We start from the raw sequence: 54,357 nt of genomic DNA on the forward strand, positions 1-54,357 counted from the left end.
TAATATGTGATGAATAAAAAAATTAGCAAAAATCATTTTGCAGACTTTGAACAAATCAGTATGTTGAATATTGCTGCGAATTTGATTAAAAAATCATCTTATTAATTTTATGTTTTTTTCATTGGATGAGTATACAAATTTATGTGACCAAAAATATGTATTAAAGAAGATTATAACTTTAAATTTATTGTTTGGGCCATAAACAAATAGAGAAAAATGAAAAACTATTATAACTTTAGATATGGACTATCGTGATTTAATTAAAAATTACTATAATGTGTTTTTGAAGTGTTTATGGTAAGAGTTGTCTTTATATTTTGTCTCAAGAAAAATATAGAAAAAAGAAATATAAATTTGTGTAGTTGGTTCAAAATTTAAACTCTATGATGAGAGTCACGAGAAGGGGTGATTTAAGATATTTTTAAAAAAAATTAGAATTCTTCCTTATTTTTTCTTATAAACCAAAAATACCTCTCCTTTCCTTCATTAAAATATTTTCTGTTTCTCTATCAATTAAACATAAGGTTTAATTTAAACCAGGAAAAGCTTAAATAATATATTATAACTATGACTATATTCTTAAATAAATTATCCTTGAAGATGAAGTATGTGTGTTGGAGGACTGAGAAACACTTTCCTAATATGAAGGGTATGTTAATGAGTTGTTCCCTGTTTGGCAATCACCAAACCATTGGACTCTTGCAGAAGCAAGATAGCCCCCCAACTTCATTAACTAAGCCACGCAGTCAAATTTAATGCAATGTCTTCCACTCACAAAGTAATAAACAATAAATTTAAATTTGGTTTAATTGCTTCCTTTGTCCCCAGTTTGGTTGAATTGTGTCAAATTCATCCTCATTTTTAAAAAAGTTTCATTGTCATCCTCACGTGGTGTAAAAGTTTCATTGTCGTCCTCACGTGGTGTAAAAGTGTCAATTGAATCCAAACATAGAAAAAATTTGTGTCAAAGTAGTCATTTTTCCTATATATCTGTGTCTTCCTTTCATACAATCAAGTACAGATATTCATTTTACCTTATCCAATTTAAGGCTTTTCATAGCTCTAGAGAAGTGACATATGAAAGGAAGACACAGAGATATAGGAAAAATGACTACTTTGACACAAATTTTTTCTATGTTTGGATTCAATTGACACTTTTATACCACGTGAGGACGACAATGAAACTTTTTTAAAAATGAGGATGAATTTGACACAATTCAACCAAACTGGGGACAAAGGAAGCAATTAAACCTTTAAATTTTATCAATGATTAATACTTAAATGTAAAAACACTTTTAAAAGTAATGATTATTAAAATAAAATTTATTTATATTTTGTTTTGATGTCAACTAAAACAGTAGTATTAGAATTTTACAAATATTTTATACGTGAATAACGAATAATAAATATTTTAATATTAATTTATAAATATTAATATTATATTATTTTTATTTATGAATATGATTATCTATAAAATATTAAAATTAAAATTTAATTTATATTTTATTAAGTTAAATTTAATTAAAATTAAAAATAATTTATATTTTATTAGATAAATTTTAATTTAATTTATATTATATTTTATATTTTCTTTTATAAATTTATAATTTTTTTAAATATCTACATATATCTATATTCACAAGTTTTAAAATATCACCAACATTTTTAAATAGGTATATTTTTCTTTTTTGCAAATCAAATAATACAAGTTAGCACCATAGTGACAGGAACAAAATGGAGTGTGATCTAACAATGGTAGTGGTGCCAACAGTTATTATTCGAGTGACTGATGGAACATCAAATCAAATCCAGCATTGATTAAAGTAGGTACTATAATTAGTATTGCTATATAATAACTCCTTCTCCCAACCGTTATGAGTAGATGCGATATATAAATGTATAACGGAATAATTAACTTTCAAGAAACAAATCAAATTTGCCCTGTCAAAAGTTAACTTTTAAAGCAGTTAAAATATTTATATACTTCATAAATATTATCATTTTAAAGTTACTTTTATAAAAGGTTTGTTCATTGCAAAAAATACAAGAAAATTAATTAATAAATAGTTTCCCAACCCAAAATTCACATTTATGAGTTTATTAAAAATAATGAAGGAACAACACCCACCTCATTAAGGTATTGTTCTTTTGAATGAACTTGAAGGAGTGAATTTGAGGAGATTTGAAGATAAATTTTTTTGTCGAATAAACGATAAATTATCTTCAAATTAAAAAAAATTATTTCTAAATTCACTCTCATTTACTTCCAAATTTACTCAAATAAACGACAAAAAAATTTATCTTCAAATCTTCTCAAATCCCCTCAAATTCATTCAAAACAACAAGGCCTAAAAGAATAGTCACCTCTAACAATAGATTTTATCTTAAAAATAAATGAGAATTAATTATGGAATAAACATATCAGTGGAGATTTTATTCATTTATTATTGATTTATTTTAGTGGCGTATACTTGTATTTTTGCCAAGTAGCAACATTTTTTATACAAAGACCAAAGTATTATTGTTAGAGGACCCCATTCTCTCATTCTTTTTGAACCAATTGCAAAATTATGTCGTGTAAAAAAGTTTCTATGGTAAAAAAAAATATTTATAACTTAATTTTAATTTCTATAAATTAATTTGTAAAACCTTTTTTATATATATTTATGTTTTTATTTATAATTTATGTAAAAGTTAATTTTAACTCATAGAAAAATCATTTTATTTACTTATTTATATATTTCTCTTAAATATTTTTGGGAAAATCTTCCTAATATTTGCTTCACTTTTTATTTTGTAGTCTATTTGTGTAAAGGAAAAGAATGGATACTCTGGTGTCTAACACTGTTTACGAAAGAGTAGTGTTGTTCTGCAGTAACGAAAAAGATAGTAACAATTTGTCTTTTTGGGCTATTTACTTTTAGATAGGTCAGAGTTGATACGTGGGCCAAAAAATGTTTATATGTATTTTAGAGGAATTCTATTTGCACTCCCATTGAGTGTTACATTGTCCTTTTGGTCGTTATTTCCAAGAATACCCTGGAAAATTGCCCTCCCTTTCTTCACTATGAATAACGGTTGGTTTTCTCTTCTCAATCGATTTTAATGTGCATTTTCTCCATTTCCCCGTCATTTTATTTTTTAATAGACTAAAAATCTCATTTATTTTATATAAATTTTTGAAATATGTTATGATAAAATATGTTGTTTGAGTAAGACTTTTTTTAAAAAAAATATATAAAATTTTATAAAACTAATTGGATTATTTAAAATTAGATAATTTATATTAGACTGAAAATGAGCATGAATTGATATTTCAAGAAACATGTACTTTTTTTTTCCTCGACAAAATATGTTTGAAAAAAATACAAGTAAAAAGAGATGAATATGAATATTTTATATTAAAAACCTACACAAAAAAATAATGATTGAATTGAATAAAATTGTATTAAAACTTGAGTACACTAGATTTTATTTTGCATAAATTAAAAAATAGTTCAAGTAAGCTGATCTAAACTGCTTGAATTATGTTTTGGTTTAGTTAATAATATTACACATTCTTAATTTGGACTACTTTTTTTTGCCAAAACTATAGCAATTTATTTATATAAACTATAAATTAATTAATTTTATAAGCGAGAGTAAGGGTTTGCAGGAGAAAAGGTTGAAGTGGGCAGAAAGGGAGGTTACAGTTCTGAGAGGACAAAGGGAATGTATATTTCGGCAGTTTTTTCGAAAAAAATAATTGAAAGGGAACGTGTTGCTAAATTAGCCCATTTGCTTATATTTATCTTTCGGCAAATCTTCCAGTACATATCAAATTTCTCCTCCCACTCCATCAAAAAGCTTCCGAAAAATGTTTTCCGGAAAAGCAGGGAGTGATTGATTTCCAGAATATAAATTTCAGAAATAATATGGTGTAATAAGAAAATGATATGGTGCAGGAAGTAATTGCTTAGCTTTTTATATTGGGTCCATTTAGCCCATATATTTGTTCTTTTTCTTTTTCCCAACAAATGGGACAGAGATCAATTAATTAAATTTAAGAAAGAATAAATTGAAAATAATATTGAATACTGCCATTAGTCCCTTATTATCATTTCTTATATTTATGAACTGAAATAATACATTTTAATGAAAAGTCCTTGTCCAACATTATATAAATATTGGTTGACTTGTGGGTTTCGCAATATCATGCAACACACACAGTTATCGTCACTTTAATATTGGTTTTATGATCTAATCTTACTTTGTCTTCGTGAGATTAAATATTCATATTACAGATAGACTTTTAAAAATTGAAAGTTATTTCAAAACAAAAAACTTTGTTTTTTTTTAATATCAATTAGGTTTTATTTTTTATCCAGAAGAAAAAGGAGAAAGGAAAAATAAGAAAAGAAAAAAAAATAATAGTTTATTTGCATGTTTAAATTTATTTTATATGAGTATTGAGTTGAGTATTATAAATGGGATTATAGGAGTAGTAATAATAGTTTATTACGAACTATCTTTTTAAATGATATATATTCACAAAAAAATTACTAGGGAGATAATAATTTTATGATTATACAGAAACTCAATTTAAAGATTAATATTACTTTAACCCAAAATCTTAAAATAATAATTGTATGATTATTTTACATATTATTTAACTTTTTAATTGTTATATAACATGAGACTTAAAATCTTAAAATTTTCAACATTAAGTAAATAGGTTTTGCTATTAAGTTATACGAAGCTCTCATAAATATATTTATTATTCATCTTATTTTTTCAAAGTTGTTTACCAATTGAGTTAATTGAGTTGATTCAATTCTTCAAAGTAAAACAATGAATAATAATCTAAATCATCATTGAATGTAGCTATAAGAAGAATATCACATTTAAATATCTGTATTTAATATATTTTCTTTAGTGGTTTAATCTTCTGTGTATTGTGTTTACAGTTGTGATAATGTGTCTTTGACAGCTAACATTATTATTTCGTAAAAATAAATAATGATTAAAAAGAAATTAACTCTTAATAAATCATAAGAACATACTTTGTAGAATATATTGATTATCAATAGATATAAAAATGTTACAAAATTACTAATAACATGAAGTTTATTTTACTTAAGAGATATTAAATTAAATGACAACGAAAAACTATTTCACCAGAGTGTTCAAGAAGGAAAAAAAATGGTAATGAAATAAATGAATAACCGTACATAAAACATCAGAATGCAATTAAAATAAAGGCATTGGATCAATGGAATAAAACGAATGTTTTACTATTTCCTTAAATTCGATAATTTCAACAATTTAAATTTTAGATTAAATATAATTTTAATCCTTAAACTGTGATGTAAAATGAGATTTTGTTTCTTTTATTATCAAACTTTGATATATTTTAATTTTAAACTTTGAAATTAAATAGACAATTTTCATTAATCGATATTAAGGATTTGTTGACGTAAACATTGTTGTTATGTGTGTTTATACAGTGACACCTGTGTGTCTATGTCAGTACACGAGACACACATATAATAATATTGTTTGTTGAATTAATAAATCTTTAATATCACAAAAATTACATCTATTCATTAATAAAATTTAAAAATTAAAATGATTTCAAATTTATCAATAGTCATTATCTTTAAACTTTATTAATGAATAAATATCCCCATAACCAAACTATATTAAAGATTTAGTAATGTGAGAAACGAAGTACGTACGTGTTCCTATGTTGATATAGATATAAACATATATATCACGTAAATATGTAGTCGAAATTCAATTTTATGTCATATTTCATGATTAAAACCATATTTAACCGTTAAATTTCCCAAAACATTAAAAAATCCGCAACGTACAAAGAAAATGACTGCAATTTGTTTGTACGGTGTATACTTATGAAAGGATATTAAAACATGATTCAATTCAACATGGCAAGTAATAAACAAGGAATTTCAGTGGTTTAACGTAATTATTTACCAATTAAATTTGGTTTACGTAGTCTGTTCTGCATTTAATGCGAATGTGCTGGATTTGTGTGGTGCTGGGTCTTTGCTGGAACAATTGAACACCACACCACTAGATAGAAATACCGATTGATTCATGTAAGCCACAAAATGCAAACAACCAACATCACCATATGCAAGAGATCATGCTGGGGTCGTTTATAAAATTTCACAAAACAGCGCAATAAATATAAAGCTTGGATTATGCAGCATTTAATTCAGATTAAGCAGATGTTAGCCAGTGAGTGAGCTTGGATTTGAAGTAGTGATGGAGTTCCCTAAAATTAAAAAAATAATCTTATTTATTGTGTTTTAGATGCAATAAAGGACCATTCTATCATGTCGCGTTCATGCAACCGATTAATAAATGCAGGACCTATTTATATATATTTGTAAGAGAAAGAGGTAAGAACCACACACAAGACGTAAAATGGAGTTGTGGAATGTGGTGTTTGTGTGGTGTGTTTTGTGTTTCGGTTTTCTTCATCACACTGAAGCCATTGTTAAGCTACGAGGAAATGAAACAATCCCAGCACTGATTTTATTTGGAGATTCGATCGTGGACACAGGGGCTAACAACAACTTAATCACGGCGTTTAAGAGCAATTTTCCTCCTTATGGAAGGGATTTTCATGCTGCTCAACCAACAGGAAGATTCAGCAATGGCAAGGTTCCTTCTGATTTCCTTGGTAAGTATCATTCACGCAATGCTTTCACTTATCGCTTCTGATTTTGGATTATTATTCTGAAACGAACGTGCTTGTTCAGCTGAAGAATTGGGAATCAACGAATATTCAGTTGCATACACGAGTCCAAATTTGCAGCCTGATGATCTGTTGAAGGGAATCAACTTCGCTTCGGGTGGCACAGGATATGATCCTTTCACCTCACAACTTGCCGTACACCGTTTTTCATCACATACATTTCTGTTTTCTCTTTCATTTCTCATACATTTCTATTGCATCATCATCTGACGTATATTTATTTCTTTTACTTTTTTTTCTATAAATAAAAATAAAATCGTTGCTGCAATACAGTCAGTAATACCGTTATCTGAGCAACTGGAGCAGTTCAAAGAATATATAGGAAAGCTGAAAGCAAATTTTGGAGAAGCGAGAACGAACTTCATCTTGTCCAAAAGTTTAGTTCTTGTGGTATCAAGCAGCAACGACATTGCCAATACCTATTTTGCATCTGGAATTAGAAAACTGGATTACGACGTTCCGAGTTACACAGATATGTTAGTGCAACTCGCCTCTTCCTTTGTTAAGGTAGTAATCTCATCCTCGTTTGTTGGAAATCCAAGAGTCAATTTGTAATATATAAATGGTACAAATAGGTTTTGTAAGGGTTATTTAAGTCCATAGTAAGAATAGATATATCATTGGGTTAAATAATTTAAAAATTAACAATAATTTTTGAAGTTTTTGGTAGGAATTGTACGGTTTGGGGGTAAGGAGAATGGGAGTGTTTGGTGCACCTCCACTGGGATGCTTGCCTTTCATGCGAACAATGTTTGGAGGTGAAGAAAGAGAGTGCAGAGAGGAAATAAACATGGCATCGAAACTGTTCAATTCTAAACTCTCTTCAGAGCTTCACAAGTTACATCAAAATTGGCCTCAAGCGAAGATTGTGTATATCAATATTTACGATCCTTTGCTCAATATCATCCAAAATCCAATGAAATATGGTAAAATTTAAGTCATTTTTGAACTTATGGAGGTTTGTTGAATCCTAAACATTTTGGTTGAATTTCAGGATTAGAAGTTGCTGACAGGGGATGCTGTGGCACAGGGTCTGTAGAGGCAGGAATTCTGTGTAACCCGTTGGATCTGCAAACCTGCACAGATGATTCTAAATATGTGTTTTGGGACAGTTACCATCCCACTCAGAGGACGTATCAGATTCTTGTTGGGGAAATCCTCAACAAATATATGAACAATTTCTCCTGAGAGATTTTCCACCTAATTCATGTTTATTGTCCTTAATATTTTGTCTTCCATTTTAAAGAAAAGTGTCCCTTTCTTAGAGTTTCAACAACAAAAAATTGCTTAATTTGTTACAAGTCATATCTCTTCTGATATATGTACGGTCCCAATTCAAGATCACTGCTTCAATTTTAGATATTGAACATCACTCATGATTCTAATAAACAATATTAATTATATGTATATGTAAATTAAATTTGCTAATTACTTTATTTTGGATTACAAGGTATCCCATCCCACCACACTCGGGAAAGGATGTACTAGTATTTTTTTTCTATAATTGTTTTTTTTTCTGTATATTATTTTTTGTTTTTGTATTGTTAACTATATCCAAATGGGTTGGTACAATCTATTTTGAGTTAACGTTTAATGGGCAGATAGATAAAAAAAAATTAGAAAATTCAGAATCATGCATTTTGGTTAATCGATGTTATCTTTTTTTAGTAGAAGTTAGTTGGTTACGATATTATCACTTTTCTTCAGGCTTTGAGTTTATAGATTGATGCACTGTATTTAGCGAATTGGTATTATTATTAAATATAACTAGCCAAAAACGGTGTCATTTACTACGCTCATGTTTATTTTTTTTATGATAATAAAAATAATAAAATTATTATTATTATTATAAAATTAAATATAAATTATTTTATAGTTTTATTATAAATACTTTTTATTTACTTCATGAGTAATTTTTTAATTAAAAAAATATTGATTTTTAAAAAATAATTCAATCGAATAAAACAATTAAAATTTTAAAAAAATCACTTAAACAATAAAATTAATAAAATAATTATTTTGATTTAAAATACTTTTACTTAAAGAATAAAATTAAAAATTAAATATCAGACACTAAAAAGGATAAATATTTTTACTTTTACTTTTTAATTTAAAATGCTTTTATTTAAAGAATAAAACTAAAAATTAAATCCAGATCACATTTTTGCTTTTTTTCTAGGAAAATGATACTTGAACAACCATTTTTGACAACATTTAGACACGCGCACACGTGTCTAAATTTGAGTGGTCCAGTTAGAAAAATTAAATGAAAATGGACCACTCAAATTTAGACACGTGTGCGTGTCTAAATGTTGTCAAAAATGGTTGTTCAAGTGTCATTTTCCTTTTTTCTATCATAATCTTATATATGTTAACTTACTTTAAATTAAATAGTATTTTTTATAATTTTAATTAATGGACGAAACTTAGAATAAAATAAGTTTAATAATAAATTTTATGTTTATAATACTCAATTAAAACTTTTAGTTATTTAGAGCGTTGCATTACGCTTATCCATGGGCCTGTAGCTGAAGAAATTAGGTTTTCGTTGGTTGAGTTCCGTGGATAGCAACAATGGAAGTAGCGTTGGAGAAATTCAATGCATTCACCAAATCCGGCCAAGACTTTGTTGACGGCGTTTTTCGTCGCCGGAATCCGGTAGTCTCTCTCATGTTTTGGGTTTATGCAACTTCTTTAGCATTTATTCACTATGTGTAATGGTAATTTCAGATTGAAATCCTTAAACGTTTGCAGAGAGAGGCATTTTCTGATATTATGAAACTCAGAGACAGACAAGAGAAGGTTGAGCGAATCCTCTCTTTCTATCAGTCCAGCAAAGAGGGACCCTTTCAAGAGACCTCCACTCACGTGAGAGGTCACCTGGACTATTTGGGTTCTGTGTTGCTGCTGAGTGATGTTAATCAGCAGAATATAGATGCTGTAGATAAGTGTGGAATCAGAACAGGGGTTGCTTCCAGGTTCATTTTTGAAACAAAAATTGGGGAGAAGTGTTCTGGTGCTGTTGAGTTTGTGGCCACTAATGCCACTAATGGTGACAGGGAAAATTGTGATGAAAAGCCTCTTTCTCTCTCCAAGCTTAGTTTTACAGCAAATGTCAATGACTGGTTCTCTTTGGTGGCAATGCCTATTGGTGCCCGGGGCAGAGATGTTGCAATTGCTTCCGATTCTTTCGATCAGGTACTATTTACTTTGGTATGTTTCTCTAATGAATATTCACTGTTAGAATCTGTGGTGGGTAGCTTTTATTTTGCCATTTGCTTTTTCCCTTGAAATTAGAGGCGAGAAAGCCAGGAATGGTTTTTCAATATGAAGCCTATTCCTGAATTCTCACCTGAGGAAGGACAATGACCATAGAAGTTAAATAGTTAGAGACTGCAAGTTCAACAGATTGTCCGAATCGGGTAAAAAGATTGAAAAGCATGAAAAAAAATACTAGTCGTTAGAAACACAGAGGCTAGCCTTGAAAATTTTGCAGCAAAGTGTCATCTTAAGTGTGAATGTGGCTTATCGGAAAAACACGGGGTTCATTATTCAGGGGTCCAGTCATGTGTCTACGTAGATGAATTATGAATTGTTTACTTTGCCTGCCTTTGATCTGGATTTGCGTTTTTTTTTTTGCTGTAAATCGAACTCTATTGCTCATTTAATATATAGTTCTTTTAAACTGCAAATACTATATTGTTTGACTCTTTGGCTTGTTTGTTGATATATCCATTTTTACTCTACCCTTTCCTAATTTGGCTATTGATATGCTGACATGGTGTAGTGTTGCATTTAGGTTGGAGAAGGGTTTACAGTTTTTTCCTATTCTGGACCACCTCTTCTCCACTTGCACAATGGTACTGCTATGGGCATAACTGTGAGAAAGTCAAATGTTATTGCCTCATTGACTCAACATGTAACTGCTTTGCAAATTCCACATACATCTAGCACCTTTGGGCAACTTTTGTATCAATTTTCTGGAGGAACAAAACTGTCTATTTTGGGACTTCATCACAAGCCTTTATCATTAAAGAGACTTGGAAATTTTGACGCTTTTACCTTTCCAATAGTATTGTCAAAGCAAAATGAAGTTTCTGAGGCAGCAACTGAAGTATCGTCATCAACGGGAATACGCACTTCTGGTGGTTCTATTGCCTTGATGGGGGAGTCCAAAATTGATGGTTTTGGAAAACTTGGGGGTTGGTTTGAGATGAACAAATTAAATCCCCAATCTGTACAATTCGGTGTAAACTTATCTGATGATTCACAAGATTCATTAGGCTGGGGTATGAGTCTCAGTAGATTCATGGAAAATTCAGAAAATGAGGCTCATTTTCAGGCTGAATCCTACCTAAGATTTAACATGGGTAATAAATTTTGCTTGAAGCCAGGGGTTGTATTGGGAACAGATGGGAAATCTAAAATAGCTGCTTTAATGCTTCGATCTAATTGGTCCCTTTGATGACTATAGTGTACTTTCTTGACTAGTTGAGGTCTCAACTCTTTTTCTTTTAATCAGATATGACTGGTTAGTCTGTTATATACACTTGTTTGGTTCAAAATTTTTGTTTTTTGTGCAAAATGTATATGGGAGTCAACTGATGTTTTATCATTAGTTATAAACAATGGCCTGATACAATTTTTGGTTTTACATCAAAATGTAATTTGCGAACAAACAGCATTGTTATCACAAAATATGAAATCTTAAGAACATTTTAAACTACTATTTTTTTTTTCAAAATACATTTCAACTCGTAATAAACAATAAACAGTAAGGTGTCAACTCTGAAATAGATATAATTTGCTTGCATGGAAAGGCATATCAGCTTTTAACTTCAATTGTCCTCGCTGATTGAAGGTGTGATTGTATCTCTGTTTAAACAACGTTGAACAATCTAAGCACTTTTCTCCGTTGTTTTTGAATGTGTGACAGTACAAACAAACACATACTAAGATGGTAGAAGACCAAACTAAACTAACATACAAATTGTCATATTTTTGGTCTGCTCACTACCTTTTGAAGCAAATAAATTGATGTTGAAATACCAACCCGTGTAAAAGACAGAGGCTGCTTACTTCTATCCGCAATTAACATTAATGTAATTGAAAAACACAGTTCATTTTGGCATTAAGCTGGAGACAAAAGCTGTGTGAACGAGTTGGAACTAATATTGAGTGTAAATAATAAGTCAGCCAGCTAATATATCTGCAAAAGAAAGTATATTTGAGAAGCTCAAGCAGTAATTAATTAAACTATATAAAGGGCAAATAAATAACAAGAATTACGAGTAGAGAGTGGGCATAATGCATGAAGAACTTAGCTTGCATTTATTCATTCCTATTTTTGTCTTACTATTTTGTTAATACAAAAGGAATTCGAACTGTATGTTTGTCGTTAGTCCAAGTAATGGATCCAAACAAATCGTTCTCTAAGGATTTCAAAGCTGAGAAAATAACTTTGTAGCTTAGTTTTTTACTACTCTTGGTAAAATGGAGTTTATCTGGAGTTACAGTGACAATAACATTACTAGGAGCGTGCACAGTGGGAGAGTACACTGTTTCAGCTTGTTCACCAACATTTGTGGCAGTTCTAATGACGCTCACATTTCCTTTGCCAGTGAGGTGTACTGCAATGGAAGGGTAGTTGATGTTGGAGATGAGATCAAAACTCGAATCCTTAGGACAACTGAAATTGTGAGGGGCAGATCTGGAGATGATCTTAATCGTGCTCATGTCAAATCCAGCGTAACACAAAAAGTTCAAGTAGTCAACGGTGCTGGTTTCGTAAACCAGCCCTGGTTTTAATGGTTCAGATGTTGTTATTTCCCCTGCCCCATAGTCATAAGGTGTGGCTGACACTTCCAGATCATTTCTTATGGGCCTCTTGAGGTTGTCGTTTTGAATTGCTGCATATGTATAGAATGATGAAAAATATACATTGTGATATCACTTTTATTGCTACCATTGTGGAATCTTAAGAAATCACCTGAAGTCATTATGGCAGATTTGATTGCAGAGGGACTCCAAGTGGGGTTGTGTGTTTTAACAGAGCCTGCAAGCCCTGAAACATGTGGACAGGCCATGGAAGTCCCTGAGATTATGTTGTAAGGTGAAGGCTGTCTTCCTTTCGGAACATTCTCTATGGCTCTTCTACTCCATGCAGCGAAAATGTTTACTCCTGGTGCTGCAATATCAGGCTACAGAGAAAGAACAAAACTTTTGTTTAGTGTTTAAGCATGGAGCCTAATGATATGTGTAATCCTATCATCATATGATACCTTGAGAATATTGCTCGAAAGGATGGAAGGTCCTCTTGATGAAAATCCTGGCACCGTAGGAGAAGGTTTATAACCATGAACTGTGCTTGTGCTTGGTATTGTTGCCACTGGTTTGCTGCATAAACAATTAAACTAATCTGTGATAAAAGCAAATTCTAAAGTTGACCTACAACGTTTGCTTATTATTCTTACCTGGTTGATGTGATATAGTTGCGGACTGATTTGCCATATCTTGCATCTATCACCGTTACTGGGAAGTCCCCATAATTATATGCGAATGACCCATATTCATCGGTAACCATAACCAGACCTATTCCTCCCAATTTTTTAATTCTCGAATTTTTGTCATTAGGTGGATTATCGTCTTCCGGACCATCACAAACTACTATTTTCCCTTTCACTTTTTTTCCATCTAATGAACCTGACTTGCATACTCTGCATGTAACAAATCGTTTATTTTTGTCGCCAGTCAATGGTTTTGAATCTTAAATATACCCCATGAAAATGCACTTTCTTTAGGTGTCAAATTCCGAACTTTGATTATTTTGGAGTTTATAATTTATGAGCATCAACTATTTTTATGTTTGAGGCATAACATAACGTTTAAGAAAATTATAAAATGGGTAAATCACAGGATAGGAATGAGATGTGTTTTAGAAAAAAAAGTGGAGTCTCAATTTAGAAGACAATTTCGGTTTAATCTTTAGTTGATTGAAGCAGAAGAAATTAAAGAGAAGTCATACTGTTTAAATTCAAAAAAATATTTTTTTAAAATATCCATTTTTCTAATTTAAAAAAAAATGTATCCAGAAATGTAAAAATTCCATTGGCATTGCTTATGTTTTCATTATACGTACCTGGCGTCAGCTAAGGTGCTCTTTTTTGACTTGGCAAGCTCACCAGATATGATTGGATACTTGGGAGAACTTGAGAGTGGAGAGAAATTTATAGCTCTACCCTAAAGTTTAATAATCATCAATGGCCAACAAAAAAAATGATATTAGTTTCACCCAAATAATTCAAAATACCAACAAGAAAAATAAAAATTCAAAATTTGATGAAGATATATGTAAATAAATTTAATGGCGATTTTTTAAAGTAATTATAAACGCGTATGATGTATTGAATATTCTTTAACTAATAATACTTTTAAAATATTTATTATCAAAATTTTAAAATGAATTATAAACATACATCTTTTTAATATTTAATAAAAAAATTAATATTTTTTCTCTTTTACTTATTTATCTCAATTATTTTATATTTTAAAATGAAAGTGTTCTTTTATTTATTATGTGTAAAGTAGAAAAATGTGATCTTTGTATTATCACCCTAATTTTAATATGTACAAAAGGGAAAAAGTTTAACTTTCATTATCTCAATAATTTATTAATTTATTTTATAGGTGCAGTGGAAGGATATAAAGTTGGAATTTAGAAATGAACAGAAAAACGTACCTTGATGGTCTTGTTATCACCCAAAACGAGGTCGGATTGGAAATCCCGGTCGATGGTAGAGGCTGCAACCGTAAAAATCCAAGGCGCGTCGTTCACAACCGTGTACGGATCCGGTCCCGAATTCCCGGCGGAGCAGACCACCAGGATGCCACGCTCCACGGCGTGGAATGCTCCGATGGCGATGGGATCATCGAGCAAGTCTTTTTGCTCCCCGGGTTCCGCGCCCAGCGACAGCGACAGCATATCCACTCCGTCGGCAATGGCATCGTCAAACGCCGCCATAATGGCCGACCCGCTACATCCCGGGCCAAAACACACTTTGTAAATCGCCAACCTAGATTCTGGGGACCCACCCTTTGCGTTCCCCGCCGCCACACCATAGAACGACACGTTTTTCACGACGGAACCCACCGCCGTCGACGCCACGTGGGTCCCATGGCCCTCATCATCCCTCGGCGACTCTTCGACACCAGTATTACCATAAGACCTCGCCCCGATTAGCTTCCTAATTAAATAACCAAAACGATATTAAGCTAATTTTTTAGTAATAACACCAAAATCTGACTTTATTGATTTTCATTCCCAGCCTTTATGGTGGACTCGTATGTGCCTCCTGGAATCATCAGGTGCTGCTGTAACATCATATCCAACTACTGGTGTTTTTTTTTTATTATATAAATTTTAAAATTTAAATACGTGAGTTTTAGAAATACAGAAGAGTATAGCAGGTGCAGTTTCATTAGTTTTATTTTTCTTATTTTGTTACTCAGATAGTTAAAACTCCAAATATTTTCCAACTTTTTTTTAAACTCATCAAATTCACCTTATATTTTTCAAAAGTAGTAAAAGATAATTTACGTTCGATTGAGATTTCAGTATCCTACCCGTTGCAGTGGGAGGAATTGAAGTCATGTGATGTCACGCACTTGCCTTTCCAACGGGACGGAATCGGACCCATTCCCTCGCCGCTAAAGCTCGCAGCCTCTGGCCATATACCTGAAAAGTTTCCTTTTTTAATATGCTAACTTCTTAATTAAATTATTTAACAAATATATATATACAGTACATACTTAGTAGGTACGAGGATATATAGTATTTGGTAACTATTGGTGATATCGATAGTAACAGGACAATAGCATCTACGTATAGTTTCATATCATTTGTCAATTGTTAATAACCTGAATCTAATATGCCAACGATAACGTCTGAGGAAGAAGAAACACCGGAGAGCGTGTTTGGTTTGGTGTCAACTTTGACACGAGTTTGGTGTGCGAGAAAATCCCAGGAATGTGTTGTGTGGAGCTTCAGAATGGGGTCAGGAAAAACAGACACAACACCAGGTTTCTTAGCAATTGAATCTGCCTCCTCTTTTGATAAACGAGCTGCAAACCCTGAGAAACCATGCTTGTAGTTTCGTACCAGAGCATTCTCATCCCTTCATTCGCATTAAATTAAACATGTAAACATATCATCAAGTTAATGAAATACTTGTTATCCAAATGATTAATTAAGTTACCTCATTAGCACTGAATTAAGAATCTGAGCATGGTCATTCCGAAGAGAAGCATTTGTTGAATCCGCAGCTCCCATATACACGATATAAACCTGTTTAGCGTTGGCACCATCGTTATTAGCATTCCCTGCTGATGACCTTGACTCTCCAAAAAACATCAACAGAATGCAGAATAAATGCAACAAAAATGTCTTCCCTTTCATGTTTTATCAGTTGGTATTGTTTGAACACATACGTTGTTGCACTGGTGTGCTTTGCATCACCCTCGCATGTTGCTTTATATAATGCAATGGGTCTAGTTCATTGGGTGCTGAGTTTTTGTCAGCATTGAGCAGCGATTGCGATCTACTGTTGAAGAAAAAGTAGAATGTGCGATGGTAGAATGAGTGCATGCTTATTCCTTACACGCATTGCAATTACCCGTTAAGCACTCAGTCCATGCAAAGTGTTTGATAGAGGAAAATAATTGTGAAAACAATATGTTTCTTCTTAAGGGATACGTCAAATCAAAATTTTAATTCAATATAAGTTTACGAAAACCTTAGTTCAATTTGGTTTGGATGAGTAAACAAACAAACATCCTTTAAATCTTAATTTTTTAGTTTTAAATTTATTTTTAAAAGCCCGTCGATGAAAAATAGAATATTATTAGTTTTTTTTAAATCAAGTTTCCCGCAAGGATAAGTCCTATATATCCATGTTGAAATTGATTATTTATTACAACGTTTTCAGAACATAATTCTTCTATTCTAAAATTGATTATTTACCAAATGGAATATATTTCATCAAAGTGGAATTATTTCTTTCTCTATTTTTTAGCTTACACAAGATTTTTATGCTTAAGTTAATTTCTTTTATATTTAGTCTTTATAAATAGTTTATATTGATATCTTTTTACTTACAAAACAAAATTTATATATATTTATCACTCTGTTGTTTAAATCTGAGTCAAACGTAAGATTAAAAAAAAATCTAACTAGGATTTTAGGTTTCTAACTTCTGTCTTTGTTAAGGTCTTCATGTTATTGGTTTTGCTTTCATCAAAAATATCATGTCTCAGTGGCAAGAGATAATATCCATGTAAAAAAATAATAATAAATAGAGGAATCATTATATTATAAACGTGAAGCAGAATATTTTCACTTAACTACATTTTGTTTTTCTTTTAACAAGTTTCAAAGCAGAATTACCTTGAGAAATATAAGTTTATTTTTACTTTTATCAATGAAATTGATAGTGGTAAATTAAAATGAATATTATAAGCATGGTTTATTGATTCAATTGATTAATCATTTTAAAGATTAAAGTATTCATAATTCCAATAACTGATTTTCTTGAACTTGAATATTGACTTCACCAAATCCATTTTAAACAATATCTTTAATTACAAATTATAGATTATTTATTCAAGAGTAAATATTGTCACCTCGTAAAGCTTTTCTTTTTTTAGTTATACGTACTGACATTCTAAAAAATTTTAAAATCCAAAGCACCTCTTATTTACCTTGAAATAGTTAGATATGCATCTCTCCACATAATCTATTAAATGTTTAAACACGTATACTCTCTATAAACTACTTTAAATAATAATAATAAAAAAAAACAAATATGCAAGTGTAATTCAGGATAATATAAAAAAATGTTTACCTTATTTCTTCTTTATTCAATTATGTCTGGCTTAAACTTTTGTAACCGGATTATCACATAATTAGTTATAAAAAAACTTGGATTCACAATACACATGGCCTTGCTATTGGATTTTTAAAACAAACCTGTAACTTCCAGACCCTTAACTAAATTATAAATAAGCAAACGTATTTTATTTAATACTAATATAATAGATAACCAATATAATAATATTGATATGTAAATGTTTTTAATCTCTAAAACATAATATTTCTTCCTTTATTATTTTCTGTTTTTAAATTCTAACATTTTTTAACCGTAAGTTTTTTTTTATCATTAACTATTATTATTTATAATGAATTCAATATAAAACAAACAATTTATAAGTGTATAATGAAATTAAGTGGAATATTTAATTATTTTTATAAATAAAATAATCACATATAATCTTTTATTTGTAAGATATTACATAAAATATTTTTATATTATTTTAAAATAATAATAAAGATCATAATGTCTATTTATAAAGTATTATTAAATTAAAAATCATTGCATAAATTTTATTTTATAGTTATATATATATATATATATATATATATATATATATATATATATATATATATATATATATATATATAGTGAGTAAATAAGGATTAGTTACAAAATATATTTTGTTATGAGTAATATTATTTTACATTAGTTTAAATAATGTAAAGAAAAAAAAGGAAAAATACTTAATTTTAATATTTTCTATTGGCATGTTATAGAATAATCAATTTTGATATATATAAAAAATAAAGTATAGGTGTTTAAGTAAATTATAATTATTTTTAATAAAATTACAATTTTACCAAAAAGAATAAAAGTATATCACTTGAATAATTGAGTACCGGAAAGATAAAAAAACAGATGTAACATAGTAATACTTATCGAAAATATATTTAAACTCGATATTAATGATTATAATATAATATAAAATATGTCTCAAAATGGAAGTAATGATGGCGAATGGACTAGGTATATTTTGTGGACAATAGAGCCTTGAAAGATGGTGATGGAATGTTATGGATGTTTACACTCTTCCTTCAATAATTAACTCCTAGAGATTTAAGAATTATTCTTAAAATAACTTTTAACTAATTAATGGCATAAAATCTTATATCAATTAACATATAGAAATTAAACTTACAGTGTTTATACAAAGGGATGAAAGAGAGAATGAAATTGGGAATTAATGATTATGCGACTCAGCTGTTTACTCCATTCTGGTGAAATTCTTCTCGTATTAGGCAACTTAATTATAGATATTAACATGCATATTTTCATTTTATTTGTTTTATTTTCTGCTATAATTAATCAGAACTATACATACCTCTGGTGTTATATATTGTTCCAGCTGATTGATTAATCAATTATTTAATAGAAAATAAAATGTCCCAAATGAGTTCACTGTGAAATGGCGTTGGCGTGTCAATGTTTTTTTAGTGTATGTTAAGGAATTCCATCGTAATAGTATTAAAAAGATGGTAACTTATTTGTTTAAGAAGCTTCTTGTGGGATATTTTTGGTATGGTGGAATAACGAGACCAGGAATATATGCATTATTTATTTATGTCAGAAAAAGGCAAAGCATGCCTATGAATATTTTTAATTTGGTATCAAATTTTTAATATATATGATACTTCGGTTGAACTGTTATTGCACAAAATTAACCAGAGAGACTAAATCAGAAATATATAGATGACTTTATTAATTATTAATAAATAGTCATCATAGGTAGGATGATTTTTATTAAAACGAAGTACAGAGGAATTACTTTTTATTCGTAAGAAAAGCGAAAGCTTAGGCGATTATAATAGCCTCTAAAAGAAAGCAAAAGAATGAGAATCACACCATTCATTATCTCAAGTTCAATTCATTAACACTTCATTATTTTTAGGAATAAAGATAAAATATCATGTAATAATCCAATTATAAATAATAACAATGACGATAATAATTTAGCAAATATGGAAAAATATCATTTGAATAAATTATTTTTATTTAATGGTTAGATCATTGTTTGATTGTTGAAACTTGTTATTATTTGTACAATTAGACTTCTCAATTGAACCACTTTAAGAATTTAAGGAATAACTTTTCAAGAGTAGTCTCTTGAGTGATAAAAATCACTTCATAATTGAAAGTCCTATTTTTACTCTTTATGTCACTTTAATAATAATTATATATATATATATATATATATATATATATATATATATATATATATATATATATATATATATAATTAGATTCAAATCTACCAATACACACTAATACATCCAATATCATTCGAAACAAAAATATGAAATTAATAAAATACTTTGACAAATAAAGTTGTATATATCTTTATTATGAACTTTTGTTCATTCCATAATCATTCTTAGTTAAAATCAAAGAATTCTAAAACCACAACTTTATATACTTCCCTCTGTTTTAAATTTTAAAACTATTTGAGATTTGATTAAGAAGCTCCGTTACAATATTTTACCAATTTAACTGAGAACAATAGATCAAGATGCTAATTCAACTTCTTAAAGCAAAAAACAATAAACCTAAAACTTCAATTATAGTTTTCACTGTGTAAGAATTCTCTAATTTTAGAGTAAAATCACAAATTCATTCTAACACGTAAAACTTTAACCTATACTATCAATTCAACTCATTGAACCTAAAATTAACATCGGATTCAATAAAAATTAACAAAAATAGAAATATAATTAAACCTTAATTATAAAGTAGAAGGCAAATGAATGCTAAATAGTTGATAGGTAAATAAAATGTAGTTGCATTAGTAGTTTAGTTTAGGCCATTTGCATGCATAATTATATTAATTGAATCATTTTATTAAGCATTATAGTTGTTTCGGATCATACAGTTGGATTTTGTGTTTTTTCTTGTTAATAGGTGTTTTGTGAGATTTAAAATCACAAATCAGAAAGAATAAGTGCTTAAGATGTCAAGGTGAAACCAGAGAGCATCACAACTGAACTATGGTTTTTTTACCCAACCTGTGGATTTGCTTCAGGAGATGTAAACTCAAAACCAGAGAGCATCATAACTGAGTTGCGGTTTTTTCGACAACCTGTGGATTTAACTTAAGTGTGCAGAATGGAAACCAGAGAAGTTAACACCCAGATTGTGGATTTTTCCATGCACTGTGGAAACGGTCAGAACAACAACCTCTGATATTACGTGGAATTAAAGATTAAAGAAAAACCAAAAAGAGACAGTTACTGAGAGAAGTAACGGACCAATTCCACTTCTTTGGAGGGTGAACGCACAACGCACGTAGGGGGAATATATTGCCACAAAATTTGGAGACGAGAAAAGGACACGGACAATCAGAGGATCCAGGACGCAAAAGTTTTCTTCTTCTTCTCCTTGGGGTTTTTGGTGATTTTTATTTTCCAGTATGCAGAACTAATTTCCTTTTTGTTAGAGGATTGATAGAGTACTTTTGATTATACTTTCTGAACCTTTTCAATTGATGTTGTTTAATTTTAATTATCCTTGTGTTCTATTTATGTTTTGAATGTCTTTCTCTATGAGCAATTTCACTATTGGGAAATTGGGAATTGCTTGCGATTGTAAATAGAGCAGATTAGAAATTGTCACAATTGGGAAATTGGGCGTAGCTAATTAGTTTGCAATTGAGATGATAATTGTTCTTCATAACTTCATTAAATTTGATAACTGGCCTAAGGGATTGGGGGTTAGAATTTGATGAACACGTTTGCCTATCTAAGGAATTAGGGGTAAACAAGCTCTTAATAAACTCAATTAGATAATTATAATTTGCACATCAGTTGGGAAGGGTTAAGAATTTATATGAAAGCGTACAAAAATTCAATTCTCTAACATTGTTTATTTTAATTAAATTTTGTCATTTGTTTATGTTCACTATTTTACTTGAATTTTGGTTGCTCAAAATTATATGAATTAGTAATCTAGTACTCAACTATTTCAATCTCAGAGGACGATATTTTATTACTACAATAACAATTGGTACACTTGCCAAATTGTTAACAAGTTTTTGGCGCCGTTGCCGGGGATTGATTACTGTTGATATTAGTGATCTAATTGGCTTAAGATTTGAGTTGTAGATTTTAGGGAATTTTTATTTTTATTTTTGATTTTTTTTTTCTCACGTAATTTCTATTGGAGTATTGTTTTTTTTAGTTGTTTATGCGAGGTACTGTTGCCCCAGAAGAATTGCTTTTCGATTCAGAAATTGAACGCACTGCTAGAAAAAATAGAAGTAGTGCAAGAAGAAGAAAGAGAGAAAGAAGACAAGAACAAAGATTAATTGAACAAGAAAAGGAGGCATTAACAATGGCAGACCAACAACCTGTTAGAAAGACCCTTCGTGACTATTCAATGCCAAATCCTAATAGTTATCAAGGGAGCATTGTGAGACCTCCTATTCAAGCTAACAATTTTGAAATCAAGCCTGCGTTGTTGCAAGTCATTCAACAAAATCAATTTGGAGGTGCAAATTCAGAAGATCCTAATTCTCACTTGGAGAATTTTCTGGCAATATGTGATACCTTGAAAATTAATGGAGTTTCAGATGATGCAATTCGTTTAAGGTTGTTTCCCTTCTCACTACGGGATAAGGCAAAAAGCTGGCTTCAATCACAACCTCAAGGGAGTATTTCTACATGGGAGGATATGGCTACAAAATTTGTAACTAAACACTTTCCTCCTTCCAAGTCAGCTAAAATGAGAAACGAGATTACTACTTTTGTGCAACAGGACACTGAATCTTTATATGAGGCATGGGAAAGATACAAGGAGCTAATTAGGAAGTGTCCACATCATGCCCTACCAGATTGGTTACAGGTGCAGATATTTTATAATGGTCTTTCATCCTCTTTTAAAGCAATTTTGGATGCAGCAAGTGGAGGATCATTCAATCTCAAAACACCAGAAGAAGCTTTGGAGACTCTTGAGTTAATGGCAAACAACACAGTGAATATGCAGTTTGATCGTCAAAATAGAAAAGCTGGAGTGTTGGAGGTTAATACTTTGGATGCTATCCTAGCCCAGAACAAGTTGTTAACACAACAAATCACTGATTTGACTCAGAAGTTGGGAAATATGCATGCAAATAATGTTAATACAATATCTTCAGTGTGTGACTTTTGTGGAGGAATGCATCAGAATGGTGAATGTCAGGCCACTCAACAAGAGGCACAAGTGAATGTAGTGGGACAACAACCAAATCAGTTTTCTACCAACCTTAATGCAAATTGGAGGCACCAACAAACCAGACCTTGGAACAATCCAATCCAATCTAATCAACCAAAGCCTCCATATCAGTATCAAACACAACCTAGCAATCAAGGAAACAAGATGTCTACGTTGGAAAATGCATTAGAGAAGCTAACTATGCAAACTTCTACCTTTGTGGAGCAGACCTCTAATTTCATGAATGAAACAAGGACTAATTTCAAGAACCAGGAGGCTTCAATCAGGAATTTGGAGAATCAAATTGGTCAACTTTCAAGACAACTCTCAGAGAGATCTCCTGGAACATTTCCTAGTGACACAATACCAAATCCAAGGGAACAATGCAAGGCAATTCAATTGAGGAGTGGAAGAGTGTTAGAGAATGAAAAAAGGAGTGAGATGGAGAGAGAGAAAAAGAAAAGAGTTGATGAAATAGTAGAAGAGAGTGCTGAAAAAGAAATTGAGAGAAAATGTGAGGAGAAGGAAGAGGGAGAAAAAAATCAAGAGAGTGAGAAAAAGATGCGTGAGTATGTCCCTACAATTCCATTCCCTCACAGGTTGAAGAAGCAAGAACAAGCGAAGCAATTTGCAAGATTTCTTGATGTCTTTAAGAAGCTCCACATTAATATTCCTTTTGCTGAAGCATTGGAGCAAATGCCAAGTTATGCTAAATTCATGAAAGATTTGTTGTCAAAGAAAAGGAAGCTTCAAGAAGATGAAACAATTATGCTCACAGAGGAGTGCAGTGCAATAATTCAACAAAAATTACCTCCTAAGTTGAAGGATCCAGGAAGCTTTGTAATTCCATGTGAGATTGGAAATATAACAGTGGGTAAGGCATTGTGTGACCTTGGAGCAAGTATCAATTTGATGCCTTTGTCCATTTTTAAAAGGCTAGGTATTGGAGAAGTGAAGCCTACTATGATAACTCTACAATTGGCAGACCGTTCAATGACTTATCCTTATGGAATTGTGGAAGATGTCTTAGTGAAGGTGGATAAATTTATTTTTCCAGCTGATTTTGTGGTTCTTGATATGGAGGAAGATTCTAAAGTCCCAATTATATTGGGAAGACCATTTTTAGCCACAGGAAGAGCAATGATAGATGTAGAACAAGGTGAATTAATGTTAAGAGTAGCGGATGAAAAAGTAACATTTTCTATAAATGAAGCAGTGAAGCATAAATTAGACAAAGAAGACTGTTTCAGGGCTGAAACAATTGACTCTCTTGTGTTGGAAGAGATACACTGTCATGTGAGGAAGAATCCATTAGAGAGAGCTCTATTGTCAGGAATGGAAGCAAAGGACTTGAATAAAAAATTGACTGATGAAGAGGTGGTGAAGTGTGCTCATCAATTAGAAGTTCTCAAGCCAATATTCAATCCCAAGAGAGGAATAGAAGATCTACACAAGAGTGAGGACGGAGGAAAAGAGACATCCAAGATAGAATTGAAACAACTTCCCTCTCACCTTAAATACATGTTCTTGGATGAGCAAAAGCTAAATCCCATAATTATGAGCAGTGAACTTACTACCACTGAGGAAGATAAACTTTTAAGGGTTTTAAGAGAGCATAAATCTGCAATAGGTTGGAAAATTGAAGATTTGCAAGGCATTAGTCCTACTATGTGTATGCATAAAATTTATTTGGAAGAGGACTTTAAACCTGTACGTCAACCACAACGAAGACTAAACCCTACTATGAAGGAAGTGGTAAGGAAAGAGGTAATTAAACTTTTGGATGCGGGCATTATCTATCCAATCTCTGATAGTGAGTGGGTGAGTCCTGTTCAAGTAGTACCCAAGAAAGGAGGGATGACAGTAATGACAAATGAAAATAATGAACTCATTCCTACAAGAAAAGTCACAGGGTGGCGGGTATGTATTGACTATAGAAGATTGAATCAAGCCACAAGAAAGGACCATTTTCCACTTCCTTTTATAGATCAAATGCTAGAAAAATTGGCAGGACATGCATATTATTGTTTTTTAGATGGTTATTCTGGTTACAATCAAATAGCAGTAGCTCCTGAAGATCAAGAGAAGACAGCATTTACATGTCCTTATGGAGTGTTTGCCTACAGGAGGATGCCATTCGGTCTTTGCAATGCACCTGCAACTTTTCAAAGGTGTATGTTTTCCATTTTTTCTGATTTGATTGAAAATTGCATTGAGATATTCATGGATGATTTTTCTATTTTTGGTTCTTCATTTGACTCTTGCTTATCTAATTTAACCTTAGTATTACAAAGATGCCAAGAAACTAATTTAGTGTTAAATTGGGAAAAATGTCATTTTATGGTGAAAGAAGGTATTTGTCTTGGTCATCACATTTCTTCTAAAGGTATTGAGATAGATAGAGCAAAAGTAGAAGTAATTGAACAATTACCTCCTCCAGTGAATGTAAAAGGAGTAAGAAGTTTTTTAGGTCATGCAGGTTTTTATAGGCGGTTTATTAAAGATTTTTCCAAGATAGTAAAACCGATGACTAATCTTCTTGAAAAAGAAGCTCCTTTTGTGTTTGATGAGGCATGTATGCAAGCATTTTTAACCATAAAGAAACAACTTATTTCTGCTCCTATAATTATAGCCCCTAATTGGTCTTTACCATTTGAAATGATGTGTGATGCTAGTGATTATGCTGTGGGTGCTGTATTAGGACAAAGAAAAGAAAAAGTGTTTCACGTTATATATTATGCTAGTCGTGTTTTGAATGAAGCTCAAAAGAATTATGCCACGACTGAAAAAGAATTGCTTGCAGTAGTGTTTGCTTTCGATAAATTTAGATCTTATCTTGTTGGGTCTAAGGTTATTGTTTACACTGATCATGCTGCTTTGAGATATCTGTTTGCTAAGCAGGATGCCAAGCCACGATTAATTCGATGGATTCTCTTATTACAAGAGTTTGACTTAGAAATCCGAGATAAGCAAGGTAAGCAAAATTGTGTTGCAGATCACTTGTCAAGATTGAAATTTAATGACATGAACCAGGATATGCGGCCTATTTCAGAGGAATTTCCAGATGAGAAATTATTAGCTATTACTTCCTTGCCATGGTTTGCAGATTTTGCCAATTTTAAAGCAGGTGGTATAATTCCTCATGGTCTTACTTTTCAGCAAAGAAAAAAATTTCTGCATGATGCTAAATCTTATTTTTGGGATGATCCTTTGTTGTTTAAAAGATGTGGTGATGGTATCATTAGGAGATGTGTCCCTGAAAATGAATTTGAGAATATTCTTTGGCATTGTCATGGGTCAGATTATGGGGGACATTTTAGTGTTGAAAAAACAGCTTCTAAAGTCTTACAAAGTGGATTTTATTGGCCTACCCTCTTTAAAGATGCTTATAACTTTATTAAACATTGTGATAGATGCCAAAGAGTAGGAAATATTTCAAAAAGAAATGAGATGCCCTTAAACAATATACTTGAAGTAGAAATTTTTAACAATATACTTGTTAACAATTTGGCAAGTGTACCAATTGTTATTGTAGTAATAAAATATCGTCCTCTGAGATTGAAATAGTTGAGTACTAGATTACTAATTCATATAATTTTGAGCAACCAAAATTCAAGTAAAATAGTGAACATAAACAAATGACAAAATTTAATTAAAATAAACAATGTTAGAGAATTGAATTTTTGTACGCTTTCATATAAATTTTTAACCCTTCCCAACTGATGTGCAAATTATAATTATCTAATTGAGTTTATTAAGAGCTTGTTTACCCCTAATTCCTTAGATAGGCAAACGTGTTCATCAAATTCTAACCCCCAATCCCTTAGGCCAGTTATCAAATTTAATGAAGTTATGAAGAACAATTATCATCTCAATTGCAAACTAATTAGCTACGCCCAATTTCCCAATTGTGACAATTTCTAATCTGCTCTATTTACAATCGCAAGCAATTCCCAATTTCCCAATAGTGAAATTGCTCATAGAGAAAGACATTCAAAACATAAATAGAACACAAGGATAATTAAAATTAAACAACATCAATTGAAAAGGTTCAGAAAGTATAATCAAAAGTACTCTATCAATCCTCTAACAAAAAGGAAATTAGTTCTGCATACTGGAAAATAAAAATCACCAAAAACCCCAAGGAGAAGAAGAAGAAAACTTTTGCGTCCTGGATCCTCTGATTGTCCGTGTCCTTTTCTCGTCTCCAAATTTTGTGGCAATATATTCCCCCTACGTGCGTTGTGCGTTCACCCTCCAAAGAAGTGGAATTGGTCCGTTACTTCTCTCAGTAACTGTCTCTTTTTGGTTTTTCTTTAATCTTTAATTCCACGTAATATCAGAGGTTGTTGTTCTGACCGTTTCCACAGTGCATGGAAAAATCCACAATCTGGGTGTTAACTTCTCTGGTTTCCATTCTGCACACTTAAGTTAAATCCACAGGTTGTCGAAAAAACCGCAACTCAGTTATGATGCTCTCTGGTTTTGAGTTTACATCTCCTGAAGCAAATCCACAGGTTGGGTAAAAAAACCATAGTTCAGTTGTGATGCTCTCTGGTTTCACCTTGACATCTTAAGCACTTATTCTTTCTGATTTGTGATTTTAAATCTCACAAAACACCTATTAACAAGAAAAAACACAAAATCCAACTGTATGATCCGAAACAACTATAATGCTTAATAAAATGATTCAATTAATATAATTATGCATGCAAATGGCCTAAACTAAACTACTAATGCAACTACATTTTATTTACCTATCAAAATACCCCACACTTAAACTTTTGATTGTCCTCAAGCAAAGGAAATTCCACTAATGCAACAAAATGATGAATGAATTTAAATGAAAATATACCCTCTTAACTCAAGTTCAATTCAACAATGATATTCCACAAGCACACCTTTCACAATTGTTTTAGACTAATGAGACTAACTTGTTGGGTCCCTAAGTGCAAATAATTATTTGAGATATGACACTAGACATCAAGGCAGATAATATTTGAAATTTTTTGGTGTCTCATTAAAAGGATTTCCTATTAGGTTCCTGACTTAGAAGACATTTACCTGTCAACTAAGCATGGATCTTCCACTCAATTACAATAGTCAATACTCAAGCATCAAGCATATACACCACGAAAAACTTGGCTTACATTTATTCATCTATACTTTAAATTTGGTTACTTAGTTAATACAAAAGGACTTCGAACCATATATTTGGCGTTACTCCAAGTGATAGATCCAAACAGATCTTCCTTTAGGGAAGTTAAAGTTGTGGAGAAAATAACTTTGTAACTTAGTTTTTTACTACTCTTCGTAAATTGTAATTTATTTGGAGTTAGTGTGACTTTTACTCCACTGGGAGCCTCAACCACTGGGGAGTACACTGTTTCATCTTCTTCACCAACATTTGTGACAGTCCTACTCACACTGACAGTTCCTTTGCCAGTGAAGTTTACTGCTATGGAAGGGTAGTTGATGTTGGAGACAAGATCAGAACTTGAATCCTTGGGGCAATTGAAATTGTCAGGAACAGTTCTGGAGATGACCTTAACCGTGGCTATGTCAAGTCCAATGTAACACAAGAAGTTTAAGTAGTCGATAGTGTCGGTTTCATAAATTAGCCCTGGCTGCAATGATTCAGATGTTGTCATCTCCCCTGCTCCATAGTCATAAGGTGTGGCTACTGACCCTGAATCGGTTGTTATAGCTGTCTTCGTGTTGTCACTTTGAATTGCTGCATTTATGTAGAAAGATAGGAGTTGATACGTTGGTAGATCACACTGATTACAAATACAGCATGAGAATAACATGCGCTAGCTGCTGACCTGAAGTCATGATGGCAGATTTGATTGCAGAGGGACCCCAACTGGGGTTGCGTGCTTTGACAGTGCTAGCAAGTCCTGAAACATGTGGACAGGCCATTGAAGTCCCTGAGATTATGTTGTACTGTGAGGGCTTTCTTCCTTTGGGAACTTCGTCTGAGCTACTTTCAATCCATGCGGCCAGAATATTAACTCCTGGTGCTGCAATATCAGGCTATATAGGAAGAAACCAGAGTATGTTTAGTGTTGAGCATTGAGATTGGTTTATCGTAATTCTATTCATGTCACACATCTTCGTATCATATACCTTTAGAATATTGCTTGATAGAGATGAAGGTCCTCTTGATGAAAAGTCTGGCACAAGGGGAGCAGGTTTATAATCAAGAACTGTAGTTGTTGGTAGAATTGTTGCTGCTGGATTGCTTCAATATTATCATATGCATGGTTAGATGGTACGTTCAATCTTGGTCTCAAACAAGATTCAAAAGCAATTTCTAAAACTGACAGTGTTTTCTTCTGAGTGCACTTACTTGGATGAATTTATGTATTGCAGTATTGAGGCACCATCTTTTGAGCTAATAACCGTTGCAGGGAAGTCCCCGTAATATGAAGCTATTGCTCCATTTGAGTCCGTAATATGAACTAGGCCTATTCCTCCCAGGGTTTTCACTGTGTCTATTATTTCACTAGTTGAGTATTCATCATTTCTGCCATCACATAGCACAATCTTCCCTTTGACTTTGCTTGCATCTAATGAATCTGGGTGACATTGTCTGCATTTAAAAATTGATTCAATATTTTGCCGAGAGGCTTTTAATTATCAAACCAACAGATATCATTCCTTTGTTCATTTTATGCTGTCCAATTCCAAACCCCTGAGGCTTTTGAGCACCGAACCACTTGCGAGTTTTTATAAAAGCTTGGGAGATTTTGCTTACCTTGCTTCAGTTAAACTACTCTCGTTCGTCTTGGAAGACTCGCCGTATACCAATGGATACTGAGCCGAATTTGAAAGAGGGGAGAAATTTATAGCCCTTCCCTGAAGTTTAATAATAATTATCAATATGGGCCAATATTAGATTACTCGTACATATAAATAAAAAAATAATGTGATAAAATATAAAATTATTCAATAGTATTTTTAAGTAACTAAAAGGCATAATATGATGCATTGAACACGTACCTTGATGGTTTTGTTACCACCCAGGACCACGTCGGACTGAAAATCTCGGTCGATGGTCGAAGCTGCAACGGTTAAAATCCAAGGCGCATCGTTCACAACCGTGTTCGAGCTCGGTCCATCATTCCCAGCGGAGCAGGCCACCACGATGCCGCGCTCCACGGCGTGGAACGCTCCGATCGCAATCGGGTCGCTTGTCAAGTCGGGTCGAAATCCGGGTGATGCACCGAGCGACAGCGACAGAACATCGACTCCGTCGGCAATGGCATCGTCAAACGCCCCGAGAATGGCGGACCCACTGCACCCAAAGTTAGAACACACTCTGTAAACCGCCAATCTTGATTCTGGGGACCCACCCTTGGCGCTCCCCGCCGCCAGACCGTAGTACGATGCGTTGGTCACGGCGGCTCCCACCGCCGTGGAGGCCACATGGGTCCCGTGGCCAAGCGAATCCCGTGGCGTGTTGTCACCGTCTTCCCCATTAGGGTCAGTGTAAAATCTTGCCCCAATTAGTTTCCTATTCAAAGAAAAGAAAACTATAAGCTAACAGTTGCATAACTGTTTAGATGTTTATCATTGTTTCCATTGGTAGAATTTGGGGTGCAACCTGTTGCAATTAGATGCATTAAAGTCTGATGATTTCACGCACGTGCCTTTCCAGCGCGATGGAACAGGACCCATTCCCTCCTCACTAAAACTCGCTGCCTCTGGCCATATACCTGAAAAATACACCCTTTTTCTTCAAAATAATACTTTCTTAAATCATCAAACATTCATGTATTTAGTACATCATAAGAACATATACATGTGTAGTATACTAAGTGGTTATGTGTGATATCGACAATGATTAATGAAAACTATACGTTAGCATGCACGTATTATGCAAATATCATTCTTCTTGGTTATAAATAACCTGTGTCTAATATGCCAAGGATAACGTCTGAGGAGGAAGAAGAATTGGAGAGCGTTTTTGGGTTGGCGTCGATTTTGACGTGAGTTTGATATTTTAGGAAATCCCAGGAACGAGTTGTGTGGAGCTTCAGAATGGGGTCAGGAAAAACAGACACAACACCAGGTTTCTGAGCAATTGAATTTGCCTCCTCTTTTGATAAACGAGCTGCGAACCCTGAGAAACCATGCTTGTAGTTCCGCACCAAAGCCTTGTCATTCCTTCAATTTACATTCACATTAATCTTTTGTCGGGTAAAAATCATGCAAAGTACAATAAAATTAATTGATTGAAGTCCACGTAACATGTAATTACGTATACCTTCTTATCACTGCATTGAGAAGCTGAGCATGGTCATTCCGAAGAGAAGCATTGGAAGAATCCGCAGCTCCCATATAGACGATATAAACTTGTTTACCGTTGCTACCATTTTCTGGTGATGAACTTGTGGCTCCAAGAAACACAAAAAGAGTGAATATATGCAACAAAAGTTTATTATTGCCTTGCATGTTAATCAGTTGTAACTTAGTGTGCCTTGAAGAACTCTTGCAAGTTATGGTATATAAAGGCATGGATGGATGGGTGCTTAAATGTGTGTGAGCACTGAATCAGCAATTGTGATTTGATTTGCGGTGGAAGAAAAAGTGCAATCTGCGATGGTGGAATTATGGCATGCTTATTCCTTATGCGCACTGCAATTACGCGTCAAGCACTGTGTCCACGGAAAGTGCGCCATTTGAAGATAGAGTTACCATATAGTAAAATTTTGTAGTTGGTGCTAACCACCGTATATTTCATAACTAAGAGTGGAATAGCCTAAGATATAATGTAGCATGCCAACATTACATATAAAGAACATCATCTTATTTTAGCAGTTAAAGCTGGACAATATGTATGGTATCACTCAACGTCATTGTAAAGGAATTAGGGTTGGGGAAAGAAGATGAACAATTATTTTGACAAAATTAGTTAAAATATATATAGGCATATACCTAACCAATGCACTAAGTAACCAGGACATGGAAAAGTTTCCTAGTCCTGAATGAAGTTTTCAATTTATGGGTAGTGTAATCGAAAGGTAAAACTAGTTGTTATTTCGGGAATCTTAAATGTGAATCTTCGAAAAAGTAGTAAAATCTGAATGGATTGGTGATTCTTGATGTAAGTTTCTGAAGACTGAGGGAAAATCCACCCGCAAAATTCAATAAGAGAGTTTTAATATTTATATGAATGCATGAGAAAGAACGAGAGAGGGAGTGTATTTCTTTTCAAATACCATTACCATATGTATTTATATAGCTTTTCGACGGTACGACTTTAAGGTTCATTATTGTTTTGTTCTACTTGCATACGTCTTTTTATCTTTTATGACTCTACACTAATGAATGATTATAATAATATGTCATTATTATTTTTGTAATGTGTTTATGTAGATAAAACATCCTATAAAACTAGAGGTATTTTGGTTGTCTAATAAGTGAGGGAAACTAATTTTAATTATTTTATGTTTTAAATTGTTGAATTTACTGATTGAGTGATCGTAATATTGATATAAGAACTATTAAGTTGTGTATTAAACATGATTTATTGAATTGAGTTTAGGTTTTTAAATTTGTATGATTTGATTGCATGTTGAGTTTTGAAGTAGATTAAGGAGTAACATTGCAATTGTAATGATTTGGACAAAGTTGAATAATTGTAATTGAAATTGGATAGGTTTGTGATGTTTATATGTTTAATTTAGTTTGGCAAAGTCTCTTTTATTTATGTTCTTTTGTTTATTTGTGAGTTATGTGTTGTGTTTTTCTTTTTACAATGATTATTTTATTGATGTGAATAGATGAAAATAGGAGTATAAAAACACCTATTTAACTACAAGAGTCCATTGTTTTAATAGTTGAATGATATTAAAGTTAGTTTTATAATATAATCATAGTTAGTTACAGGTGATATTATTATAGTTATATATTGTAATATTGTACTAATATATAATATATATTAAATTATCTCTTTTCATAATATTTATAATAAAATATTTCATTTTTATTGTATTATACTGTTAAAAAGAGATGTCATAGATAATATTAAATAATTTTTTTAATCAATAATGACAAAAGAAAATATATGTATTAAAATATTGTTCTAATTGAAGGTTATATTTTTATTAAATATTATTCATTTTAATTGAATATATAAAACAATTATGTGATGTAATATTTAATGTATTTTAAAAATATATATTTTACTAAAATATAATGTAAATGAAAGACAGATAATTCTGAAAATTAGCGTAAAATGTGATTAATAGAAGATGGAGATTGAATAAAATATATGAGTGGATTCTGACACAAATTAAAAAGATTATCAAACTGGAAATAATGATGTGGTGTGGGAATGGCAAGTTCGGCATTTGTGGGGAAAAGCTTATCTTGTTTATCCATTATAGAGAAGAACAGAAAGAAAGGGTTTTGAGTTTATTTTAATGGTTTCTCAAATCTCAAGTCTTCAAGTGATTGAGCTGAATGCGTATTCCCACTTATTTTAATTTGTTGTCTGTCTCTGTATATGTGAGAGAGTGAGTCATCAGAATTGCAGTAGTGCGCCATCATTTAATTTTCCCCATTTATCATATTTTTTTCTGATATTCAAATTGCTCAACCCATAAGTTAGTGAACCACATTATTTAATTAATTAATTAATTAATAGGTAGCAAAATGTTCCAATTGGGTGCAATATGAAGTGTCAATGAATATTTCAACTCTTGAGAGAATTCCAACACAATGATGATGATGAAGATGAAGAGAGAGATGTTTACAAGCTTATGGGATATGAGGCGTTCGTACACTGTTAACTATGATTATACGAAGGTGAAACATTGCTGCTGAGAGTTTTTTTCAGATTTAAGCTGGCTTTATTTGGAGATTTGAGAGAGAAGGAGGGGATAAATTTAAAGGGGTTTGAAAATAAAGTGAATTTTGTTTTTGTTAAGAAATTTGAAGATGATTGATCTTGAATTTGAAAATAAAATTTATAAAAGTTTTGTAATATTTTAATGATATGATAAATAAAAAAATATTTTAATTAATAAAAAATGAAGATTATTATATAAAAGTAATATTAATAATATTTATTATTAATATATTTATTGATAAAAATATTATAAGAAAATAAAAATAAATTTAAAAATAAATAAATTTATATTTAAGTAAAGTCAAATAATAATATTTAAAATTTATTATTTTAAACATATTTTACAGCTAATAAAAAATATTTTGCTTATATAATGTTTAAAACATAAAAAAATAAAAATATAAACATTTAAATTCAAAAGTTGAAATGTCAATTGAAATCAAAAACTTAAATTCGAATGCATACTGATTTCAGGGTTATGTATTTTGAAAGTTGAGATTATTAAAATTGTAAAAGGGCCGAATCTTAAATCAGTTTTATAACTGCATATTATCATATATTAGCTTTAATAATATTGATCTTTTAACGAATACAAGTACAAATGTAAAAGATTAAATTATACTTATGTTTTATACGTTAAATTATTGATTGAGATAGAGTTTGGGAGAGTTTTTCTTCTCAGCTATTAAAAGATTAAAAAAAATGTTTGAAAAAGTAGTATCAAAATATATATCTTTTCCATTTTAAAATTTTAAGTATATAACATATAAAGAAATTAAAACATAAAATAATTTTTTAACGGACATTATAATCTCTTTGTTTGTAGAAAAATTTCAGAGGATCTAAACTCAACCAACAAACGCATTATATTTTTTATAGTAAAATTAATTTCTGACTTTTCCCTATATATATATATATATATATATATATATATATATATATATATATATATATATATATATATAATTTTTTTTCTTCAAGAGAAAATAATACTTTACTTCGTACCACTTCTAACACTACTGATTTAAATGTTTATCAGCTTGTGTGTAGTAACCTTAAACAAAAAAAGTAACTTTGAAATTATATAAGATACAGTGAAAAGCTTACATATTGACAAATATTGGGTTTCATTTATTCATAGTTCCTTCTAATTTAGCTCTTAATTAATACAAATGGACTTCGAACATCATATTTACCATTACTCCAAGTAATTGATCCAAATAAATGGTCCATCGACATGGTCGACGTGAATGAAAAGATAACTCGGTAGCTTAGTTTTCTACTATTTTTCGTAAATTGAAGTTTATTTGGAATCAAGTTGACCTTTATCCCTCTAGGAGCATCGATAACAGGAGAGTAAATTGTTTCGTTCTCTTCGCCAACATTTGTAACAGTTCTAGTAACTTCTACAACATTTTTCCCTTCGAGGTCGGAGATTGCTATGGAAGGATAGTTGATGTTGGATATATGATGAGAACTAGAATCTTTGGGGCAGCTGAAATTATTAGGAACAGATCTCGATATAATCTTAACCACGGTTACATTATATCCAATATAGCATAAGTAGTTCAAGTAGTCAACTGTGTTGGTTTCATAAACTAGCCCTGGGTGGAATGGTCCATACAGTGTCATTTGCCCTGCTCCATAGTCATAAGGTGTGGCTGTTGATCCTGTCTCCGTTCTTATGGGAGCCTTCAAATTGTTCTTTTGAGTTGCTACATTGGGAAACATACAAGGGTGATTATGGTTTCGAAAAATGAAAAAAAAAAAGGTTTAAATGATTAAAATTTATAATGAAAGAAAGGTCAAACCAGTGGTCATTATTGCTGATTTGATTGCAGAAGCACTCCAAGTGGGGTTTTGAGATTTGATGGTAGCTGCAAGTCCTGAAACATGTGGACATGCCATAGAAGTACCCGAGAGGATATTGAACTGTGAGGGCTTTTTATGTTTAGGAACGCCTTCTCTCTGATTTCCGATCCATGCTGCAAGAATGTTGACCCCTGGTGCTGCAATATCAGGCTACAAAGAAACCAAGTTCTATTTATAGTTAAGAATTAATTGCTGGTAATTAATCTTAATTGCTAGTAATCTATCTGTAATGTAGTCCTACCTTGAGAATATTCTTGGAAAAGTCTGAAGGCCCTCTTCCTGAAAAGGATGGGATTATGGGCGCAGGCTTAAAATCAAGGATTGAAACTGTTGGGAGAATTGTTGCCACTGGATTGCTTCAGATTAAATTATGCACATACAATTAAATTAGCTTGTGAATTCTAAAGTTATCGATGTTTCTAAATATTGAGCTCATCCACAATGCAACCTTACCTGGTTGAATTAACATACTGAAAGATTATGTCAGCATCTTTAGAACTTATCTCTGTTACTGGGAAGTCTCCAAAATCTTTTCTTTCTGCTCCTACTATTGGGTCAGAAATGTGAACCACACCTAGTCCACTTACCTCCCGCACAGCATCAACTTTCAAACTAGTTCTATATGAATGATCTTTACCGTCACATATGACAATCTTCCCTTTTACTAGACGTTTAGCGAATGCACCTGGGAAGCATTGCCTGCATTCATAGTTGATATGGTTAATTTTCTCTGGAAATTTTACACATACTTGATCAAATGCGTGTTTCTCATTCTTTCGTTAATTCAATAAAACGATCTAGAATTTTAGACTTGCTAAGTTAGTGTGCGACCAATTAACGAATAGATTGTGTGCATACCTTGCGTCAGCTGACCTGGCGTTCTTTGCTTTGGCAGACTCACCATATACAAGTGGATATTTGGGTAGATTTGAAAGGGGGGAGAAATTAAGAGCTTCACCCTGAAATTTAATCGTTATGTGCCCAAACAATTTAGTAAGTTTATTTTGTGGGATAAATTCGTTTTTAGTTCTACTGTAATTATTTAATTTTTAATCAATTGATAGGGGAACGTTTCTATACGTATATAGAAATGACATTTCTATTACATTAACAAATACAATTAAAAAAATTATATTAATATACCTTGATGACTTTGTTATCACCAAAGGCAAGGTTGGACTTAAAATCCCTGTCTATCGAAGAGGCAGCAACGCTAAAAATCCAAGGTGCGTCATTCACCACCGTGTTTAAGTATGGTCCGCCGTTTCCCGCGGAGGCAACCACCAAAATGCCGCGCTCCACGGCGTGGAATGCCCCGATGGCGATTGGGTCGTATTTCAACTCGGATCGTAACCCAGGGATGGGACCAATCGACACCGAAATCACATCGACCCCATCAGCAATGGCATCGTCAAACGCCGCAAGAATCGTCGAGCCAGGGCATTCATACTTGAAGCACACTTGGTAAATCGCCAACCGTGATTCCGGGGACCCACCCTGGGCAGTCCCCGCCGCCACTCCGTAATATGAGACACCGGGCACGGTGACTCCCGCCGCTGTGGCTGCTACGTGGGTTCCGTGGCCGTCTACATCCCTTGGTGTCTCAAACACTTTGTCTCCATTAGGATCACGGTAATACCTTGCTCCAATTATCTTCCTAAGCAAAATAAAAAATGATCATGTTTATTAAATAGACAAGATTAATGATGATGCGATTTACATTTAAGCTTGATTTAGGGTATTTTTTTACCCGTTACAGTTTGATGAATTGAAGTTAAAGGAGTTCATACAAGTGCCTTTCCAACGGGATGGAACGGGACCCATTCCCTTGTCGCTAAAGCTTGCTGACTCTGGCCATATACCTGAACAAAATTCCGTTTTTGTATCCATTAGTTAACTTGTGAAACATATAATTCGTCATAACATCAAATAATTAGGGTTTAGATAATGAACCTGAGTCCAAAATGCCAATGACGACGTCTGATGAGGGAGCAGAGTTGGAGGCCCTGTTTGGGCTGTGGGTTTTGGGTAGTGGGCTTTGGTCCTTAAGGAAATCCCAAGAACGGGTTGTGTGGAGCTTCAGAATTGGATCCCGGAAGACAGAGATCACACCAGGTCTGTGAGCAATTGAGTTTGCCTCCTCTTTAGTTAAACGAACAGCAAACCCAGAAAAACCATGCCTGTAGTTGCGAACCAGAGCATTCTTGTTCCTTCCAATTATCGAAATGTAGTTGATTTCAGGAGTTGCTACTTGGCAGAGAAATATAACAATTTTTTGTAACGTTATTTTTCCTTTGATTATGAGCTGTGTTAACTAATTTACCTCGCTAGCACTGAATTCAGAAGATAAGCATGATCATCCCGAAGAGAATCTTTGGCGGCTCCCATATACACGATATAAACTTCACGGTTAGTCTGGTTGTCACTTCCATTCCCTGCTTCTGCAGATGATGATGATCTTGATTCTCCAAGAAACACCAAGTGAACAAAGAATAATAGCAAGAAAATTGTGTTGGCTTTCATGTTCCTATGCTCTCGTAGATTGCAGGAGCTAATGGGAGCATGCGTGGTTGGTAGCATCAGCAGACATGTGTATGTTATATAATAGTGTTAAGCTACTTCTGGTGTTAAAAAAAAAAGAGAAGCCATCCGCGATTGTGGAGCTAATAATTGCATTCTTATTCCACAGCGCACTACAATTACGCCTCAACGCTAAGTGCGGCATTTGAAGATGTAGCCTACATAAAAAGTTTGTAGATGGTGGTGCTCGCCACCCCATAAACCGTATCTGCAAGTGGAGGCAGCAACAAGTTAGTGGAGATTATATTCACACTATACAGCTTGCCAATCAATATTATTATACACATACACCGCGTGATTTCATATCCTCACCACACATAATATATAATTCCACATTATTTTGACCTTTCATTATGATTTATACCAGAAATATCATGCAGTCAAACGGCAGGACTTTATTTCATAGCTGAGGAATGATCAAGGTAGTCATTGTAGTGAAAGTACATGTTTATATTAATATGAGACAGTCAAATTTTTGTAATATCAAAATGAATATTTTATATTACTGGGCTCTCATTTCCAAACTATCTCCTTCTCTGGACAACTTCTTCCTGCAAATGTTCTCCACCTGCACCTTCATGAGGTAAGAAAATGTGAACTTTACCCAAATGAAAAAGTAAATAAAAATCTAAATTTTATTCTTTCCCGCTTCATCTTCATCTTCTCCATCAGCACCGCACCACTTTCAATGACCTACCCCATTTTCCCTTCACTGCATAATGTACCAGCATCTGCAACCTCCCTATCTGTTATTGTATCGAGTTCAGCATCTCCGATTCTCACACATTTAGTAACAGACTCAAAAACTGGAAAATAAAATATTAGAAAGCTTGCAGCATGATTGCACTCAAATTTGATCTGCTTACTGCTTTTTCTCAATTTACTACATTTTCATGCCACCGGCGTGAGAGGACGTTGAAGAACATCATCAAACTGTAGTGCAGACGCTGTTTCACGGCGGTGGTTTAGCTGGTTTTCATGGCATGTTGTATTCCTGAATACAAAATTTATATTTGGGATTTTATATTATACAATCCGGAAAATGCAATTAAGAACTGAAACGTAAACGAAAACTCGCTGAAAGTATAATGCATAGACACCAACACCAGGAACCACTTCTACAAACTTCAAAACACTCCAACACACCATTGTCTAAATTAACTGTCCGAAGGGTAATATTGGTATTTTCAAAAGTATGGGGTGCAGGAAGAATTTTCTTCTTGGGCCAAGCCCGACAATTTTTTTCTTTACAATATTTTCGTGTTTGTGTCTGAAGATCATAAATAAAAATCCATTTAAACCCTAACAAATGCACTCCACGGATTCAGACAATTCGATGATTTTTTGTCATGCTCCATTTTCTCAAACTTTGTGGATTATTTTTATTTATGACAGAAAATTTAATTAAAATCCGAATATTCAAGTATATTAACATGACAACTTGTTATAAGACATTTATTTTAATAAATGAGAATCAATCTCGATATCAACTAATTGATTACTAAATATTTAAATTTAATTTAGATTGGATAAAATGAGTTAACTAAAATGTGATATTATGTCTAACTTCGTTTTTTTTTTTTTATCTAAGTTATGGAACCACAGTTTTGATTTTTCTCTTTTAAATGATAATATATGACTTGTGGCCACTTGGTTAGTTTTAATAAATTGTCTTTTAGATATTTAAGTTATGGCAACGAAGTTTTGAAATATTTTATTTGAGTTATTTAATTAAAATAGTTTTATTTTACAATGTTTCGAAAGTAGAATTTCTTTGTACGATGTTGAAAATAGTGTTGTATTTTTCCATGGTAACATGGATATTGAGTTTTGTTTTTAGTGCTGACAATATTTGAATGACTCCCTTACCCATGATGCTGTTCCAGGTTACTACAGCTATAACTTTGTAAAACTTTCATTGTCTTCTGTAAATATTAAATCAAATATAGAATAATTACACGTCTTATCATGTCACATCACCCAAAACTAATAATTCAAAGAAACAGTAAGATATATCAAATTTACAACTTCACTTGCCCCACCTCATTAATAAGCTTCGATCTAAATCCAAAATAAATAAAAAATTTAACTGCATAATATATATAATATAAGTTTAATATCTATTTTCTTTCTCTCTTCAAAGTTTTTCTTCTTTTTTTAAGTTCAGTATTATCCTATATTTTATAAAAACTCACGTTAATCTTTTTTATTTATTTCGTTAAAAAAACTAACGACAAACTTGTTTTACTGATGAAAACTTAATGACTGGATAAGTAAGAAAGATTAACATATACTATTTTTTACAAAGTATAAAATATTAGTGAACTTAAAAAAAAACAACTTTAAACATATCTACAAACCAAATTATCAAAATAAGTATTAAACCTATTAATATATAAATTATATTAACGTGTATACTTAAACAGTAAATATTAAATTTCAATTACATTCAATAGCTAAAATTTAAAATATAGTTAAAAAATTTATGTTTCGAAGAGAACAATCAATCTAAAAAAATCATAATTTTAACTTAAATATGGGTAAAATCAAACCCTGGTCAGACTCACTTCACATGAAACAGAAGAAAGTTTGCTTATTGTTACTATGCCATCCATTATTTATTAATTTATAAAATCAAAAAATTTATTAATTTTTGTAGATAATTAACTTTTAATAAAAATTTATCCTTAAAGATTATTTCATTTACAAGAGTCGTCGAATCTTACACCAGCGCAATCATGATTTATTTATGATGGGAAAGATCCTTTTGTTTTCTTCGCTGACAGACTCAATCTTAACCCTGACCTTGTAGCTAATAGTCACGTGTTCTAATGATCAGAGGTCGAACTCTCACATGATCATGTCCCTTGGAGATTTATTTCAGCAAAATCCTAGGAAACGAGATTTTGTTGCCTCTCCCAAATCTAAGAACATGTGAAGACACCCTCTTCCGTATAAAAACACGAACACGATTAGATAAGATTTTTGTTTTTATTATATAGTAATAAATAAAATTAAAAACAAATAAAATCATTCCGCTTTCCATTAGTTTATTTCTAACAAAACAACCTTTTTTTTCACTTACTTTTATCACATATTCTTTCTTTACCAGCGGAATAACCGAGATAGGTGTAATTTCTCCATGAACAATAACATGATAAATTGCAGAAGAAGACAAAAGTGGAGGATTTGATTGTCCTTTTACAAAAGAAAAAGAAAAAGGTAGGAAACATCAAACAGCATTGGTGGGCCAGTTTCATTGGCCATCCTTTTTGGACAATAAAGGGCAGGTAATAGAAGTGAGAATTGGGTTTTCAGAAACATAATTGTAACCTAAAATAACAGAAAAGTGTGGTAAGGAAGTAAATAAAAGAAAGTGTGGGGATGGCTCAGAAATATTTTCTTTATCGGGGGGAGTGCGGAGAAAGGGTCCAATAAAGGTTTGTCGGAACATGTTTGGACCACTTTGCAAGCATATTGCAGCGATGCATCTCAAAATGGAGATGTTGAGGTTCTGTAGAGACTGTGCTTTTTCGGAGGTGCACCACCACATTTCAATCGAATTTTCATCTGTACCAAAACAAACGAAAATGTCAAAAAACTCCAAAATTCTCAACTCAGCAATTAAAAGCCCCAGAAACTGGTCCAAATCTCTTCCCTCTGATACTTGTCTGTGCCGTGCAGATGAAAACGGAAAGGATATAAAAGAGGAGAAAATGGTGAAAATTAGAAGTTTGAAAAGATAAGAGTACAGAGAAAGTTTACAAAAACTCAACCACACTTCATGAAAAAAAAAATGAAAACTCCATAAAGTCCGTTATTAAAAAATTCAATGATCTTAATTAAATTATAATTAACTTGTAATTCTTTTAATGTAATATATTAAATTATACATAATATTAATGATTTTTTATAATATTAAAACCTTAACTTTACTAATAAATGTCATTATCTATAACATCCAAAAATTACAAATCAAAGTAAATTACATGTATCACGATATTAATTTTAACATCGATAATTAAAAACTAACCAAACATAGTTAATATAACTATCAAAGTATATCATGTATTTTCTTTTATTTACAAATTTATAACCGCTATTCTATTTAACGGACTGATCACGATCAATACGACACTAGTTCTGCACAACCAGCAGTTGACCGAGGAGGAGGAGGTAAACGACAGGATTTTTTAACCGGTTGTCGTTGTGTTCTTGCAATAAAAGTTTGCAATTACAGAATGCGTGCCATGTTTTTTAAAAGTGAAGAAAAAAAAAGTAGAATCTTACCTGAGTAAGGTAGGTAGAATTAGGTTAAAAAAATTATAACAGGTTTAAAGATTAAAACTTGCAAAGGAAGAGAATTATATGGACTAAGTCAAGATATTAAGTTTTTTTATTGCAGAGAAGCTTGAGAAAGAAAATAATTTATTGAGAGAGAAAGAGATTGAAATAGCTGACCTCTTCAACCTGGGTTCTGAGTGTGGAATTTTCTTGTATTAAAAGGGCAAGTTTAGTTTCCAAGTGGTTTTGATAAGCCTGAGGAAAGAGCGTTAATGGATGTTAACGAAGTAAAGAAGAAAAGAAAAGAAAAAGAGAGTAGAAAGATGAATTCCTGTTGTTTGGCTCTTGAGCGAGCAGCACAGTCTCGACTCTTGATGAGGCGCTTAAACCGTTCCTCGGAGTTTGCAGAGTGAGAAGTGCATGCTTTGGATTTCAAGATTTGTTCAGTTTCGGAATGCGATGATGAGAGAAGGGGCAAAAACTGGTGAAGGGTGATGTTGCGAGAAGAAGAAGAAGAAGAAGAAGAAGAAGAAGAAGAAGAAGAAGGAAGGATTAGTGGAAGAGATGAAGTTGGAGTTGGAGATGGGGATGGTGAGTTTGAGACATGCTTCCTTCTGCAACAATTACACGTTGATGCTGACGCCATCATAATGCTTATCGATTCACTCACTTAGTGGCCTTTAATAAAGGGACTTTCTAATACCTAAATACAGTCAGTGATGTTAGAAATATATTTATATTATCGACTGATTAAAATGAAAAATGCAGTGCTGTCAACACGGTTACCGACCTAAATTCATTAGATTCATAAACATTTACATTAATTCACTTGGTTAATAAATTTTAATTTAATTCGACTTAATGATTAAATAAATTTGCTTATTTAATTATAATTTTTTTATTTTAAAATAATAATATTTTTTTCTATTTTTAAAACTAAAAAGATTTTAATATAAAATTATGTTAAATTTTAAAAGCAATTTAAAATAAAAATAATACAATCTAAAATTATTTTAAATTCTAAATTTAATTTAAAAATAAATATAAAAAATAAAATTAAATAGATTAGAGAGTTAATTTGATTCTGAATTAACCAAATCCTCGTTGGATTCTGTAACATCTAAAAAATATAATTTTAAATTATACTTAAGGATCTTTACATTTATAATAAAATAGAACAGTTACAGGGGAAAATAAAGTTAATGTACAGTTATCCTAAAATAACCATAAATTTAAAACTTTAAAGAAACTTAAACTGCTACTATTACAAGTATAAACCGAACGGTCATACAATCAAAGTATAAATCGAACGATCCTAGACTAATACCAAAAGAGTACAAGACCGAACGGTCTTGTTCTAAAACTACCTTCTTCTTCCGGCACTTGCTCCAAAGAAGCTTCTGCACCTTCTGCTCACACCCACAAAGTGATCATTGCAAAGACAAGGATGACCGAACGAACAACATGACAAGACAGAAAAATAAGGGTAGGCTAGTGTAATTTAATTAACTATGAAAACATCCAATTCATACAAACATATAATACAATCATACATCTACAGAAATCATACAAGCATGTTATGACCACCACTTTACACTGACCGTCCGGACTAGTATGAATATAAGCTATGGTCATTCGTGCAGTCGTGGGTGGTAATCTGAAAACCTTATGATTACCATAGCATGGAAATCCCTTGAGCTGCCACACGAGGTTAGCCCGTTATTCCTTACCTTAGTTCAAGGTAATACATACCGCCCAGGCTAGGGCCTCCTGTTATTCTCACCACATGCATTACCATTCTCTACTTGAGATTTGGTGACCATTAGAATGTTAGGATGAACGCCAATACTAAGCTTCCCCTATTCATACTTTTACCACAATACAACCAACCACTGAGACATTCCTACTTGGAATTCTCTTCCAGATCCATAATATAATTGTCACATCATACTTTCTCATCCCATCACAATTATCACACCGTAACTTAATACCATCCTACTTTCACATTACATTAGAATTATCACTATTCCTCATCCATCACATCTTTAAATAAATATCACACACAACAGTAAAACAAAAATCCCACCTTTGAACACGACCGAATGGAAGAGATCAACATAAACTATGGACAAGACCGAATGGAAGAACACTTCCTATATATGAATATGACCGAGTGGTCATCTAGAGATTAAGACTTATGCATGAGCCAAACACTATTAGCTTAGACCAAACACTATTAACTTGATCCAAATACTATTGAATTAGACCAAACACTTATTGGTTAATGTCGACCACTAGTAGACCATACCGAACACTATTATCTTAGACCGAACACCCTTAGATTCAATACAAGTAACATGCTAAGTAATATGAGTGCTAGTCCACGACCGAGCACTTCTAAGACAATACATGACCGAGCGGTCATCAAACATATAAGACCTATAACAGACCGAACGCTATATTGAATTTAATAGTAGCATAAGACCGATCGGTCATTAACTGAAATTCCATAATAGCAGAACTCAGTTAAGACCGAGCACCCAAGAATACCGAACAGTCATTAATAGGTAAGGTCTCATAGAGACCAAACAGAGTTAAGACCGAACACCAGCACTAGACTAAATTCTAGTGTATAACTGTTCTGTCATTAACTGAAAACTCCACAGAAGTAGAATTCTGTTAAGACCGAACATAGTGGGAAGACCGTACGGTCCATGAAGGTCCTTCAGCAAACTACATAATTCTGCAGAATGACTGCAAAAATTATGAACAACACCAATCTTACCAATTTTATTATACTCACCTAACTTATAATCCTTCAAGCTTATATCATACCTTTTTATACATTAATTAAGAGTACCTAAATCTTTCTAATATCATTACAAGAGTTTCATTCACAGATTTGAGGATCAAGTTGACCGAACGTTTATGCTGGAGCAAGGGTCGAACAATATTAAGGGAACTGAAGTATAACTCTAAAGTTAGGACCAAAAGGTAACGTTTTAAATAAGGATGTTAAAATGATGAAAAGAAGACCGATGTCATTTTGAGGGTTTGACAAATTCGATTTAAAATTCATCCTATCAAAATTTTAATTTTTTTTAATCAAACTTAATTTAAATTTATAATGTTCAAAATTAATTAATTATTTTTAATTTATTTTGAAAGTATTGAAAAATATGTTCTTTTCTAATAATTATTTTAGTTTTTTTACAATGGATAAAAATAAGCATACATAGTTAGCATTTCATTTTAAGTGAAGTTTAATATATCTAATATGTGAATATTTTTAAGAAATTATTTATAATTTTAAAATATGATACGATTCTTATAATATAAAAATATAGTTAAAATTGTATTTTTTATAATTGGTGAACGATTTAAAATAAAATAAACTTTTTAGCTATCCTCCCAACCAATTACCCAAAACTTTGCACCTCCAACAACCCCTTAATTTGGACATCATGTATTCATTTTTTATATCATCTTCTTTATGTTTTAATATTACTCCCAACACAAACTAAAAAAAAAAACATTGTTTAATTTTAAACAAAGTGCTTAAAAAAATTGTCAACAACTGGATTTTTTGTTTCATTAAAATGAGAGTTGAAAAGGAAAGAAAAGAAAAATTAATATTGTTTAAATTAAGGTTTATATAACAAAATAAATATTCGGTATACATATTTTATTTTTAACATGATTAATTAAAAATTTTATAAATAACGTTCAATACTTTTTCCTTTTTTTTTTTTACATTTGTATTTTTCATTTTTTTTTTCAAATACATCCCATCAACTAAATATTACACGACCTAAACAGATAGTTAGCAGTTAATATGATGTGATGGAGATAACTTAGTTGGGTGAATAAAGATATTTGACATATTGCCATAAAAGAAAGTACTCTGAAAGATAAAAATGCAGTGAAAGTTAGATACCACATTTAAAAACAATGACCTAACCACAAATATTAGCTTTGTCCCTAATGAATGACATGTTTCATTTAAGTTGGTGTCGGTGGTGAAAAGTAGGAGAAAAACACCATTATCCCAGAACAAAACCTATAAAACATTATTTGGTTTATGCCTTTGCTAAATCACTTGTTTGGTTGGAAAAATAGAAATAAAATGGAGGAAAAATTAGATATTACATTATTATTTTTGAGAAGAAAGTTAAAAAAATAAAGGTTTTTTTTTTCTTTAATCATATACATATGTTCCACTCCAAAGTTTAGATGAGGCCGAAGTGTTGACTGAGTTTCTGTTTGTTTTTTTATAAATAAAATATGAAACACCTTTTGTGTGTGTAAGTAACTCTAAAAATAATATGAACTATTTTTAGAATATCAAGATATAGTTGGAAATGACTTTTCCTTCGACAATATTACATTTATTATAATAAATAATTATTTAATTTATAAATTAAGGCTCTGTCTGTTTGAAAAGATTTACTATGCATGCCAAATTGTGAACCCAGATTCTAAACGAAATTATTGTTCGATTTTTATGATTTGAAAGGAAACATATTAAAATGACATATTTAACTTCGTATTATTTTCCAATTCTTGAGGTTGGAGATGAAAATGGAGTATCCATTAAGAAACAGTACACTGTGGTGAAGCATTTGTGTATGGTGGAGCGTTCAATGGAATAGTTTTTTCTTGAATACATGGATAAATAAAAATGTCAAAAATAGTTTCCTCTTATTGTCTTCTTTTTTCACAATTTTTTTTTCTAACTTTGTTCTAAAAAAAATTATTTTAAAGTTGAATAAAACATTTTTTTCAAACAAATATACGAGACGAGATTTAGATTAGCCGGTTTGTTAATTAATTTTTATCATTTTTTATATTTTAATAATTATTTTTCATTTTATAAACATTTTTACAATTAAATATAACATTAACAATTATCATTTTATATTACTTTAATAACTAAGGGTATTTTGGTAATCTTTAATATTACCAATTAAACAAAAAATTTTATCTGTCATATCAATCAAATCCTACACTAATTCTCACAAACTTTACTTCAAATTTATTCTCAATTATTCATAAATCCATAAAAATAAACAACAAAAAAATTATCCTCAAATCCACTCAAATTCATTCAAATTATTTTCCCCAAATCACTACAAAAGAAGAAAGCATAAGAGACCAAAGTCCTCAAACTGCTGGCCAAGTATTCGGTTGGTTTAGTTCTCAAATAAATTATTTTCTTAAAGATACACAATCTCTTATTATTTAAATAGAATAGAAAAACAAAATGTATGATGTAATTCAATTTCCCATTGTAGATTTAATTATTTATAAAATCAAACAATTTCTTAACGAAAACATTTTTTAAGAGAATTTTCTTCTGTAAAATGTTAACCCTTTTTCTAAAAATTTACATTTTTCAAAATAAATTCATGCTGACTTCAATTTCATAACATAACATGATGATTTTATTAAAAAAAACAGAAAATCATGAAAACTATACCAAAAGGATAAAACTACATCTTAAATTTACGCAAAAAAAAAAAAAACCTATAATATTGATACATCTTTTCATACAACTTCTGTTGTTATTAACTCACTCCTTTATTCATTCAAATACATAGTTTTTTCAGTTTTTTTTTTTATTTGTATCAATAAATCTACATTTCTCTTATTCAAATTCGTTTTATAATTTTGTCTATATATTTTTTTTCTCCCAATCCTTTATAATATTACAATAGTGCTGTTCGATCAGCTACACTGATTGAATTGGAGACCAGAATAATAAACAAACTGCTTAGTGTGTAAAATGAAAAGTTTCATTATAATAACCGATAAAAAAAATGGTCGATCAGACCTGTAATTTAAAAAATAAACAAAATAGTTTTAAAATAAAAATAATCAATTATTGTATCAAGTACTGTTATTCTATTATAAAACATGTAATTTAGTCATTGTGTCCTAATTTCAGATAATATATTATATTGATTTTTCATATTTTATTTTATTGGAAAACTTGATATTGTTGCATTATATTAATTTAATTATTATGATATATTTTACTGAGATTTTTATATTTATTTTGAATGTTAAAAATCAAATATGATATTTTATTTTAGTTTTTAGCATTATAAAATTAATTTCATAATTATCTGAGAACGTTAAGTAAATTATTTAACAACTATTCAACTATTTAAAAATAAAATGAATACATTAGCGTAATAAATAATCGATCAAATGTTCACTATGTTAAATAGTTCACTCTTAACATAACATCTCATATAAAATACAAATTATCAGTGTTATGTACAAGGTTACATAATACTAAGTTTACTTTTTCAACAAATAGATTATACAAAAGCGTTGAAACTAAAATGTAAAAATCATTCAATGACATTCTCTACTTCCAATCATGACATATATGTACTTGATTTATTCTTTGCTCATATCAAATAGATGATCGTTGGAAGAAAAAGAAACAAAACAAAAAGAGAAGAAGAAATGATAAGTTAGTGTTCAAAAGAAAAAAGAATTCTCATTTCAACAATCTAAATCTTAGAATAGATTAAGTCATCATGTATAAAATTTCATATCTCAAATAATATACATATAAGTAACTATAGACTTCATTATTCATGTACATACATAAAATTTCAGTAAAAGTGTGCACTAGTATTAGTATTTTTAAATGTAAAGTTATCACACATACTATTTTTGAGGTTAATCTTTCACGCTTAAGATCAGAAGGCTATGGTAAATATCTCATACCACTCTCTCTCTCACCCATTCATTTCTATATGAATTGAATGGTTGGTAGAATATCATGATATTTTATTTGCGAATTCTAGTTTATCAAGAATGCAAAAACAATCACAATGCATAAAATCTCTCGTTGAAATTCTTCTGACATCACATATGAACCCACAATTCCAAATAAACATGAAATGAATCCATATGAACCATTTAAAATCAGCACAAGAACAGAAAAAAAAAAACATGTATTTGTTTTGCAATAAGGAATGTTACTAAATGCCCAAGCTCTGGCATTTTCTCTCGCACAATGCAACCAATCTCTTTCACAATGAATTAATTTGAATTAAGTTATATATCTGCAATGCGTTCAGTCCCTCATTTATATTAGTGATCTAATAATGAATAAACATGATTCTATCAAATTATAAATCTCGAAATGAGGTTGGAATAATTACTATATTATTTCAAGAAAAAAAATGATTTTTGAAGTAAAATTAATTCCTACATGTACATTATAAGTTTATTTTCTTTTAAGTGATGTGAAATTTTCAGCATATAACAATTTTGTGATTAGTTTGTTTAAACATTTTAGAATTTTTTATTTTATTTTATCGTCTATGATTGTTTTGGCCGATTAGTTTAAGGTACCTTAAAATATATATGATACGTTGAAATTAAGAACTAATATGTTATATTTTATTATACTTCAATCTTAATTTGATAATTTTTTAAAGTGAATTTTACTATAATGCATTTATGAAAGCATGGTAATTTTACTATAGTTTTACCGGGTTCTCTAATATTTGTTAGATGTTGTAAAAGGATCAAGTTCAATTATCTAATTATCGAGAATTTTACGTGGGTGTTGGAGATGGGGGTAAAACAAGTTTTTGGTATTATATTTAGTTTTTTTTTTTTTTGAGAAATCTATTGCTAGTTTCAATTGTACAATGATGTGGCCATTAATCTAAAAGTTATTTCTAGAATGGAAGATTGACTTATTTCCTAATATGTTGCAGATAAGTTGTCTACTTACAAACTCAGGTTAGATGACTACGCTCTTGATAAAGATTATGAATATGATGAAGTTGTTTTAATTAAGTCTGATTATGAGTTGTTAACTCAGAAGACAGTTACAAAATTCTTTCACAAAAAGTATTGGTTATAATTCTGGCGTGTGATAATATTTGGAATTTTCGCATCTCCTTTTGGGACGATTGGCTTTGGAAGCTTTTTGCAATACGCTTTTAGTGGATGTTAATTTACAAAATATAGGAATCCTATTAATGCTTAAAGTAATTGGAAACTAACTATTATATTCTTTTATTGTTCGATTACTTTATAACTTTGAGATTAGTTTCGAGATATTTTTAATCATGTTATAGATTGCATTTCTATGTCCTTTTCTTTTTCTTGGAATATTTCGTAATACTAGAAGTACTCAAATACAATATATTCGTCTAAAGCACGACAATCCTCTCATTTGAAATGCAAGGTGCTCGAAATTCTAACCTGATGATTGTTTCGTGTTTAAAACCCCCAAAAAAAGTTATATATACAAAAGAGAAGTTTCGATGTTTTTAAATTTGATTTTAAATCTCCAAAGTTATAAGAATATTTTACGTTGGAAGTGAGGGAGGTAACCACACGAAGAAATACCGAAACAAAAGGACAACTCGTGTCAGGATATTCGAGAGATAGAGACTAATCATGGTTTTAACAACAGCAACGTGGTTAAAGGACAAGAATGAGAGTCCTGATAATGTGGAAAAAAAAACCCTGAAGACAAAAATAGGCAAAAATACTAACATATTTGAAGCCATTTACAACCTCGAAACATGAAGACTGAGCGGACAGGTTTTTCTCAGAATGGAGACGACGTGGTTCTACATGGAGCACTGGTTCCCTGAGGGCTATTCTCTGAAGAAGATAAAGAGAACTGCAACTGAAGCAAAACATAATTTCAGAATGCATTAACTCTCTTACTCTGTTGTTAATTAATCCGTACACACCCAACATCAACCACAAATAAGTTGGATTAATATCTAACCAACTCAACCCTCTTTATTTCTACTTTCCCCTTTCGTTTCACATTAATTTTAACCAAAAATATCTCACTCGTTTTAAATTCAAATTGATACTATTTAAACTTATTAAAAATATTAATATAACTAATTATATTATGAATATTTTATTATGTTTGGATAGATAATTAACTGACCTAACTGATTATTTTCTAATATGACTCAATAATATTCATATTAAAAACTTTATTATTATAAAATAAATAATTAAAATAATAAATTAAGTTAAATTATTTTATAAAACTTTAGTTATATTAAAATGTATTATTTCATGTAATTAAATCATTTCACAATTTTTCACTGTTTTGTTTTTACTTTCTTTTAATAGGAATAATTGAACTTCTTATATTCCATAGTGTTTTTTTTTCCTTTCCATCATCTCCTAAATGTAAACACAGCTTAGAAGTTAAATTAAAAGGGGGATTTCAACGTGAATTCATTATCTGCGGGATGGTTTGGGTGTTTGTTACTGAGCTACGGATTCTAATAATTCATTTTATTTTAGTTTAAAAAAATTCTATGGAGAAAAAGTTACCCAGAGATATGACTTTATTCTTTTCCTTAAAAGGCTGCTCATAGAATAGGGAATATTTGAAAGCAGCATTACTGAAAGGGCTAAGATCCAAGGTTTAATATCTAACCTCTTTCAATTCTTTTCTCAGTCTCGAATTCTCTTCCGTCAACCGAGCAATTTCATCTTCCAAACCTTTTCTATAAGCCTGCTCGAAACAGATAGAGAAAATACACACACGGTTTAACAGATTTGAATTTCGAGCATTAACAAAGATTCATTAAGAAAGATTCAAACACACGTACACGCATAACGAAGGAGAGTGAGTACCTGTTTTCTGGCTCTGGAGCGAACCGCGGATTCTCGATTCTTCATGATGCGATTATGGTGTTGATCTTGGTGGCGTGTGTTGTTGTTGGAGTGGAAGGAAGCGTTGGAGAGAGAGAGAAGAGAGTGGTGGTTGTGAGAGGGAGAGAGAGAGAGGAGAGAAGAATGAGAAGAGGAGTGGTTGAAGTCAACGGGGGAGTTGGAGAGGGAGGAGAGTTTGAGGTCGTTCCAGACATGTTCAACGGAAGGAGGAGGAGGAGGAAGGAGGGTTTGAGAGAGAGAGGAAGAAGAAGGAGAAGAAGGAGAAGGAGAAGAGAGTGAGTGAGAAAGATGGGGCCAACAGTCACATGGAGATGATGATGATGCCATCGCTTTCTCTCTCACATAGAAAATATGTATGGAGGTTTGGATGGCGGTGTGGCCATGCTTCCCAACCCTTTGTTTCTCTTTTTACCGAGTTTGGTAATGAGAAGGCTATTGCCACATTTGGGGTCGACAAGGGGACCCACACCATTAAACCCACAAACCCTTTTTTTTCCTCTTTTCCCACAATTTTCCTTTCTTTCCTTCAATATTCAAGATATCTCATACCAATAAATGTTAATTAGTAAGGAAAAAGTTGGTGAATGCACTCCCTTTTGATTCAATTCATCCATATTCTTACGTTTTTTTGTGTTATTTTTTTATTAATGTGTTTATTTAAATTTAATTGATTTTTTAATTTAATAAATAAAAATTATTTATTAAATAAATAAAAATCATCTACAAAATAAATGGAATTTTATTTATAATCAAATTAAGTTATTTATATTTATTTTTATACATGTGTTTTCACTTATTGTTACTAAAGTGAAAAAAGTTAGTTTCTTGTAATAAAGCATATAAATTATTTTTTATCTATTTTGCTAATGTTTTGTTTTCTTGCGATAATTTGAAGGAGATATTTTGAATGAATTTGAGTGGATTTGAGGGTAACGTGAATTAAAAAAAATGTTTAATTGTTAGAAATTGAAGATTATCAAAATACCCTTGGAGATTAATGTGATATAAAATGATAATTGTTAATAATATATTTATTTGTAAAAAAAGTTTATAAAGAGTAAAACATTAATATTTATTTTAAAAATGTAAAAAATTATAGTTTAGTAAAATTAAATTATTTTAAATTTAATATTTTTTGTAATATAATTTATTATCAATTATTTGATAATTGTAAATATTATATATAATTGTAAAAATTATTATAAGAAAAAAGAAAAGAAAAATTAATTTTTAAGATAAAAATAAATTGTATTATTATTATTATTATTATTATTACTATTATTATTATTATTATTGTTATGCACCAAACAGTGCTTCCGTCTAATGGAGGAACAAGTGAAGCTATCATCGGTGGGGGATCTGCCAAAGATTGAAGAGAATGTCCAGAATCTGCAGATCTCGACGGAGAGGTTCGCAATCTCTCCACCTATTCGCGGTTCGACTCCATCTGGTTCCTCTTCCTCTCGTCTACGGCTGAATCTCCTCCTTGCGACGATGTTCAAAGGACATTCACACCTTTCCTCCACCTGCGTTTATGTCTGCGTTGACGACTGTAAGCACGCTTCTACTAACCCACTTCTGATGACTGAACAAGTATTCCAGGTATGGGGAACCGGTGACAAGAACCGGAACAAAGAGGTGCCCTCCGTAGAACTAGATACGAAGCACGCAGACCCGAGGCACAAAGTTATAACAACCTTGCCTGGAACCGGATACGCGAAGCATGTAACCGAATACACCTCCTTTGCAAATTCTTCCAAAAGCTTGAACCGGATACGCGTAACAGTGTAACCGAATACATGAAGATCTCTTCTGCTTCAAGCTTTCGTCTTCTTCATCCGGTTGCCTCATCATCATCAACCGCCTTCTTCCTCGTCCAAACGTCAGTTAACACACACCAAACTTATCTATGGATGCCTTTAAAATGGTTATCGAATTATATAAATAGCACAAAAACATACAGGACTTTTCAGTATGATTAATCATCGCAAATCTTTGCAAAATTGTGAGATGCTAAAAGTAATCCAATCTCGCAAATCCATGCTTTTCATTCTTCATAAATCAGCCCAAGCGAACAACGTTTCGCACGTAAATCTATCTTCGATAACTCTCGTATACAGTAAATCAGCGCAAGCGAACACAGTGTAAAAGATAGACTAATAGGTCGTTTTTTTTTATTTTGATTTGTTTTT

The 54,357-nt window shown here is 31.5% G+C and overlaps 8 protein-coding genes and 1 non-coding gene across 10 annotated transcripts; 3 read left to right on the top strand and 6 right to left on the bottom strand.

Moving 5' to 3' along the window:
• The first annotated feature begins 6,317 nt into the window (after positions 1–6,317).
• On the top strand, positions 6,318–8,173 carry LOC124839063 (GDSL esterase/lipase EXL3-like). The gene is made up of 5 exons (XM_047314803.2): positions 6,318–6,691; positions 6,771–6,901; positions 7,040–7,273; positions 7,437–7,692; positions 7,761–8,173. The coding sequence occupies exons 1-5, from the start codon at positions 6,433–6,435 to the stop codon at positions 7,952–7,954; spliced, it is 1,074 nt and encodes a 357-aa protein (XP_047170759.1). The 5' UTR covers positions 6,318–6,432; the 3' UTR covers positions 7,955–8,173.
• A 1,080-nt stretch (positions 8,174–9,253) lies between these two features.
• Positions 9,254–11,315, top strand: LOC124839060 (GDSL esterase/lipase). 2 transcript variants are annotated; one of them, XM_047314799.2, is made up of 3 exons: positions 9,254–9,424; positions 9,497–9,964; positions 10,566–11,315. In XM_047314799.2, the coding sequence occupies exons 1-3, from the start codon at positions 9,341–9,343 to the stop codon at positions 11,229–11,231; spliced, it is 1,218 nt and encodes a 405-aa protein (XP_047170755.1). In that variant the 5' UTR covers positions 9,254–9,340; the 3' UTR covers positions 11,232–11,315. The 2 variants fall into 2 exon arrangements, with proteins under 2 accessions (XP_047170755.1, XP_047170756.1); XM_047314800.2 differs by having other exon boundaries at positions 9,521–9,964.
• A 763-nt stretch (positions 11,316–12,078) lies between these two features.
• On the bottom strand, positions 12,079–16,274 carry LOC124839067 (CO(2)-response secreted protease-like). The gene is made up of 9 exons (XM_088107391.1): positions 16,021–16,274; positions 15,683–15,939; positions 15,389–15,500; positions 14,505–15,009; positions 13,905–14,005; positions 13,240–13,482; positions 13,048–13,162; positions 12,756–12,966; positions 12,079–12,675 (listed from the first exon to the last, which is right to left on the bottom strand). Exons 1-9 carry the CDS (start codon positions 16,218–16,220, stop codon positions 12,122–12,124), a joined length of 2,298 nt encoding a protein of 765 aa, XP_087963517.1. The 5' UTR covers positions 16,221–16,274; the 3' UTR covers positions 12,079–12,121.
• A 5,585-nt stretch (positions 16,275–21,859) lies between these two features.
• On the top strand, positions 21,860–26,442 carry LOC148204265 (uncharacterized). Its single transcript, XM_088107867.1, has one exon. The coding sequence runs from the start codon at positions 21,871–21,873 to the stop codon at positions 26,440–26,442; it is 4,572 nt and encodes a 1,523-aa protein (XP_087963993.1). The 5' UTR covers positions 21,860–21,870.
• Positions 22,405–22,511, bottom strand: LOC148204266 (small nucleolar RNA R71). The gene has a single exon (XR_015784572.1). It is a non-coding gene; the product is annotated as a small nucleolar RNA R71 (small nucleolar RNA).
• A 1,559-nt stretch (positions 26,443–28,001) lies between the features above and the next one.
• Positions 28,002–31,413, bottom strand: ATSBT5.2 (Subtilisin-like serine endopeptidase family protein). The gene is made up of 9 exons (XM_047314808.2): positions 31,148–31,413; positions 30,791–31,047; positions 30,485–30,596; positions 29,881–30,394; positions 29,636–29,736; positions 29,228–29,470; positions 29,005–29,119; positions 28,701–28,911; positions 28,002–28,609 (listed from the first exon to the last, which is right to left on the bottom strand). Exons 1-9 carry the CDS (start codon positions 31,396–31,398, stop codon positions 28,053–28,055), a joined length of 2,361 nt encoding a protein of 786 aa, XP_047170764.2. The 5' UTR covers positions 31,399–31,413; the 3' UTR covers positions 28,002–28,052.
• Positions 31,414–34,791: 3,378 nt separating this feature from the next.
• On the bottom strand, positions 34,792–38,301 carry LOC124839078 (CO(2)-response secreted protease-like). The gene is made up of 9 exons (XM_047314821.2): positions 37,932–38,301; positions 37,562–37,818; positions 37,359–37,470; positions 36,752–37,265; positions 36,467–36,567; positions 36,062–36,307; positions 35,850–35,964; positions 35,548–35,758; positions 34,792–35,451 (listed from the first exon to the last, which is right to left on the bottom strand). Exons 1-9 carry the CDS (start codon positions 38,186–38,188, stop codon positions 34,889–34,891), a joined length of 2,376 nt encoding a protein of 791 aa, XP_047170777.2. The 5' UTR covers positions 38,189–38,301; the 3' UTR covers positions 34,792–34,888.
• A 3,013-nt stretch (positions 38,302–41,314) lies between these two features.
• Positions 41,315–43,174, bottom strand: LOC124839074 (protein FD-like). The gene is made up of 3 exons (XM_088108062.1): positions 42,803–43,174; positions 42,650–42,726; positions 41,315–41,758 (listed from the first exon to the last, which is right to left on the bottom strand). The coding sequence occupies exons 1-3, from the start codon at positions 43,119–43,121 to the stop codon at positions 41,681–41,683; spliced, it is 474 nt and encodes a 157-aa protein (XP_087964188.1). The 5' UTR covers positions 43,122–43,174; the 3' UTR covers positions 41,315–41,680.
• A 7,683-nt stretch (positions 43,175–50,857) lies between these two features.
• On the bottom strand, positions 50,858–52,625 carry LOC124839050 (uncharacterized). Its single transcript, XM_088108063.1, has 3 exons — positions 52,127–52,625; positions 51,927–52,004; positions 50,858–51,146 (listed from the first exon to the last, which is right to left on the bottom strand). The coding sequence occupies exons 1-3, from the start codon at positions 52,490–52,492 to the stop codon at positions 51,066–51,068; spliced, it is 525 nt and encodes a 174-aa protein (XP_087964189.1). The 5' UTR covers positions 52,493–52,625; the 3' UTR covers positions 50,858–51,065.
• Positions 52,626–54,357: the final 1,732 nt, after the last annotated feature.

The sequence above is a fragment of the Vigna umbellata genome, chromosome 2, assembly GCF_029865625.1.
Source record: "Vigna umbellata cultivar VRB3 chromosome 2, Vumbellata_1.0, whole genome shotgun sequence".
Classification (NCBI taxonomy): domain Eukaryota; kingdom Viridiplantae; phylum Streptophyta; class Magnoliopsida; order Fabales; family Fabaceae; genus Vigna; species Vigna umbellata.

What these genes read in the sequence shown, in the direction of transcription:
- LOC124839063 (XM_047314803.2), top strand. Translation starts at nt 6,433, where the DNA reads ATGGAGTTGTGGAATGTGGTGTTTGTGTGGTGTGTTTTGTGTTTCGGT. An exon ending in CTTTCACCTCACAACTTGCC is followed by an intron (nt 6,902 to 7,039) that starts GTACACCGTTTT and finishes GCTGCAATACAG; the next exon opens with TCAGTAATACCGTTATCTGA. An exon ending in TCGCCTCTTCCTTTGTTAAG is followed by an intron (nt 7,274 to 7,436) that starts GTAGTAATCTCA and finishes AGTTTTTGGTAG; the next exon opens with GAATTGTACGGTTTGGGGGT.
- LOC124839060 (XM_047314799.2), top strand. Translation starts at nt 9,341, where the DNA reads ATGGAAGTAGCGTTGGAGAAATTCAATGCATTCACCAAATCCGGCCAA. An exon ending in TTTTTCGTCGCCGGAATCCG is followed by an intron (nt 9,425 to 9,496) that starts GTAGTCTCTCTC and finishes TGGTAATTTCAG; the next exon opens with ATTGAAATCCTTAAACGTTT. An exon ending in CTTCCGATTCTTTCGATCAG is followed by an intron (nt 9,965 to 10,565) that starts GTACTATTTACT and finishes TGTTGCATTTAG; the next exon opens with GTTGGAGAAGGGTTTACAGT.
- LOC124839067 (XM_088107391.1), bottom strand. Translation starts at nt 16,220, where the DNA reads ATGAAAGGGAAGACATTTTTGTTGCATTTATTCTGCATTCTGTTGATG. An exon ending in AATTCCTCCCACTGCAACGG is followed by an intron (nt 15,010 to 15,388) that starts GTAGGATACTGA and finishes TTATTTAATTAG; the next exon opens with GAAGCTAATCGGGGCGAGGT. An exon ending in AACTATATCACATCAACCAG is followed by an intron (nt 13,163 to 13,239) that starts GTAAGAATAATA and finishes TTGTTTATGCAG; the next exon opens with CAAACCAGTGGCAACAATAC.
- LOC148204265 (XM_088107867.1), top strand. Translation starts at nt 21,871, where the DNA reads ATGCGAGGTACTGTTGCCCCAGAAGAATTGCTTTTCGATTCAGAAATT.
- ATSBT5.2 (XM_047314808.2), bottom strand. Translation starts at nt 31,398, where the DNA reads ATGCCTTTATATACCATAACTTGCAAGAGTTCTTCAAGGCACACTAAG. An exon ending in GTGGTAACAAAACCATCAAG is followed by an intron (nt 29,737 to 29,880) that starts GTACGTGTTCAA and finishes ATTAAACTTCAG; the next exon opens with GGAAGGGCTATAAATTTCTC. An exon ending in CAATACATAAATTCATCCAA is followed by an intron (nt 29,120 to 29,227) that starts GTAAGTGCACTC and finishes ATAATATTGAAG; the next exon opens with CAATCCAGCAGCAACAATTC.
- LOC124839078 (XM_047314821.2), bottom strand. Translation starts at nt 38,188, where the DNA reads ATGCTACCAACCACGCATGCTCCCATTAGCTCCTGCAATCTACGAGAG. An exon ending in AATTCATCAAACTGTAACGG is followed by an intron (nt 37,266 to 37,358) that starts GTAAAAAAATAC and finishes TATTTTGCTTAG; the next exon opens with GAAGATAATTGGAGCAAGGT. An exon ending in GCCAGGTCAGCTGACGCAAG is followed by an intron (nt 36,308 to 36,466) that starts GTATGCACACAA and finishes CTATGAATGCAG; the next exon opens with GCAATGCTTCCCAGGTGCAT.
- LOC124839074 (XM_088108062.1), bottom strand. Translation starts at nt 43,121, where the DNA reads ATGATGGCGTCAGCATCAACGTGTAATTGTTGCAGAAGGAAGCATGTC. An exon ending in CTCAAGAGCCAAACAACAGG is followed by an intron (nt 42,727 to 42,802) that starts AATTCATCTTTC and finishes TCTTTCCTCAGG; the next exon opens with CTTATCAAAACCACTTGGAA. An exon ending in TCAGAACCCAGGTTGAAGAG is followed by an intron (nt 41,759 to 42,649) that starts GTCAGCTATTTC and finishes GTTTTGGTACAG; the next exon opens with ATGAAAATTCGATTGAAATG.
- LOC124839050 (XM_088108063.1), bottom strand. Translation starts at nt 52,492, where the DNA reads ATGGCATCATCATCATCTCCATGTGACTGTTGGCCCCATCTTTCTCAC. An exon ending in GCTCCAGAGCCAGAAAACAG is followed by an intron (nt 52,005 to 52,126) that starts GTACTCACTCTC and finishes TGTTTCGAGCAG; the next exon opens with GCTTATAGAAAAGGTTTGGA. An exon ending in TGAGAAAAGAATTGAAAGAG is followed by an intron (nt 51,147 to 51,926) that starts GTTAGATATTAA and finishes GTTTTGCTTCAG; the next exon opens with TTGCAGTTCTCTTTATCTTC.